Source organism: Mytilus trossulus, chromosome 11 (assembly GCF_036588685.1).
Source record: "Mytilus trossulus isolate FHL-02 chromosome 11, PNRI_Mtr1.1.1.hap1, whole genome shotgun sequence".
Lineage (NCBI taxonomy): Eukaryota > Metazoa > Mollusca > Bivalvia > Mytilida > Mytilidae > Mytilus > Mytilus trossulus.
Genome location: NC_086383.1, coordinates 36,873,325 through 36,945,413, shown reverse-complemented (window position 1 = coordinate 36,945,413; position 72,089 = coordinate 36,873,325). Strand labels below are relative to the sequence as shown.

General features: G+C 32.4%; 6 protein-coding genes across 9 annotated transcripts; 1 reads left to right on the top strand and 5 right to left on the bottom strand.

The window, feature by feature from the left end:
• Positions 1-949: 949 nt before the first annotated feature.
• On the bottom strand, positions 950-13,597 carry LOC134690339 (D(2)-like dopamine receptor). Of its 4 annotated transcripts, none has more exons than XM_063550306.1 (2): positions 13,482-13,597; positions 950-2,505 (listed from the first exon to the last, which is right to left on the bottom strand). In XM_063550306.1, the coding sequence occupies exon 2, from the start codon at positions 2,494-2,496 to the stop codon at positions 1,012-1,014; it is 1,485 nt and encodes a 494-aa protein (XP_063406376.1). In that variant the 5' UTR covers positions 2,497-2,505; positions 13,482-13,597; the 3' UTR covers positions 950-1,011. The 4 variants fall into 4 exon arrangements, with proteins under 4 accessions (XP_063406376.1, XP_063406373.1, XP_063406374.1 ...); XM_063550303.1 differs by having other exon boundaries at positions 13,285-13,535; XM_063550304.1 differs by lacking the exon at positions 13,482-13,597 and adding an exon at positions 12,408-12,573.
• Positions 13,598-24,785: 11,188 nt separating this feature from the next.
• On the bottom strand, positions 24,786-26,398 carry LOC134690338 (nematocin receptor 2-like). Its single transcript, XM_063550302.1, has one exon. The coding sequence runs from the start codon at positions 26,331-26,333 to the stop codon at positions 24,819-24,821; it is 1,515 nt and encodes a 504-aa protein (XP_063406372.1). The 5' UTR covers positions 26,334-26,398; the 3' UTR covers positions 24,786-24,818.
• A 12,137-nt stretch (positions 26,399-38,535) lies between these two features.
• Positions 38,536-40,517, bottom strand: LOC134691054 (growth hormone secretagogue receptor type 1-like). The gene has a single exon (XM_063551252.1). It carries the CDS (start codon positions 40,072-40,074, stop codon positions 38,917-38,919), a length of 1,158 nt encoding a protein of 385 aa, XP_063407322.1. The 5' UTR covers positions 40,075-40,517; the 3' UTR covers positions 38,536-38,916.
• Positions 40,518-42,789: 2,272 nt separating this feature from the next.
• On the bottom strand, positions 42,790-44,566 carry LOC134691052 (uncharacterized). The gene has a single exon (XM_063551251.1). The coding sequence runs from the start codon at positions 44,275-44,277 to the stop codon at positions 42,817-42,819; it is 1,461 nt and encodes a 486-aa protein (XP_063407321.1). The 5' UTR covers positions 44,278-44,566; the 3' UTR covers positions 42,790-42,816.
• Positions 44,567-47,909: 3,343 nt separating this feature from the next.
• On the bottom strand, positions 47,910-49,643 carry LOC134691051 (D(2) dopamine receptor-like). The gene has a single exon (XM_063551250.1). The coding sequence runs from the start codon at positions 49,514-49,516 to the stop codon at positions 48,092-48,094; it is 1,425 nt and encodes a 474-aa protein (XP_063407320.1). The 5' UTR covers positions 49,517-49,643; the 3' UTR covers positions 47,910-48,091.
• Positions 49,644-65,390: 15,747 nt separating this feature from the next.
• Positions 65,391-68,736, top strand: LOC134691050 (5-hydroxytryptamine receptor 1D-like). Its single transcript, XM_063551249.1, has 2 exons — positions 65,391-65,502; positions 66,595-68,736. The coding sequence occupies exon 2, from the start codon at positions 66,618-66,620 to the stop codon at positions 67,797-67,799; it is 1,182 nt and encodes a 393-aa protein (XP_063407319.1). The 5' UTR covers positions 65,391-65,502; positions 66,595-66,617; the 3' UTR covers positions 67,800-68,736.
• The last annotated feature ends 3,353 nt before the right edge of the window (positions 68,737-72,089 follow it).

Below are 72,089 nucleotides of genomic sequence, written 5' to 3'. Positions count from 1 at the left end.
ACGATAAAACAAAAAAATGTTGTACAAAGATGTTTATCCGAAAAGTAACTTAAAATGCATAACCTAAATAACCAGAGGCACCATATAACATGTATCGCTCTCCTTAATATATAATTTTATACAATTGATACAATGCAACAAGTATGTGTTGAATGATTATTATTTTGGGAAAATCTTGTATTGCTGTTAAATCACTTCGCTGACCAACTGCAATAACATCAAAGTTGAGAAAATAATAGGCAAACATGAAAAAACAAAATATTGGGGTAAAATTTCGTCTCAGGGCTGAAAGCTGATATAAGTTATTGATGGACGATTCAGGTTTCATCACACGTTGTTTTCTGAAATATGCATGTATGTTAAGACACCGATATTAGAACATAGCAAGTTTCAATCAGTCAATAACTAGTGTTATACACGGGTAAAGACATGTGTGGTCTGTCATTTTGTTTCATATTCATACTTGAAGTTAAAACTATTAATGAAAATTAGTTTTCTCGTTTGAATTGTTTTACTTTGTCTAATCGGGGCCTTTAATAGCTGACTATGCGGTACGGGCTATGCTCAATGTTGAGGGCCGTACGGTGACCTACAGTTGTTAATTTGTGTGTCATTTTGGTCTTTTGTGGATAGTTGTCTCATTGGCAATCAGACCACATCTTTTTTTTTATATTGAATATGTTTTGTAGTTTTCCCTTTTGTATGTTCTTTTATATAGATTTGGTAGTACTTTCGTTGAGATTAAAAGGAAAAGGGTCAAGTCAAAACTAGTTCGTTCCCGTGACATGTGTCCGAGTGTCCGAAGTCAGGCATCTAGTCCGGGGTTGGCTTTTTTTACGTTTTTTTAATTATGCTTATTTTTCTTTTATATTAAGTGAGTTTTATTGTTAAGTGAGTCTCTACTTTCATATTCTAAATGTATTCAACAACGATAATAAGCAAGCTAGTATTATCACATGATTAATGCTAACCAATCGGCATCGTTTATTTAACGATGTTCAGCAATCAAATTCAAATAGAGTGCGATGATGAGATTTCAGGTGATGGTGTTTTGCTGTGTAAACAGCAGCAGACACGCTGATAAATAAAACGTCTAAATTCACTATTAAGAAATCCATAAATTAATGGATTTACAGCACTGCTTATCAAAAACGACCTGATAAAAATTTGAAACGCTAAAAGTTCAGGATCAGATAACACGTCAACCTCATAGTCAGTTGCTATGGTTCGCCACGTGACCAAAGCCAAATATGGTAAAAATGAAATGATGAAAGCTATAGTAATGGCGATCATCATAATGGTATATTGTCTTGTATGCAGTCTTCTTGAAATTGATTTTCTTGACGATCGATGATTATACCTTACACTTCCAAGACTGCTCGTGGATACATTTGGAGTTAATTTGACTTTTCCTTTATGTTTTTTGTGTGATTTTCCGTTTGAAAGTTTGGCGACTGTTTTCCCGTCTGTACCTTCCTTTAGAATAATTTCCGTGGAACGTCTATTAATAGACGGATCGATGTCGTCAGAGTCCTTTGAATCTTTTTCTGCGCAGTACGGTAAATAATTTGGAGGTAGGTTTTGACTGGTTACTTCTGACATATCTATGTGAGAATTACCAGAATTATCGGATAATGGCATGTTGTTGTTATCATTTTGTAGTTCCGTTATTGTTGCTAAGGGCTTGTCGTCATTCTCGTCTTTAATTTGAATTTCTAATCCATAACTCACGGAATTACGTTTCGAACTATCATTGCAACTTTCTATTTCACTCGCAACTGTTTCTGCCGGAATGTACCGCCGACTTGTATTTTCGCTTTTTTGTACGACTCTCTTTAGACGGCAACATTTCACTCGAAATAATGTCTTTCCAACTAAAGCGTACAGTACAATCAAAGCACTAACACATATCAAAAATATTAAAAACAAAAACACATTGTAGACAGTGATCAAAAGTTTGTAATCATCGTCTCTTATCATGGTGCAATCACTTCCGGTTAATCCAGGTACTTTAGTAATGTTTACATTCACGATATTGTAAAAAGCGAGGCTTGGCCAAGAAATACAAAATGAAAACAAACACACAAATCCAATTATAAGTCTGGTTATTTGTAAAGTGAGTTGTCTTCGAAGAGGTCTGCATATTTTTCTATACCTGTCAACGGCTAAGGCCATTAAAATACCACCAGAACCTATGGTTGCAAAGTAGTTTACAAAACGTAGAATTTTACAGGCAACCACACTTTCGAATTTGTAGAAATGGGTCATGTCCACAATTTCTAACGGCATTGATACAGTACATACGATTAGATCGAAAACTGCTAACGCAAGAATAAAGTGAAACGATGAAGTTGATCTAGCTCTAAATCCGTAGTAATATATAACCATGGGGTTCCCTATAAGTCCGATTGCCATGTATACTGACACTATACCAATGGCTGGCATAAGAGTTTCTGTCATATCATCATTTATCTTATTTACTTCACTGTAATCCATTTTAAAGTCCTAAAATGAAAACGTTTTTTATTAGCATAATTCCAAAGTTGTATTGGTTGATTGATCAATTGTTTCAAAAACAATTGATGTTGCAATAGTTAATAGTGCCCTATTGACAAACTTAAGAAATTGTTGTTTTCATAAATAAATACAAATTAACCCTAGATGAGTCTTTTTCATTGGAGGATGCACCTTTTTTGTTTCACAACACCAAGTAGTAAAATTCAATTGACAGCACTTCACAAAAAGGAAAGGTGCTGTTTTCTGCTTCTCTGCTAAGTATGTAACATTGAGAAGAAACAGAAAAGACAGAATAAATCGGTGTCAGAATACTATGATTTATGGACCTTGACCGTGTGCAATAGCGTTTAAAAAACATTAAAACATGGGCTGAAAACTGGGCTGTAACCTTTAATCCCTCTAAAACAGAAACCCTTTTATTTTCTAGAAAAGATATCAATCCTCCCCCTTTATACTTTGGCATTGGAGGGGACCAAATAAAAGAAGTTAAAAGTCACTGTCACCTAGGTCTCAACTTTGAGAGTAAGGCTAATTGGAAATTACATATAAATGCAATTTATAAAAAAGCATGTTCTAGATTACATTTATTAAGACAAGTAAAATATAGTTTGGATCGAAATGTACTTATTACAATTTATACAGCATTTATTCGCCCTATTCTAGAATATGCAAACATTGTATGGGATAATTGTACTTTACAAGAAGCTAACTTATTAGAAAGTGTTCAAATTGAAGCTGCTCGTATTATTACTGGTCTCCGACGTACAACTTCTCTTAAAAAATTATACACTGAAATAGGTCTTGAAAAATTATCAGACAGAAGGAAGAAGCATAAACTTACTTCATTTTATAAAATAAAAAATGGATTTTCCCCAGATTATATGACAGACTTATTAGAACCTTGTTTTCTCACACCGAATGATTATAATCTTAGGAGAGACTCTCAGAATTATACCATACCAAGGTGCAGAACAGTTTCATATTATAAAAGTTTCATACCTTCTGTTGTTAAACTCTGGAATGAATTAGACACTAATGCTAAAAATGCTTTGTCGATTAACCAGTTTAAATCTGTACTTGATAAAATATATAAACCAGAGATTCCTCCTAAATATTTTTGTTCAGGTATAAGAAAATTTAATATTATTCATTGTCAATTACGAAACGATGCAAGTAATTTAAATTCTCACTTGTTTCATGATTTTTTGACAGAAGAACCTTCCTGTTCTAAATGTTTATATAAATGTGAAGACAACCAACATTATTTTTTTGATTGTCCATCATACATTATTAATAGGATCACACTCCTTGATAAACTGTCTGCTTATGGAGTTGATATTGATTTAAACTTGATACTATTTGGTGATCAATCTTTGAGTTTTGAAGACAATGTGCAGATAGTTAAGGCCGTTCATGAATATATAAAAAATTCAGAGAGATTTGTATAATGAAATGTATTTTATAGTCCAAAACCAAATTAACTTTTACTTTGTATGTCTGTATTTTGTTTTATATTAAGCTCTTAGACCTGAATCAGCAGAAAAATAATTAATATTGAAACAAAAGTTATAATGAAATGACAGTACATTGAAATTAATATTATTAAAGCTAAAAAGCTACTAAATGCACCTTTATTTCTATATCATTCATATATTCAATTTGTATATCTTTAATTTCTTAAATCTGTTTTTTTTTTTTTTTTTTTTTTTTCTTTCTTTTATTATTAACATTCTAAATTCTTTTTATATTATTATAATTCTTTAATGTATCAATATGGTTACTACTCGCTGTCGTTTTTCTTCAGGTGCAAAAATTTAGTAAACATAAGTACATGATATCAAACATGTTGTTTTAAAAATGAGTTATTAAATTTATTATTTTAGATAGCTGACTGGAGACCATTTAGTTTAATATGAGACCTCTAAATCAATGTTGGAGTTTATAGAACTTAATCTTTTTTTTTCATAGTATATTTTTTATTAATTTTTCTGAGTTTACATTTGAAGCATTTTGAAAATAGTCATACTTTTGATCTGAGCTAACTATTTGAAACATCATTCCAGTCAGCTAAGAGGTATTTTTGAAAAATTTATTCTGTTTTGTCTTTATGTTTGTGCATGTGTTGCTTTGTTTGAATGTAATATATTGTACCTTGTTTTGTGGAGAGGGCTTACATAGGCTATGCCTGTTGCCCAATCCAATTCAATTTATTTGAATAAAATATTGTTTAAACTAAAAAAAAAAACCCGAATGAATTTGTCATTCTTTTATATACTGAGTCATTACGTCCAGATTATGCATGCAATTATTCTCACATTAACCCTTAACATAAAACCTGCATTTTCATCAATCATATGCGAGGATCTGGATGGGGGGGGGGGGTCTTTTATTCTGTAAACATTTAATGTCACCCCTTTTTTCTCTAATCTTCAAAAAATTAACCCCTTTTTCTCTAATCTTCAAAAAATTAGACCAAGCATTTTTCTAATCTTCATTTTTTTTGCTCGTTATTCTCTAATCTTCATTCTCAAGGGCATTATTCTTTAATCATAACATCCCATCCAAACCCTCATATGCACTATCTTTGCATGTAAAATCCGTAGACTTTAAGTCATCTTTATGCGGATTTCAACACTTTTCAATTCTTATTGATTTGTTTTAGTGCTAAATGTAAATGAAATACTCGCTGCTGAACGAACATTAATATCGATTTGGAGATCAGGTTTAGTTTAAACATATTTTATTTGTTAAAGTACAAATTGGATAAGACACAAGTCAAACAGACTTATGAAGTCTTCTCCATTTAACATTTATAGCAATATAATACAAAAATATATGTATGAGCATGCATGTAAAGAATGGTATATCTAATTTAGTAAATATATATATAAATATGGATCAAAAGACGGAAAATTGAAGATTGAAGAATAGGAAAACAATAATAATACAGAAAAAATAAATAAAAATAAAAATATATAAATGAATAAATTATTTTGAAAACAGAAAAAAACAAAAAAAAACACAAAAATAATAATAAAAAAAACAAAACCCCAATTAAAAAAAATTAAAAAGGACAAAAAAAAAGGGAGAAGAAATCTTAGATGATGATGTGTGTGCGATCATGGTTTGCTACCTAGACAATTTGAAATCTTTCCGAACTTTTAATAAACTCAAAGACATTTTTGAAAATGTTTCGGTTTTGCTCTAAAGTAAGAAGACAACTACCCGAGGTAAGTAGTTCTATGTTAATTTTACAATCATTTGGAAGCCAGCGAAGACTTTCAAACATTTTATTTCGTATGTTTGAATATAATATACATTTAAAAAAGAAATGATAGGAATCTTCACGATTAACACCACAGCGGCAGGAAGGGTCAGAAATAATGTTGACCCTATATAGATCATAGTTTAAGGATGATGCAAAACATCGAAGTTGGGTGAGAATTATATTCAATTTTCGATTTCCAAATTCATATTGCTTCGGAACAAAAATATTACTCTGAGGGTAACGGTTTTTTAGTTCAGTTTTAAATTTATTAATTGATTCCACATCACGAGTTGAATCATCAAGATTATTCCAAAGACGTATGGTTGATGGAATAAAAGAATCATTAGTTAATGCTAGTCTGCAGAATGGAATAATGATGTCATTTCCATTGCGTAGAGGATAAACCGTCATACTTTGTATTTTTTGGGGAATTAAATTTGACAAATATTCTGGAACATTATCATTTTGAATATTATAAAACATTTGGATTTTTCTTCTCTCTCTTCTTTCAGCTAATGTTTCCCATCCAAGTTCTTCATAAATAGCCCTTGAGCTTGTGAATATAGGTAAGCCCGTAACTATCCTAGCAGCTTGGAGCTGTAATTGCTCCAGTTTATTGACATAACCTACCCCAATATTATCCCAAACCTCACTTGCATACTCAAATAAAGGTCTTATAAAAACTAAATAGAGTTTTTCTAAATTTTTCCTGCTCAGTTTATATTTCAACTTCCTTAGCATATTTATATGTTTAGACGTGCTTGATATAATATTATCAACGTGGGCATTCCATTTAGCATCATTGCTAAATGTAACCCCTAAATGTTTATGCATATTTGTAATAGGTATATTTTTATCATTGAATATAAAGTTCATTTCTGGGGTTTCAACATTAGAAAATAACATAATTTCTGTTTTATCTGGATTAAAAGACATTAGCCATTTTTTGGACCATTCGTTCAGCTGTTCTAGATCATGGTTTATCACAGTTTCTATCTGAAAAGCATCACGATCCGCACAGCTGAACGATGTGTCATCTGCAAAGAGTCTGCACAGTGAAATAAGTCTTTCTGCAATATCATTTATATATATTATAAAAAGTAATGGTCCAAGGACCGACCCTTGAGGAACTCCAGCTGAAATACTGCAAAGTTTTGAAGAAGATTGCTTGATAACCACCCTTTGTTTTCTATCACTTAAGTAGCTTCTAAACCATTTTAACAGATTTCCATTTATACCATAAGCCTTCATTTTATGTAATAAACCATCATGCCAAACTTTATCAAAGGCTCTAGAGAAATCGCAAAAAACGAAACAACTTATCTCTTTCTTTTCAAGTGAGTTCAATATGCAATTATATATTTCTAACAGTTGGTGAACCGTTGAACATTTAGGAAGAAAACCTACGGAAGCGTATTAGGGACATAGAACAAATAAAATTGGCAGTGAACTTTTTTTTCATAGTCGAAATTTTGACATTTCAAATCTCAAAATTTCGACTTCTTTTAAACTCAAAATTTCGCCCTTTTTTTAAACTGGAAATTTCGACTTAATTTAAACTCGAAATTTCGACTATTTCTAAACTCGAAATTTCGACTTTTTCTAAACTCGAAATTTCGAATCCTTTAAACTCAAAATTTCGACTTCTTTTAAACTCAAAATTTCGACTTTTTTAAAACTTAACAGTTCGACTTTTCCTTAGTATTTATACTTTTGCGATTACCACATTCACAGTCATTTATATCAGCAAGGCGGAGAGCCATATACATCATAAACTTCATAAGCATATTTTAATAAACTAAACCATTTTAAAGAGGTTAGAAAATCTTGTTCTTGCTGAAGAATAAATAAAAAATGTTTCACGTTCAAATACATATTTCAAGTCTGGACTTCTGATATGTGTATCAAGACTACCCCGCTATTCCGACGCATCTATATTACCACATACTTTTATTCAACAGTCTAATATATAAAGACAAGGGTTAATAGTTGTGTTATAAGAATGCAAACTTCCAAAACTAGAAAACTGAGCAGTTCATTTATCGTCCTGAATATGCATGGCATTTTTGGCTACTTGATTTACCATTTTTTAAACAAGGCAAAGTCAGTGACTTGCTATTGGGATACCAAACAGGCCTTTGAAACTGTGATGCTAAATGTCCTTAGATCTGACGATCATATGACAGTGTCGTGGAAACTAAAAAATGGAATGGGTGGGGGGGGGGGATTATGTCAACATGCATGTTCTTTTTACGAATGATTTCTTCAATATTAAATGCTGATCCATATCTTAATTTAAGAACAAAGCCAATTTCTGAATATAAATTGCCAAAATGTGTGGATGACGCTTTAATAATTTGCGTCTTTGTCTACTCCTTCTAAAATTGTAATAACTGTGTTTGAATACTAACATCAACGTTTTAAAAGTACTTAGAAAGAGTCAAAATTTCGAGATTTCAACAGTCGAAATTTTGAGTTTACAAAAAGTCAAAATTTTGAGTTTAAAATAATTCGAAATTTCGAGTTTAAAATAAGTTGAAATTTCGAGTATTAAATTAGTCGAAATTTTGAGTTTAAAATAAGTTGAAATTTCGAGTTTTAAATAAGTCGAAATTTCGGGTTTTAGATAAGTCGAAATTTCGGGTTTTAGATAAGTCGAAATTTTGAGTTTAAAATAAGTTGAAATTTCGAGTTTTAAATAAGTCGAAATTTCGAGTTTAGAATAAGTTGAAATTTCGAGTTTTAAATAAGTCGAAATTTTGAGTTTAAAAAAAGTCGAAATTTCAAGATTTTAGAAAGTCAAAATTTCAAGTTTAAGTCAAAATTTCGAGATTTGAAAAGTCAAAATTTCAAGTTAGAGTCAAAATTTCGAGATTTGAGAAGTCAAAATTTCGACTTTGAAAAAAAAAAATCACTGACAATTTTATTTTTTCAATGTCCCTAATACGCTTCCGTAAAAACCCGATTGATACTCATAAATTAATTTAAATCTTTGTAAGTGGTTGTAAACATATTTATATACAACACGTTCCATGACTTTGCCTATGCAACTTATGAGTGATATAGGTCTATAATTTGAAGGTAATGAACTATCCCCCTTTTTAAATAAGGCTATAACATTTGCAATTTTCCAGCTGGAAGGATATTTGGACTGATGCAAGGATTTATTAAATATAATACATAATGGAATTGCAATTTTGTCGGGACAAATTTTAAGCATCTTATGACTAATGACATCCGGGCCGGACGCTTTTTTGGGATTTATAGTTTTTATGATATCAACAATTTCACTAGTACTAATCACTATATCATTCAATAAATTGTTAGTTTTTTTGTCGAAATCGGGTAATTGAGCATCAACATCTGCTAGCGATGAAATGAAACAAAAATACTTATTTAGAATGTCGCATTTCTCGTCGTCTCTATCGGCGAACTCCTCAAAACGATTATCATTAAGAATATTTTTTAATGGGGGTATGTTATTAGATCCTCTATTTGGCTTAATCAGCATCTTCATAATTTTCCAATAAGTCTTAGAATCTGAAGCGTTATCTAGTATTATATTTTCCAAGTTTTTCTCAAAATTTTCTTTCGCTTCCTTTTTCATATTGTTCACTTTATTCCTCTATTTCTTATATTTATTAATATCCGTTTCTTTTTTAGATTTAATTGATTTTTTTCGTAATCTATCCCTTATTCGAATTGCTTTTCTGATATTAGTGTTAAACCAGTGTTTGTCATTACCACGTATAGTTACTATTTTGGTTGGAATGCTCTCTCTTGCAATGCTGAGGATTTTTTCAGTGAATATAGTGACCATTTCGTCTACTTCCTCAACATTGGAAAAGAGTTCATTCCATTCAATTGCATTCAACATATTTGAAAACTTTTCAACATCTGTTTTTTCATATAACCATATTTCCCGTTTAAACGACTTTGTTTCGGACTTTGGACATTGTAAAAAAATAATAGAGGCATCGTGGTCACTGATGTTATCAGGTACATTCAGTACATCAGAAAAAGAAAATTGTATAGCATCACTTAAAATGATTGGATCAAGTAAAGTACTACTGTGATCAGTTACCCTTGTTGGTTTATTAATAACGTTTTTTAAATTAAATTGATGAATTATATCATATAACTTATTATTATTATACGAAAATAAATCTGAATTCAAGTCTCCAGAAACCACAATGTTTTCTGTATACTGATAACCAAGTTCTATAGCATGATTTAGCCGTGTCCAATATTCAACACCTGACCATTCCGGTCGATAAGTACAACATAATAAAAAAGTTTGACCTTTACCTCTGATCTCCACCCAGATAGTTTCGTCAATGTGGTTTTCGAGTACACCTTTTCTGGTGACTGACATATCATCTTTTGTATAAATGAGTAAGCCTCCTCCGGCGTTATTACGATCTTTACGGAATATATTTTGTGAAAATGAATCTATCATTAATTCTTCGTTATTTATGTTTGGATCTAAGTGCGTTTCAGTGACTGTTACAATATCAAACTCTTCTGCGAAATTTTGAATGAAATCAATCTTATTTCGTAAACTACGAATGTTAATATTGCATATTGATATGGAGTTATCAGTTTCACGAGAAAAATCGTTTTCATGTTCAATTGGACCAGGATTTTGTTCAACGCTTCCAATTATTAGGATAAAATGTAACACAAATAGAAGGAATAAAACATTTATGTTTGGATCAAGGCTTTGAAGAAGCGACAAGGAGACGACGAGAAATGAACAACGACAATTGGTAAATAGAATTTCCGAAAATGTTTCTCCGTTACAAAAATTATCTGATCCGGAAAAATGAAATTTACCTGAGTTAAATAACCCTATGGCCAACCTGTATTGTTCGATACAGTTACCCATTTTTTACCTTCCCTATAACATGGCTACGCCCTATATCGTTCACAGTTAGATTCAAGCCAAGTTTGGAATTACAGACTTGTAATATATAAATATCAGTGTTAATAGGGTGAGGAATTTTACCGGTACGGGGATCGATAGGCACGTGGATATTATGAAAACGCAAACTTGTTCGGCGTGAATATTGTTCTTGGTTTTCTAATCTGGTTTCAAGATCTGCAATTCTTTTGAAGAGAGTGCCAACTTCTGTATCAATTTCATTAACAATTTTGGTGTTACTTTTTACACCTTCGTTGACGTTTTCGACATTAGAATATAATCTACTAATTCTAATATTGTCAGTGTCAAGTCTTTTACCATTTTGTTCGACTAGTTCAGCTATCGGTTTTACTTGCTGATCAACACATTTTTTAACCTCCTCTTCAATCATTGAGGAAAAAGATTCACCTATTTTTTCAGCAAGAATTGGTACAATTTTATTAATGACATCAGGGCTAGACAGGGCCTCTAGAACTTTATCAGCAATACTTTTCCTTGGTGCAGGTATTTTTTTTTCTATTTCTCTAAGATCTCCTACTGAGTTACGACGTCTTATTTGACGTGTTGTTTGCTTTTGTGTTCCTGGGAGAAGCTCCGGACTTAATAGTTCTTTTCGTTTGTTTGATGGTTTAATTGCTGGAGTGTTAAGAGACATTACAGGTTGTGAACTACAAATCAATGGTTCTGAATTAAGTTCATTGTTTTGATCCGTGGGGGCAGCCATGTTGTTTGTCCTTTGTCCTTGAATGTTGACAAAGGAATGTCTCGATAAGTAAACAAAAAAATATTATTTGGATGTAGATGTTTGTTTAAAGCATACAAGATTCACTCTGTTGTTAGTGTATTCAGTTTTGACCCGTTATATTTTAGTTATCCATCGTATTGTCCCATTCCACAAGAGAGATTTTTTACACGTCCATCTATATTAGCGCATCAGGTGCACCAATAACAGAATTATTTCCTTGACGTGTAGTTTTCTGATTTTCACCAAGCACGTCAAGGGCTGCAGAGACTCATTTGACAAAATTCCACATGCATTAATTTTATAAGTCTGGTAATCCCGGCAGAATGGGGATAGGGAGAGGTGTTTATGGCGTGTAGTATATATGTACTGTTATGAATATGCTAATTTGTGAAAAGGTATTTCAAATAATTGAATTGTATCCGTGTGTTGATTACTGTAAATTCAGAAATTATTGCGTGCATTTATTATTGCAATTTTGTCATTTTAGACTATAATACGATTTAAATTTTTACGACTTTGAGAAAAATCCTGTTTAAATCATATAAACTATTTTAAAAAAATGCGAGTTTAAATTATTGCGTTTACAACTCTGTCGCATTTTTCGCAATAATAAAAACCTTGCAATAATTTCTGAATTTACAGTATTGACTTTGTCAAGCGCGTTTATAACAGTGCATTTAAAGATTTCGTTTAGCCTTATTGAAGCCCTTCATCTTTTACATATTGATGGATGGTACAAATTCTACATGTATACCCAACGAAAATCCATGGAGATAGCATGTGTAATGTTTAATATGTATGAAGAGCTATTTTATGATAAATTGCGATAAAACAATTACAATTATCAATCAAAAGCATAAATAAATATTAACCAACGATTTCAACGCTATGAAAATATTTGAACAAAATACAAATTAAACTAATTTAAGATTCCGAAACTATTTAAAACATACCGTTACATGTATAAACTACTATACCTGTTGTTTTTCCTGACAAGTTGTGTCTAATGGACAATTAAAAGACAATCATCTATCACCTACACATAAACTGTCTACGAAGACATCAACAATCGTATTGTGTATTGGATTTAATGATGGAATATACATGATAAACAGTCGATGTATGTTTTTGACGTTTCCTTTCGAGACATTGTTTTTTACGAAATTATTAGACGATTTATCACTATTAATAATTTTGATATCTTATTATGTTTATACTGTAAACAATGTGATTAAGATGAAACACACATAACAAGATGATTTAGTGTGATATATTTGAAATTTGCATGTTGTTGTTCTTTTCTATGTTCTGATATGTTAATTTTAAATAGTTTTGATTGATTGATTGATTGCTGGTTGCTTAACGTCCAGTAGCAAATGTTTTACGAAATTTTCTACAAATATATATTTTCATACTGTATTTGAATGCCTAAAATATAAATCCCGTTTTTTCTCCCATTAAAAGTATGTGGAATTTGATAATTAATTTAATAAATACTATCTTTACAGTGCTCTGAAATGTTTATCTTCAATCGTTTTCAATTGACCACGATTATAATATGTGTTTTTATTCTACCATTCGTTTGATTTATATATTTATTTTTTTTTACAACTATAAAACTCACATTAGCATCAGCATATAAATCTTTATAATATGCGCAAGTAAAATACACATATAATGTCAAGACGTCATTGAGAAATGAGATCACGAAAATTCATAAAACATTAATTATTTATGCAGATAATATCATCATTTTTTGTATCTTTGAAGTACACACCTTTTCTGCCTGCAAAAAAAGAAGAAAGGAAACTGCAATAAAATTATTCTTACCTGAATATTTATAATATATATAATATCCCATTCATTTAAAACGGACAGCTTATTCCATTTCTAGGTCTAACATGTCTAACATGATGGTAATTGCGGGGGTCGTATATGTATTATTCACACGGTTAACAATAAAATAATATAACCTTATGTTTACCTAGAGGTGGTATAAAACAAAAAGATGTAATTAAAGATTTCACCTCGTATATTTAAGTTATTGTCGTTTGAATACGATATAAAGCATTAAGTAGATGCGTAGGTCACGTGACCCATGAAAACGACATCTAACATCGTATTTCTCTCAGGTATTTAGAAACTGATCTCTATCAGCTGACAAGTTTGTGGTGAAGTGTTTGTCATGTTCAGCCCTATCTGTCAATTTCATTGCCATGGAATGAGTAAAGGGAAGATTTATAAACTTATTGACATTTGATAATTATTTGAACGACCTTACATCATTGTCTTTTGATTTAAACTTTCTCTTTTATTTTTATTAACCTGACATTTGATAATTATTTGAACAACCTTACATCGTCTACTCTTGACAATTTTATCTAATCTTTTTATTTACTAAGATGAATAATTTTAAACAAATGCTAGTTTTAGCGACAATGTTTAAGTGCATGGAGACTGCGACAAGAGGAGCGTAGTTGCGAGTCATGAGACATATCCTACCACGTAAATGCCCCTCCTTATTGTAAACTAATCATTTCAATCCTTAATTTTCCAAAAGAGAAATTGAAACTCTGAAAATATTAACCCCCGATTGCTTGGTCAATTCTTTGTATGCCATTTTGCTTATTTAACCTAATTTCTGTCGGCCTCTCTGTTGTATCTGTTCATTTTTTTTAAGGCACGCAATCAATCATGCAAAATCATAAAAAAGGCTGAATTGTGCTATTGAAATACCAACCAAGAATCACAAGCAATTATATTTGCCCGGATCATAATGGAAAGAAGGGAAGTAACCATGCCGAATTTGTATGTGCATTTCAAAAGTTAGGAACCTCGTCAGTATTTGTAGTACGTAGTATTTCATTATTTTGGGAATGTGTGCACATGGCTGAACTTTTGTTGCTTCTGTTAAATTGATTCATAGACACAGGACGAAATAGAGATTCATATTAAAATGTACTTTCGTCTGTGTTGAAATCTATCTTTCCCCTCTACATGCCTCAAACTACACTGTATTACTAGCCTGTCGACACTGAAGTTGTGAGGTCGAATACCGTAAGGGGAAGGTGCACTCGACTCCAATCTTAATTGACTAGATATGTGTATATAACTCGTCTAAACATCAAGCCAACAATGTTAGATCTGTAAACTTGCTTTCGCAAATTGTTTATTCTTCCCTCGCCGGAATTCGAAGCAATGCTACTGAGATATCGTGACACCAAATCGCATGCACTGTAGCCGTCCCGCTAGACCACACGACCACATGGGCTTAATTCACAATAATAAAGCTTTCGGTGGCCGTGTGTTACCTTTATATATATATAGGATTGTCAGTTTTCCTACCGAAGATCTGTGCATGGTTCTCTCGGGCACTCACACTATATTCCTCCACCAACAAAAACTGACCTCCAAGAAGTAGCACATATTTTAAAAATGGAATTAAAACACTGCTTGACCAATTAATCAATGTATATATCTGTTGATTATGTCACAATACTATCTATCTCATTGACATATATTCCATTTGTACTTTTTTGTATCGTATTGCATGTACAAGAGTCCGTGCTATAATCCTAAAAGAGGTCGCAAGTTATTTTTTACATTATTAATTTTTTATTCATATTCAACATTCTCTTCTATTCAAGAAGCAGTCTGTCACATTTATACATGGTCTTATCCATCTGCCCCGAGATCTCAAAATTCTTGCATAATTATGATTATATTGATGTTGTATAATTAGGCCACATTTTTGGATCTAAACCTTGTTATAAAGATGTTATCCTCATCTTTACAAAAACAGATATTTGCTTCAAGGTGTTTTATACGTACTAGATGTAAATGTTAATTTAAAAAAAAAAAAAAGGATCAGGCTATAAAACGTTCATGTAAGTTAAACTTGTATTTATAGATACACAAAACCTGTTTAAAACGACATTTTATCGGTCAAATATTTTGATTTCGACTGTCTAGCCAACATGTCAAATAATTAACGATAACATAATCGCAAATTAGTATAATTTGAAATTTTTGAAGAATTTTATATTTATTTCAATTTAAAAAAAAATACACTTACACCAGAAAACAACAGATTAAGCAAGGTACTAGGATATTTTACTTGCAGGTAATTTAACCAATGAGGGTACGGACTAAAGTTAAATGATATTTTCTAGTGTCGACATGAATTAGTATTAGCTTGCTAACTGCATGAAGACAGAGAACTTTTACTGCAAAATAAATGTCGAGCAAAATTTAAAGTGGTACCTAACACTACAGGGAGATAATTCTGTAAAGTCAGCTAAATGGTTTAATTACGTTGTGTTGTAAACGGAATATTAAGCTTCTCAGTGATCAAAATTGGTGTTTGTTAAACTGCTATATATAACCAGTGTAATTTTTCTGACAAAACGGTTGGTTCAAAATTTTTGAATTTTATGTATTTTTGTTAAAGGGTCTAAGTATAATTGACAAAATTTTATGATGAAACGAGCCAAATTAATTTTAGTGAAAGTGTTGGGTACCACCTTAAAAGCTATTTTATAATATCTGTATTAGTCGAAATTGAAAGTTTAAAAATTTTACCTCACGTTATCTGGAATAAAAATCAAAGGATATTGATACTTTGTACTTTAACTTTTAATCTGATTATCATCAATCGAATTGTCGTTTCAATAATTGGTATAATTAGTGGTTAAATAATGTTTTCTTTAATATATTCGCACCAACATCTTAGACCTTGAAAAGTTTCAAAACCTTTTCTTGCAAGGAATAATAAGTACAGTTACGAAATAATTTCATTGATTTCTAAAGAGACAGATAATTTTCTCTTAATTAAAAACTTATTTTACACCAGAGCCAATTTTATGTATTTCAACCTTAATGCAGATCGACCGGTTATCTTTTACGATGCATCTGACATGGGGGTTGACATGGCTAAAAACAATCATTAACACCATGCATGAGTAAAATCTCTTTGTTCTTACTGTGGTATAATCTGGATATCTATTCCCCATATTTTTGGATTGAATTTTAAGGGGTCATGTTAACGGTTTCTTTTAAAACAGGGAGATTAGCTGGAGATCAAACAGACTTCATTAATATGGACGTGTTTTAAAAAAGTAATACAGTAAATACAAAATTTTGGGGAGGGGAAGTAAAAACTTGGAAAGATAAACGCCGGTTTGAAACGTATTTTCTGTTTATTCAACATTTAAAGTTTTATAGTTAATCTTCCTCGGTTTATATTTCTCTTTTAAAGCATATTATTGAGGGAAAGAAATTCAAAAGCTCAATTATCCTTTCAGTTATGTTTTTTTTCATACAACAATTTGAAAGTACACAATTTGTCAAAGTCTTAATCGTCATTTATTAAATAAAAAATGGGAATAGATTTAACAGAAACATTAAAAAATAATCTACCATCAAATCGCAATTTTACAGTAAGTTTAAACCAAAAAAAAAGAGATCAATTAAAAACTTACCAAAGTCGTATATCCCCCTTTCTTTACCCTTCAAGCCTACAAGGAACTTTCATAGGATCCGTGGATTGCGGAACATCGTCCATATCTAAAACGTTCTCGTAAATTAATGACGTCATGTGTTAAAACAGTTATAATTGGCCAATCAAACCGGTATGTAGAGGTTAATCTGCACGCTCAGGGTGACCCTCTAACCCGAACTCCTTCGTCGTTCGGATTAATAAGGGTCACATGAGCTGTGCAGATTAACTTCTATATACCGACTTGCTTGGTCAATAACTATAACTTATTTTTTTGTATTTTTCTTATTATTACAAAGGTATTTACAAATTACGGAAGCTTTAAGTTTGAGTTACAATACCCCCACCCCCTCCCCCGCCCCCTAAAAAAATAATAATAAAAACAAAAAAACAAATAGCCATATAAGGGGAGATTACTCAGATAGGCTCGCCTTTATAAATGAATGTGCTGTAAGTTTGCCCATTTTCAGGCTTCTTTTTCTTTAGAAATACAATGATCATAATAGGTGTATACATGTTTCAAGGAGCTTCTTTCGAGCAATAGCCTTTTCGAAATTGTAATTTTTTATATAGATACATAAGAAGCCCCATTTTGTGCTCAAATATACTTTAGATACTAAAAGATAAAATTTCAAGATGAAATGTGAGGGATAGATCTAAGATTTATATTCCTGCTGTAAAATAAAATCAATAAAAGAATTTGTTTACTCGCATGAAATTAACACCTCACTGGTTTTTGGTAGATTGTTTAAAACATCAATTAATTTTGATCAAGACACCTACAGTGGAGATCACTTCTAACCTCTCATTAAATCTGTCAGGAGAACTGTTCTAGAACAGTACGTAGAACTGTCAGCCTGACACCTTTTAGTCAGTTCTAGGTTAGAACTGTTCTAGCTAGAACTGATTTGGTCAGTTCTACCAAGAACTGATTTGGACAGTTCTACCTAGAACTGATCCTGACAGTTCTACCCTAATACTGATCCTGACAGTTCTAGCTAGAACTGACCAAATATTCAGAACAGTTCTACCTAGAACTGATCCTGACAGTTCTAGCTAGAACTGACCAAATATTTAGAACAGTTCTACGGTTAGAATTGATTTCTAATTCTACGGCTAGAATTGATTTTTATAAATTCTACGGCCAGAATTGATTTATAAATTCTACGGCTAAAATTAAATTATAAATTCTACGGGTAAAATTGATTTAAATTTTCCTACAGCTAGAGTTGATTTATAAGTTTTAAGAACTCTTTGCCTTAATTATATAAAGGCTTGGGTGAAAAAGCGATTTAAAATAGTAGGTAGAGTTTTGCTATTTTGTCGGTTTTATTTCTGATTTATAATCGGCAAGAGAACATTTTAACCTGTTAACCCCGCCATATTCTGCATGTATGTGCCTGTTCCAAGTCAGGAGCATGTAAGTCCTCAACCTCTTTTTTCGGAGGGGGGATGGGGCTATGAAAAAAGTTTTTTGTTTCCTGTTTTCGGAGAATTTTTTTTTTTCAACCCTGAGAAAACAAATTGTTTGTTTCACCCTCAGATTCTACTATATGTAATGCTAACATTGAAAGAACAAAATTGTTGTCAACTTGTCACCAAAAAAAATATTTTTTTCACGAAGGCTAAGAAAAGAGTTTGTACAGAAAAAAAATCCATAGCCCCTGCCCCTAGAAAATCAAATGGTTGCTGCCTCATTCAGTGATTTTCTTTTGTTGATGTGTAGGCCGTTAGTTAACTCATTTGAGTCGCTTTACATTGTCTTATCGTGCCTTTTATCGCTGACTATGCGGTATGGGTTTTGCTCATTGTTGAAGCTGTACGGTGACCTAAAGTTGTTAATGTCTATGTCATTTTGGTCTTTTGTGGATAGTTGTTTCATTGGCAATCATACCACATATATACATTTTTTATATACATAAATTATTTGTTTTTCTTTCATTTTTTGTACATAAATTAGGCCGTTAGTATTAGGGGGGGGGGGATTATTATTTGAATTGTTTTACATTTGTTATTCCGGGAGTCAGGATGGCTCGTTATCACATAACAAAATAATCGGACCTCATTAACCAATATAATATCTGTTTACGAGTAGTTTTCATACCTCGGACGACCTGTTTAACACAAATATTTTGACCGCATCAATCTAAACTGCCATTATTTGCCCCTGGACCCCTCCCCTTGATCCTCCAACGAGCATGTTCTTGTTTTATTCAAAATATTGAATCATCACAAATATCAGTAGTGTTTAAACTTCAGACTGAGTCGTGTAATAAATTCTTTTGACTGCATCAACCAAAACTTACCATATTTGCTTTTTATAATGTAAATCTATATAGCTGCACAGCAATTCAGGTATAATTTTAGGTCGAGACGGACTGTAGTATATAAATAACTGCAATATTGGAAATCAATGACCAATTTTTTTCCGCATCAATTGAGGGTGCCAGCATTTCCTATTTTTATTCAAAATATCGCATCAGAAATAAATATCAGTAGTTTTTATACCTCAGACTGACTCATGTAACAAAATTATTTGTCTGTATCAATCAAAACTGACCATATTTACAGCATCAACCAAAACTGACCATATTTGACCACATCAACCAAAACTGACCATATTTGACCACATCAACCAAAACTGACCATATTTGCTCTTTTTTATACAACTCTTATAGTCGCATAGTAAATCTGTAATATTTTTATGTAAGGATGAAGTGTATAATCATTATAATACAAATGAGCTATATACAATGTAATAGGGTTATTGCATGAATATTGGGGAATATTGTTCCTAGTAGAATTTTATATTGCGCGTGCTTATATTTTTATATCAGGATGGATTGTTCAATATGAAGGAAAGCAACATTGGAAAACAAAATTATGCTTGCATCAGTTTAAAGTGCCAGCATGTCCTCTTTTGAGTCAAAATTTTGAATCGTAAACTAATTTCAGTAGTTTTGATATCTCAGACTGACTCATGGATATAACAAAATTATTTGTCCGCATCAACCAAAACCATGAAAAATGACCATATTTGACCGCATCAACCAAAACTGACCACATATGTCTCTGGTGACAGCATCAACCAAAACTGACCATGCATCCATATTTACACTTTATGTACATGTAGTTACATATCACGATGGATTGTATAATTCAAATGACAGCAATATTCACATCAATTTAGAGTACCAGCAATTTTCTGCAAGTCCTCTTTTTATTCAAAATATTGAATTGTAAACAAATTTCAGTAGTTTCGATATACATGTATCATTGTATCAGACTGAGTCGTTTTAACAAAATTATTTGACCATATCAACCAAAACTGAGATTTTTTACACTTATGGTGTAAATATATATGGCCTCATTGTAAACCAATAATATTTCTATGTTAGGACGGATCGTATGATAAAAATGACACCAACTTTGGAACACAATACACCTATATTGCTAATCCTGGCTGAACCGGCCTCTTGAACTTTTGAAGCATACAACAATCACTTTTCCATTGTGGCGTCAGATATTTTTGTTTTATGATGTCAAATTTTTACAGGAACCTGTGCGATATCCAGTAATGGCAGACAAATAGTGGTAAAATTTAGCGCCGTTATTTTCTCTCTGTATTCCTAATAATGATCGAACCGTCACTAAAGTGACTTTTTAAGTCAGTTAGTTTGTGATGGGTTTTTTTTAAACAAAACTATTTTACGGCATCCTCCAACTCACATGACTGATTCATATACTTTATTCTAAAATAAAAAGTACATGTATGGGGATTCTCTTCTTGGAATAGTATACTGTTAATATAATTTGAAGACAAATGGAAGAAGGCAAAGAAAAATGCATGATTTTGTTTGAATGGTTTGAAGATGAACGTCCAGTGGCAAATGCTTCATTCATGTTCAGATGAGTATATTTTTTTCTGAGTTTCAGACTCCCAGATATCATTTATAATCGTTATGGATAAGTCTGGCTAAATTGACGAGATGGTGCAAATGTATATAGTTTTTTTACGTTATAATACAACACTTTTTTCATTAATATCCCATAATTCATCCACTGTACAATTTTCGTATGAACATTTGTCAAAACAGAATCTTAAATGAATGTAAATCCAAGGCAAACAAGGTAAATTACGATTAAAATTCCATGAATTAAATGCAGAGTTATATTTATGAATAGACTGTTAAAAACGGGGAACGATGAAACGTAAATAACGGTCTCACTAATTAGCGACAACAAGAATTTTAGCGACAACAAGCGTCAACAAGCGACAAGAAGCGACAACAAGAATTATTTTAGCGACAACAAGCGACAAGAAACTATTTAGCGTCAAGAAAACATTTTTTTTTAATAAAAATTAATTATTGCAATAAATATTAAAAGAATATGTTTATTTGTGCATCATTGTCCACAAATTGTGAAATACAAAGAACTGAAATCAAACAGGAGGAAAAATTGAAATGTGAATGTTTTCATCTTTTTATTTGTTTATTGCCTCATTAAACGATATTTATCATGTTTATGCATATTGATTGAAGATGAAAGGAAATTAATGACAATCTTGAGTTTTCAACAGGTGTTCATTATTTACAATGATTGTATATTCTGGCGCGTGTAATTGTATAGTCTGACGCGTGTACAAAGTTGAAAGTGTTAATTGGATGTTGTAGCAATAAAACAGGGGACACAGGCGCGGATCCAGCCATTTTAGAAAGGGGGTTCCCAACCCAGAGTAAAGGGGGGGGGGGTTCCAACTATATGCTCCCATTCAAATGCATTGATCGGTCAAATAAAAGGGGGGTTCCAACCCCCGGAACCCCCCCCCTCTGAATAATGATGTTTCCTGTAATTGAATCTTATAAAAAATATTTCTCCGATGAGTTGGATAACCTCCTATTCACTTCGATATTTGTACATGTAACGTTTGATCAGAAAGAAATATAGAAAATCTACTATTAAATAGCAAAGTAATTGGAAGTGATTTATTTCTTCTAAATTCTAAAGTGCCCTTACTGCAGTGACGTCATTTAGAACTGTTAGTCAGTTCTGCTGACAGTTCTACGGTTAGAACTGATTTGGACAGTTCTACCTAGAACTGATTTAGACAGTTCTACCCTAGAACTGATCCTGACAGTTCTACCTAGAACTGATTCTGACAGTTCTACTTAGAACAGTTCTAGGGTAGAACTGTTCTAGGTAGAACCAGGCGCGTAGCTCCCTATACGCCTACACGCAGTTGCGTGCACATCGCTTCGGCATGCCAAAAAAAATATTGCAAAATTAAAAAAATACAAATTAAATTTTTAAGGAAACACACATGTTGTCCCTTTTTTAATTTATGAAATGTCATTAAATAACGGCATTTGGTTTAAGAATAGAAGTTTTATTGAAGATCATGCATGACGAAATCGGACAGTGTAACTTGTATCTTTTACAAGATTTGAATTTGTTATACGCAGTCTAACACATGTAGTTTCGGAGCACATTTTACAGAGTACGGTTTATCTGTTTGGAATGAGATGTATCAATCGGCATGAGATTTATCAGAACCCTTCGATATCGTTGAAATTATGCCATGGCGATGTGTTCGACGGACTAACAGAGCACCTCATCCTGCAAACACGCCAAAACAGTATTGGAAAGTCTCATTATATTTTGCGTTTATAGACCATATGAAAATCGAATGCCTATATGATAATGGAACTGGAGAGTGGAGTCGCGTCTGGTATTATCAGAAAATCGCTTCTTTGTGTCGTATCTTCTTCCTCCTGTTGTAGGAAATATAACAAACGAACAAATCTCAACATTGTCAGAGACATACGAAACTGACCTGGTATGTAATTTTGACGAATTCAATTGAAAGGTCGCTCGATGGCGAACACGTACACTGGTTTATAACATCTCGCGAGTGCTACCGTGGAGATCTATCAATGTACTACGTCTGTTTAAATCAAATGTACGATCACCAATGAACAATGACAGGTTATCATCGCTAGCATTACTGCATATGCATCGGGATAATGTGAATATTGCCGACAAATAAATAGAGAAGTTCGTTTCGGCCTAGACTCGAAGAGCAGATTTTTGACAATTTCGAGTAAATTCTGTATTAGAAAAATGTGTAGTTTATGTTTTCAATTAACCATGATTTACTCTATTCAGCAGCTTTATAAATAGTTTTACATTCATAAATTGTTTATAAATTCTAACTACATGAAGCTCCTCTATCAACTGTCCTATAACCGAAAACCGAAAAAAAAACATTTTCCTGCATAAAAGGGTCCCAAAATTTTTTCGCCTCGCTCCGCTCGGCGGCTGTTGCTTGCACATCGTTTCTTTCTAGCTACGCCCCTGAGAACTGTTCTAGGACAGGTTAGAACAGTTCTATGACAGTTCTCCTGACAGTTCTAATGAGAGGTTAGAAGTGATCTCCACTGTATTTACCGTTACACTAAAAAATCCAGGATAAGAGCATTATGTGTGCTTTTGGAGTTTATAACAATACTTTTGAGTAAGTTTCTGGACATGTGATTTAACATTGTTGGCTGAAGTTATTTCAGAATTTGGCAATGTTTTTATTTTTTTCAATTATAGATGTATATGAATTAAAATCAAGACAAATGTTCTTTTTGCATTAAAGCTAAATAATATATTTGCATTCCTTTTAAAATAAATGCTTTGTGGATGTTCGTTGAAGCAAAAAGAAATATTAAGGTACATTTATATGTCAACATATATGACAATACACCTTATCGGTATGTGTCCGCCATTACTGGATATTATACAGGTTCCCGTAAGATTTTGATGCCATAATATAGGGTTATTGCATGAATAATGGGGAATATTGTCCCGAGTAGAATTTTATATTGCACGAGCTTGCGAGTGCAATATATGTTCTACGAGGGACAATATTCCCCAATATTCATACAATAACCCTTTTATTGTATAGCAATATAATATTTGAAAGTAAAAATTAGCTTAAACTAAGATTTAAACGTTGATGACGTCATGAATTTTGAAGATTTATTGCACTAGTGCAATATTAGAATTTATTGCACGCTAACTTTTGGTTACGTTCTGTGGGAAATATTATATTGCTATACAATAATATAGGGTTATTGCATGAATATTTGGGAATATTGTCCCGAGTAGAATCTTATATTGCACGAGCTTGGGAGTGCAATATATGTTCTACGAGGGACAATATTCCCTAATATTCATGCAATAACCCTTTTATTGTATAGCAATATAATATTTAAAAGTAAAAATTGGTTTAAACTAAGATTTTGACGTCATGAATTTTGAAAATTTATTGCACTAGTGCAATATTGGAATTTATTGCACCCTAACGTTTGGTTACCTTCTGTGGGAAATATTATATTGCTATACAATAAAACAAAATATCTGACGCCACAATGTAAAAGCGATTGTTGTGAGTGTCAAAAGCGGCAGGATTAGCGATAAGGTGTATAGACCGCACGTAGTTGCATTTCTCAAGTTCATCCTTTAAGTTTGTTAACATGGACCATATTCTGTGTTATTTGCATCTTTACTCTATGTCACAATACTCTTTTGATTGTTGCATACGTGAGTGCTCTTTCGAAATAAACTTTTTTTCTTTATTGAAGTTAACATCAACTATAATTCCTTATTTTCATTTAGAATTCCGTATATATTTTTGCTTAATGTGTTGACATTGTTTTCACGCAGTAAATATTATCGCACCTCATAGATATTATCGATATAATCGTTCGATTTCGTAAATGCAGAAACCACGAACATGTATTTGTCCAATTGAAAGTCCGGTGTAAATGTGTCTCCCTATATATGTCGGAGGACTGGATAACTATAAGTCAGAGTCTCATTTTGAGAAAGATGCAGAATGTTCTTGTTTTTGCTTAGTCTGTTTCTGTTTGTAACAACAACAACAGCAGCACTTTTGACAAATAGTTTTGACAAAGTTACGAAATTCTGTATTTAAAAATCCATATATCAAAGGATTTACAGCACTACTTATTAGAAAAGAGCGTATGAATATTTGGTAAGCACAATAAGCAGCATCCGAAAAAAGATGAAACTCGTGTTCCTTCGCTAAAGTCCGCCATGTTACAAGTCCAAGATAAGGAAGAAAGCTCACAATAAATGCTATAGATATTGAAAGCATAATAATCGTATATTTTTTAGTATCTACATTTTGAGCATGTAGTTTCTTATCTTTTTTATCAATGTCAATTGAACCCCTTGCATCTCTTGCTTCAGATGATGCTGGAACGTAATTACTGTCGCTATACTCTGATAACCCGGATATACGAGATGTTCCTGATGCGGCTGACCCTTGACGGGTTGACCTTGATCGATCCGAATGATTTGACATGGCAGATCCGTTTCTGACTTCGTTTGATATATGGATAGAAATAGATGAAACTCCTTTCGAAGGTGATGCTATCGAACCTCCTTCAGTAAATTTTTGAACATCGTTTAGAATATTTTGTGGGTGAACTCGATTTTCACTTTTGGAAGACACTGGTCTACTTGATGTCGCCGAAGAGGGTCTACTCGAAGAATCGAGTTCTTTGATTGTAGCTAAAGGTTTGTCATCTGTTTCGTCGGGTATTTCGATTACATTCGAGGTTCTTCGACTTAATATTCCAATTGATGTTTTAAAATCACTGGAATCATGTGAGGCAGTATTTGTGTTAGACGATTTTGGTTTAGCGGCATAGAATTGAAATTGTTTCAAACTTATAAGTCTCTTTCCAACTAGACAATACAAAACTATGATACTAGTGATCGCAACAAAGAAAAATATGAAAAGTATAATATTATAAATTGTTATGTAAATTTTAAATGAACTATCTCTCGTTGTTGTGCAGTCGTAACCGACAACTCCCGGAACTGACGTCACATTAACTTCATGTGCTCCGTAAAAGACAAAACTTGGCCATGATACACATGTAGAAAACATGCAAGTGATGACGATGATAATTTTTGTAAGTTTCAGTGTAATTTGTTTTTTAAAAGGATGACAAATTTTCCTATAACGATCAACTGCAATTGCTATTAAAATTCCACCAGATGATATGCTGGCAAAATAATTGACAAAACGGAGAATCTTACAAGCAATTGTATTTTCAAATTTAAATGAATTTCTCATGTCAACGATTTCCAGAGGCATTGATATACAACATGTTATCAGGTCGAAAACTGATAGTGCCACAATGAAATGATAAGACGATGTAGCTTTTGCGCGACATCCATAATAAAAGGCTACAAGAGGGTTTCCGAATAGTCCAATCAGCATGTATATCACAACAAGAATTATGGCGGGAAGAAGTGTAACTGCAGTATCATCATTTACTTGGTCCAGTTCCGCCATTGATGATCAATACTTAGAAAAGTCCGACTTCATGAATGGTTTTCTTGATATAATCATCTCTTGAAATATCCTGCTAAAAAATAAAACACATATAAATGAAAAATGTATCTATATGTATACTGTATAATTCGTAATAACATCAGGCAGAACCGTACTATTTTAACAAGTGCAATAAGCTAACATGTCTTTACCAGCAGTTTAACCTCTCCATAATAACTGATGTATCGGGACTAAAAACTGGAAAACATCTTATGAGTAGATATGACGGAGTATTAAGTACAGTGATCCAGCTAAACCTCAATTTCAGTTATCATCAACAATTCGTCGGACACATTGTCATATGTCAACTAAAACTTTCAAATTCTTCATAGACAGCTTAATACTAAAATAAATGATAGATACAGTAGAAAAGAATTAGTAAGTCTATTTAAGTATGACATGTTGGTTTTTTTACAGAAAATAAACCCAAACTAGATATGTCAATGTAAAATGTACTAATGTCAGGTGTTCACTTGAACGGCTGGTTTACTACAACTTAAGTATGTACGTGTCACCAGGTCACATAAATGTAAGTACCGATTAATCGACTGCACTATACAAGTTTTACGATAGATCAGAAGAGGACCCGGATAGATAATAATACATATCTACCCACTTCCAAATTTAGTAAGCAGCTGTGGGGTCTAGTCTAAAGAACAGAAATCCCGACGACCAGGCGTTATCATGTTCCACTGTACTTGATTTTAAATTCATTTTTTGAATGGCGTTGAATTGGATTTTAATAATTACACGGAGCTTATTATATGTAGTCAAAACATTTCAAGTGCAATCGACATATTAAAAGGATCATTCATTCAAGTATATTCATCAAATAAATACAGTATTTAAAAAAAAGACCAATTGGTTGACCTCGAAAGATATTTGATAGAATTTTATAAACAGTTACTTATAAAGAAACCTTTTAAACTACTCATCTCATGTCTATTTGACTATAAGCTAAGTTTGTAATGTAAACTATCAGTGAATAGCTTGAAGAATATAGACATGAAAGGTTTAAAAATCATATAGTATATAAATATAAAATGTGGTCCACTTAAGTTTTTTTATTCAATCTCTTTTTTTAAATGAATATTAAAAATCAGATACTTGCTGCCATGTGTCCTTTAAAATAAAAATCACAAGATTTAATAGAATTCATCTAGCGTCCAAAGCGTTTTTGTTAATTTACATTCATCGAGAACGCTCAAAAGATATGGATGAAAATAAGAAGATGAGTATGGGTGCCAATGAGACAACTGTCCATCTAAGTCACAATGTGTAATAAGTAAATCATTATACGTTTATTGATACGTAGACACATTAAAAAACATATAACCAAAGAGGACCATGAAAATAGCAAAACCAAAGTGAGATCAGCTTTGCATGATAATGCCTGAACACTTGTTTTCTTAAAATGAACGAGTCATTTTAGAACAAAATTAAATCGTTCAAATACATTACCGAATCACTGATTGGTTAGCTGATGATACCCTCGGGGACAACAACTGACCACCAACAGTGGTATCGACCTAGACTGAGTGGTACTATTTTAGAAATACAGTTAAAAATGGCGTGCGCTCGTTTGCACATTTTCTTTTGTTAATCACACCCCCACGTTCTGTACGTGCCTATCACAAATCCAGAGCCAGTGCTTGTCAATCGTGAGTGGAAATATATTTTGTTTTTCGTTCATTATTTTGTGCATACATTATGCCGTTAGTTTTCTGGTTTTACTTGATTAACATTAGTTATTTCGAGGCCTTGTATAGCTGACTATGCGATATGGGATTTGTTCATTGTTGAAGACTGATCTATAGTTGTTAAAAACTCTATGCCACTTTGCCCCTTGTGAGTTGTCTCATTGGCAATCATATCACATCTCCTTATTTCTGTACCTAATACTGGCTATTGGTGTCATAAATCGACATCTGATGTACTTATGTACATTATTGCAAAATCCACTGCATTGCAACGTCGAAAGAAAACTCAGGAAAAGATATAAAAATATGCCGTACACGATAGCAAGACAACTGTTTTTTGTATAAAGTAAGCAAAAACGCAGATCCGGGCGTGCAGTATTTGCCATGCCGATAGCCAAAGTTAGTGCGCGCTAACAGGGAATCTAAACTATTTGTTTAAAAAAAAATCGAATATACACGTTAGTCAGCAAACATAGAGATGAAGAGCAAATATAGTTAAAAGGGTTATACTACAAGTTATAGGTTCGCTACTGACCCCGTACTGATCCATAGAGGGTTAGTAAAATCTATAGGGGGCGAGGCCGAAGGCCGAGTCCCCTATGAATTGTATTCACCCTCTATGGATCCGTAGGAGGTCAGTAGTTAACCGTATAACAAATTTATCGGACGCTGGACTTTTTTCTGCTGCGTTTTGTTGAAAAATAAACAATGAAACGCAACAACCTTGAAAGATGACAGCGCCATTAACGCGTCATGAACCCCATATGAAACTTACTAACCCCATACGGTCTCATAGGGGGTAACGTGATAATTCATCTGTGGTCCGATAGATACATTTGATCAATAACTATTTGCGAGTAAGGTATTGAGGTAACGATGATAGTCCGTCGAAGGGGGACGATAAATGACCGACTCGTGTAAAGACAGAGCCATATCTCTTGCACATAAAAGCCACCTTGTAGATTTCGAAAAAAGAGTAGGCTAATGCCGCTACAAGGCAGAACTTGTACCATCAAAGGGGAAAGGGATTAATTTAAGTTGCAATAACTTGTTTTTCCGTTAGTGATTGAATCCACTTTAAATAAATATGCTTATTTAGCTAAATCAATAATTATGTTTGAAAGCATTAAATGAGATATTTCTGACTTTCGAAACTTTTGCTGTCAGATGTTTATGTCTGTGTATTTAGCTAACATATGCATATCCGGATACATCTAGCGTTTATTTAATTAAGTCAGCATACATAAGTAGACTTGCTAATTCCGCGATGAAACTTGAGAGGAAATTTTTGATACTTCTTATTAAGTGTGCGACTTAAAAAAAATTATATTCATGAAAGCAGATTATTGCCTCTTCACATGCTTGTACCCTACAATTTTGCTTTTATACATTATCACATAAGAGCAGCGATGACAAAAATAGTGATTCAGTTATTCCCCTTTTTGTAATTAACTAATTGACATAGTTAAAAGTAAACAGTAAACAAAAAAAAGTGATTTATTTAAATAAAATTCACTACAACAAATTAAAAAAAAATATATTAAAAAACATGAATATTTCAAAATAAGCTTACCGTTTGGAGAAGATCGTACTTCCATAGCTTACGATGTCATTTTATCATATCCATACACTCTCACAAAATATTCAACTAAAGAAAAACATTTCAATTGGTATTTAACAGAGCAATACACATTATAAAAACCGAATTTAATCTTTAAACATGTACATAACGTATATGAATAGAGCTGTTAAATTATTGAATATAAGATTAGAATTAGGGTTGTAAGGTTTAATGACCCCTCTTTAAAAATACCAGTCTTAAGAAAGTATGAATTGGATTGACCATCATTAAAATCACCGTATATAAGATCCACCATCACGAGACTGTCTTTTCATTTGAAGTGTAAACTGAACAGCAAGGTATATAAACTGATGGGTTATTATTAAAATCTGTAAGTTTAAGCAAACAGTGTCTAGCTGCATGGGGTCGTGTCTTACTGAAACTGACCATAGTATCACGCTTTTTATAAACTTGGGGTTATTGTACTAATAGTATTATTGAAAATTTCATTACGATCAGTATGTCATACTGATATTGCACATCTTGCGAGTAAAAACAAAGGGACAATATTCTTAAATACTTGGACAATTAGTTTCTTATTACTGTAAATTCAGTAATAATTGCGATTTTGTCATTTTGGACTAAAATGGGATTTTAATTTTTGTGATATTGATAAAAAAACCTGTTCAATTCATATAAAAAACTACATTTTTTTAATTATTGCAAATATGACCCTGTCGTATATTTTGCTATGTGTTTTTCCAATTTCATTTATCAAGTACACAATGTCCATGTCCACCATGATGTTGTTTATCTCTCGTATACTTGCGTGGTATTTTGTATTTGAGTTAGTTTCCACTGTTTAGATTTGAGCGCTTCTGAAGAGACTTTTTGTGTAGACGAAACGATGTGTCTTCTGTAGACAGTCTTTTTACATAGATTTTAAATTGACCGTCAAGACAGTATATAGCTCCTGCAGTGTAACATGTATATTTCTTTTTGTTTGAATGTTTTGATTTGAATTTTCTTTATGGAGTGACATGTAAATAAAAGATGGAGAAAAAATCATTCAAACGCACCACATTAATTAGGTTTTAATTATATAATCTTATTTTGTTAACACTCTTTTAATGTTAGTTTTGTTTGACATAGTAAGTAAGTAAGTGAATAGTTTATTAAAGTGTCACATATTGATTGACATAAATATAAGCAACATTATATAAATATATACACATAAAACAATCAATATCCAGCCATAAAAAACGACTTATGAGACACTAAAAAGCTTAAAATTCTATAAAAATTTCAAATATATTATTCCGTAAAAACATACAAGTCACAAAAAAAGTCACCATTAAAATTAAAAATCACTATATTCAATTAATATATATATATAAAAATTGTCGAAATCTGACTTTCCTGGTAAAATTAAAATAATAAAACTCTGACGCTAGTAAAAATTTTATGAAGAGCAGTTAAACAATTTTCTTCGCCAGAAAAATTTATATAAAAATTTGCATAGGAAATATTGTATATCAGAACAGTTCATAATTTCAATAAATTTGTTATCTATGTCAAGGCTGAAAAAATTTTGAATTAATTTTGAACATTCATGAAAAAGGTTATACCGAATATCGTCATAAAGTGTACATTCCATCAGAAAATGTTTTTCAGTCTCTACACTGCAACTTTCACAAAACAAACAAAGTCTATCTTCTACGGGTGTAGGCGGCCTGGAGTATCTGCCAGTTTCTTGCGCTAGCGGTAGAGCCCCGGAGCGAAACAGAGCCATAACACGCCTTTCCTGTTTAGAAATGTTTAAAAGCACATAAGGTTCTGTTTTCACACATTGTTTATAACATCTGTAAGTGCGCAATTTGTTTCCGTTTTTTATATTACGACGGTCATCAAAAAGTTCTTCATACCATTCTGTGTTGTCCAGCTCACATAGTTTTTCACTTATCATATGCATAACTGATTTAGTCGATAATGTTAAGTCATACGTCGGATCCTTTAGTCTGATCCGGTCAACAATCTTATGCACTTCAAATGACCAACCCTTTCTTCTTCTAGACGTCCATTTAAAAGTTTTGTATGAAATTCTTTGTTGGTCAGTACGGATCAATTTGCACAAAAGTCTACAATAATTTATTCGTTGTTTGGTTATTGGCGAAGTCCATCCCATATCACCGCGTGAAGCTACGTTCGATGTGCGCTTTCCCACCGATAAGAAAAATTTACATGCTTGGTTTTGTACTGCTGATATGGCACTGAACGATTTTGTGCCCCAGATACCACTACCATAAAGTAAAATTGGTTCAACAACGGACGTATACAGTTTATTGTACACTTTAAAAGTCATCCCTCCCATGGATTGGGTTTTTGTAATTAAAGCACCCAAAGCACGGCTCGCTGCTTTGACCAGTTCTTTTGCATTTTTTACGAAAGTTAAATGTTCGTCCATCCACACTCCAAGGTATTTGTATGAATCAATGTAGTCAATATTTTCCCCAGAACATCGAAACGTAAAATCTGAACGTAAGAATGACTGTGGATGGAAATGGACAATTTTAGTTTTGCCAATGTTTACGGATAACTTCCATTCAGCGCACCATTCGGTTACTTCATTTAACATACGTTGTAGACTTTCTTTATCTGGAGCTATTAGCGCTATATCGTCTGCGTAGAGCAATAAACTGAGACGGAAATCGTCAATATACACTCCACATTCTAGAGAATTTATACGATCTGCCAAAGTATTGATGTAAACTGAAAACAAAGTGGGCGATAGGATACAGCCCTGCTTCACACCGGCATCTACACTGAACCAAGGGGTCTGGTCACTATTGATACGAACGGTACATTTTAGGTCATTATACAAGGATTGAATCGCAGATAAGAACTGTCCACGGACACCAACACGTTGTAATTTAAACCACAGAAGATGATGTTCAACGGTGTCAAAAGCTTTCTTCATGTCTACAAAGCATACGTAAGTTGACTTTCTTGATATTTTTCTGTCGTTCAGAATAGAATGAAGCGTGTGAATATGTTCTTCGCAACTACGGTTACGGCGGAACCCATTTTGTTCATCACACAGAATTTCGTTATTTTCCAGCCAAGAGCTAAGTCTCGTGTTTAAAATGTAACAATATATCTTACACGGCACGGAAACCAAAGTGATTCCCCTGTAGTTCATAGGATTTCTATCGTCGTCAGATCCTGGTTTTAAAATTGGATTGATGATACCACTATTCCACTGATACGGAACTTTTCCAAGATTAAAGCAGCCACTGATAATTTGATAAAGTAAGTCTATTGCCGCGTCATTCTTCAAAACTTCCGTCGGAATTTCATCTATTCCCGTGGCCTTTCGTAATTTAGCGTTTATTACGGCATTAACGACCTCGTCTCTTGAAATAGGTTGATTTAGCGGCGTAACGTCTATTTCTGTGTTGAAAGTAGATGCATTAAGTTGGTTATTATCTCCATCATTGCGTTGAAATAAATTTTGAAAGTCACTTTTCCATTTATTAAGAACGTCGTTTTTATTCGTATTTACATTTCCATTTGGACCTAATACCGCCATCGGAATACATGGTTTACGTTCACTTGCGATTCCAATTTTACAAACTGACTTCCAAAATTCGCGCTGATTTGATGTACATAGTTTTTCTTCTAATTTCTTTCGCTCTGTTACTTGGTGTTTACGCTTATATTTTCTGTTAAGACGATCGAATGTCTTCCTTTCCACACAATAATCTGTTTTTAATCTTTGTTTTGTGCCGCTCGGACCATTACAGCGCAACCATTTCTTTTCACATGCACACACTTTAGTCCATTGTGAAGACAAATCATCGTTCCAGTAAGGTTTATACCTAGATTTTGTGCTTTTATTACGACCCATACCACTTGTGTTTATTTGTAGCTTGTTGTTCATTTCACACTTAAGCAAATCTTGAAATTGGTCATATGCGTTTTGTATATCACTAGATACATTTATATAATTTTCAATATTTTGAATAGTTTCCATCACCTTTGAATGTATTTGTTCATTCATCAGAAAGTCATTTGGAACAGTCGACACGTTATATTTAGGTTTTCGTATTAATTGTGGCTCTTCGGAAATTGTTTTATAATTCAATTCAATTTCAATATCACTATACAAAAACGAATGATCAGGGATACTTTCTGGAACATAAGCAATGTTATTAACTACATCCGACATAGATATGATTTTAAAGTCGCTAATGGAATCCAGATCTTCATATGGGACGCAAATATAGTCAACTACGGATCTACCTGATGTAGAAATACAAGTGTATTCGCTGTCTTGAAAACGACTATTTAACATCCCAAAATTTGTATCACTCAGAAAATTTATAAATGTATCTCCATGGTGGTTTTCTTTTTGATCTAGAACATTCCTAGGTCTCACTAAATCAACCCCCTCTATATAATCTGAATTACAACCCACACGGGCGTTAAAATCTCCACAAATAAAAATTTTCCCTTTATGTTGTTATAAATAGACTTGTTGCATTAGAGTTTGGAAAAAAGTGTCCGCATCAACAGGCCTGCACGACTCAGCTGGTGGTAAATAACATATTACGACACAAAAACTTATATTGTCTAATTTAGCTGAAAATTCTAACCATAAAATGCCCTCTTCGTTATCATCTAAAATATCAATATTATATATGGACTTTAGTTCATTTTTAACAAAAGCGCCAACTCCTGCAGAGCCTCTCGTAGCTCGACTATGTAAATATTTTCTATTGTTTCCATAAAATCTAAAACCATTTACACTAAGTGTTTCATCTCCTCTCAAAAACGTTTCGCATATTCCTAAAATGTCACACTTTGAGAAGTTTAAAACCTTTTCTCGAAAAATAGAGTTATCGTTCGTTTTTGCTGACCACCCCCTACAATTCCACACCCCAAGCCGCAGTTTGTCCTAGTTGCGTTTGGTTAAAAGACGACTACCATCAAACATATACTTCTTGTCTTTACCCATTTCCTTAAGCACAGTTCTGACTGCATTTTGAAAATTTCTTGTTTCGACCGGTAAATCATTTTCTATGTACACTTGATCAAATTGTCTGTTTTGTTTTAGCTTTGATTTATTCTTCATGATTTCTTTTTTACTTTCAATACAATCAGTTTCTACAATAACTACACCTGGGTATTTCCCTCTGGCTACTTTTCTTGATACATACAATGTAGGTCTAGTGCATATGCTATTGATCTTTAAAGGCCAGTGAATAAATTTATTAGGGAACGACCATTCAACTTCAAAAGGCAGGCGCGTAGCTACGTTTACGTCAAAACGCCCGGGCGTACACTTGAATTTTGGTAAAAAAAATCTTTTTAATCTCAATAAATTAATAAAATCTGGTTTAAAGCCCATCAGTCTCAAATCTTTCTTGAATAGCTTGTAATTGCAAATAAAAGGCACAACATTTTCTTTCAATCAAATGGTGCCGTATAAGATATTTGTTTATTTTTTTGAAAGTCAAAGTTTGAATCTTCTGGGAATTCTTTTTAACTTTCCTTTCGTTAAAAGCAATTCATAATCAGCTGAGATTCGCTATGTGCTTTGAATTTTAGCCGAGCCTATATTTTTGGCGCGAAAACAAGAAATAGAGAACCTAGATTTAATCGGAGGCGTCAACATGAAGGTTCAAGATGTGGTAAAAGATATTTCTAATATCAATAATTTTGTCAAACCTTCATGAAAGCAGTAGGTTCAGTAAGAACCCGTTTTGGCACCAAAATAAAGCAGTTTTACAAAATTGTTAAAATGTAATCTTTTAGCTATATCCTGGAAAGTAGAATGCGTCTGCTACATAAATATGGGCTGTGTTAACAATACAATGCACATATGTCAGGTACTAGCATCCTAAAGTCATGCTAAATTACTGAAGTCTTTTTTGTTTTAGTTGAATTTTAGACGGTTGCCGTCTTAAATAAAAGTGGCCGCATTCGTGTTCACTCATAATATTGAAATGTAAGTTGTATTTGATGATATTACATAACATTATATAAATACTCATGTATTTCAGAAATTTCTAAGATTTGGTCTAGTCTCCAGTCATGCTTTAGTAATTTCCTATATAGTCAATCAATTTTTTCCCAGAAAAAGGAGGGGGGCTGGCCCCCTTGCACCCCTAAATCTGCCTCTACAGTCATGTGCTTTGAGCATGTTGAGGTTGACATATCTATACATGTATAATAAGATACATAGGTTTCCAAAGCTTCTGTCGTTCACGAAGAAACATATTTCTGATACGTCTTAACGCGATTTGAAAAAAAACATTTACCTTATTAGGTTTGGCAAGTTTGATCAACGTAATTATTTCCAATCTTGTGATCTTATTGTTCGTCCACATTTTGAAAATGTGCACAATCTAAAAAAAATCAAGGTAAAAATACTCGTGTATCATTTGAAAAAATGGGTCTTGAAATCAATGTTAAAGTACTAGTCTAAGCTTTTGGAAGAAAAAAATCAATCAAAAATAAACAAAGGAGAATGAAAATTATCAGCAGATATAAAATCAGGTGGTACATGTACAAAATGTAAGTAGATTGAAGGTTAGCATTGTACATCAAGTTCACAAAATGTTTAAAACCTTTTTGAATAAAACTGTTTTATTGCACATTTGATTTTTTTTTAATTTAGCATAGATTCTTTGAGCCGGTTTTTTTTCAATACCCTTCTTTTCGCCACGAAAAATAAGGCAAACGCGCAAATAGTTTTGTGAATAATATACGTTATCAGAACTAAACGTCAAGTTGAAGTATAAACTGTTTCGGTCTTTCAAAATATTCAAGATTTGTCTCCCTTTGAACGTGGAAACGTTGAGACTTCAGAGGTCAATGCTCGGATAAAAAGTAAAAATATCAATACAAAATATCCATTCATTATTTAAGTTAAACAGCCACGCAACGACTAGAAAAAACGGAAAGACATCTTGAGTAAGTGAACATTACATGGTCTAAAGACCAGCATCCAATCAAAGTTATGCATATATTGTACAGAGTTTCATAACTACTGACCTAGCTACCTCCCTCGAATATAACACGCTCATGTGTCTAAAATCTTCCCGTTTCATTTAGATGAGTTGAATAAAAAGGTCAGATATATAAACGAACAAAACATATGTTTGTGTATGATTATTTATTACCTGAAAGCTAGAAGCTTGAGGTTGATATATCCTTATATAGAGAAATGTGCTTCTTGATATGATTTTTTCAACACACTTCAGTAAGCGTAGAGGGTAAATCCTGCTAATGAGATAGCTGTAGTAAATATTTTTCCTACATGTATGTTTATGAACCAGAGGATCTAGTCTAAGATGAATCTGATAGTCAGTAGTTGTTCTGTGTTGATGTGGTTTATAAATGTTTCTCGTTTCTCGTTTTTCATATATATCAGGCCGTTGATTTGCCTGTATAAATGGTTTTACACTAGTCCTGTTGGGGAACTATTTAGCTGTTCGATGTGAGTCATGTCGCCGTGTTGAAGACCGTACTTTGACCTATACTTGTTTACACTTGCAAATTGTGACTTGGATGGAGAGTTGTCTCATTGGCACTCATTTCACATGTTATATTTATTGTACATAAACTATAGTACTATGAACATGATGAGCTTACATTTACTAGGTGCATCAACACAATGACATAATCCTTCATGTAAACATGAATCCATATATCAAATTATAAGGAAACAATTAGGACAGTTTTAATTTAAAAATTGACTGTTCACTTCCTACATTGATTACATATTCTGGTAATTTTTAAACGACATGCCGGTACATATATATCATTCTTATTTAAGAGCATAATGTTTTTCTGCATTTGTTTAATCCACAAGTGAATTATCAAGAAAATCACGACAATTGTAAAAAGGGCCAGAAGATACAAAGGTGACTTATGCAGACAAAGAAATCTACACCTTGTAAACAACAAAAGACGACGAAAGTTAAACATGCAGACAAATTCGACAAAAAAGTACATATAATATAAACTTTGAGCAACACACACCTAACCATAAGTTGGGGTGATCCCAGTTGCTTTGCTAAAGGTTGGCAGATCCAACACTATTTTTTATGCTCGTCATATTTCTTATTTTTATGGAAGATTTATAACCACTTTCATTTCGTGACGTCTTCACCCTCAAGGAAGCTGCCTTGTCGTGTTTTGGAAATTTGGTCAGATTTTTGGAATCCTCTGTTTTTATCCATTTAAATGCCTTAACAAAATTTGCCCGGTGACCCCCATTTTTCTTTTGATAATTGTTTCACACGTATAATGATAAGCTGTCTGTTAAAGACTTATGAAATTTTACTTTTTAAAAGCTTTAAATTTGTGGATTTGAAACTCGTCAATGATAAAGCTATGAAAAGTCAAGAGAGAACATTTTCCCGCCATATTTCAATGGCTCGAAAACAAGCACGGTGACCTATATATTTTTTGGCTATTTTGATTCCTTTATTAATCCCCTATCAGTATTTGCTAATGATTTGAAAAGTTAATTACTTTGAAACTGAGAAGCCAGCTCCCTTATACATGTAAGTTAAAAAGAGGACGGGATTGTGATTGAATAAATCAAAAAATAAAATAGAAAAAAATACCGAATCCATGGAAATTCGAAAGCCCTCTATCAAATTGCAAAATTAAATTCTTAAACACATAAACCGAAACGAAAACAATTTTCATAATCCTGACTTGCCAGATGCATTTTCTAATGCAGACAATGGTGGACTTCACTGGTTTTATAGCTAGCTAAACCTAGCTTTCACATTACAGTCGAATATAATTCCATAATATTGACTTATCCGTGTTTATTTCTGGCAAATATATTCACTGAGGGCCAACCAATAAATGAATGCGACCGTAAAAAATGGATAAAATTTATAAACATCAATCAAATATAACTGCTGTTCTAGTCTATAAATATCTGACGAAAGTTTTATATAAATATTATCTTTACTAACTCATATTTCTTGTGTATGCGACGATTCTATTCTTGTTTCATTTTCGAAATCTGTCTGTTCTTTTACACATGCCGAACAAAGTGTTCTTTTCAGTCGAACACAAACAAATGAACTGAAGTCAGCATTGAAGAAACCATAAATGAGCGGATTCACCACGCTACTCAACATCCATGAGCGGAGGAATATATTGAAAAGAATTAGTTCTACTTTCGATAGGATTTCCCTTTCATATTTTAGCGCCAATGTCCGCCATGTCATTAATCCAAGATAGGGGAGGAAACTCAGTATGAATGCCATACTAACTGACAAATTAACAACGTGTATTTCCTCAAATGTATGTACTGTTCACGAATCTTCTTCCGTCGATGCAATATGCTTCTTTTCTTCTTCAATTTCGTACCTCTCGTGTCAGAGTCGGAATCTGATAAATCAGATGTATATAAACCTTTTGGTTCTTGATTAGCTTGTGATGACATTTCGTTTTTATAATACAAAGAATTAACAATTTCCTTGCTTAGTGATATTTCATGGACTTTGCTTTTAATATTTGTAGAATTTATAGCATTTATTTTCTTGTTTGATTGCTGTGCAGTGAAATCGCTGAAACTATTTGTTTCTTTAATTTGCAAAAGGGGTATGAATGTACTCGTTGGTTGTTTTGCATAAACTACTGGCTTAAACCTTCTGAAGTTTGCATCAATTTCACTTTCACTTGTAGGCGGTGTGTAGTTGGCGTTAGCCGATTTTCGAGCAGTTGCCGAAAATCGGAACTTTTTGAGATGAAATAATTTCTTTCCAATAAGAATATACAAAACGATTAAAGTTGTTATACAACCAATGAAAATAAGGAAACAAACACCGTTATATATAGATATATAGACTTTGTATTCTTTATTTCGAATTGTCGTGCAATCGTATCCATTCAAACCTGGTGCAGACGATATATTTACGACATTGATGTCGTAAATAACGAGTGCTGGCCATGCAATACATAAAGAAGCAAAACATAAAACTCCAATGATAATCTTCGCCGTTGTCATGGTAATTTGAGTTTTAAATGGCTGACATACTTTCCGATATCTGTCGACCGCTACTGCAATTAAGACTATTCCAGACGCAGTACTAGAAAAGTAGTTCACAAACCGGAGAATTTTGCATGCTATTACACTTGGAAAGTTATAACTAAATCTTAGATCCACAATTTCTAACGGCATTGATACACAGCATAAAATAATATCATAAATCGCCATGGCAACAATAAAATAATATGACGGTGAAGGATTAACGAAGCATCCATAATAGTACGCTACAAGAAGATTTCCAAATAGTCCAACGAACATATAAATGCAAATTAATAAAATGACCGGAAGAACATTCATAGCCATCTCATCGTTTATCTGGTCAAGATGATAAGACATAAACATCGTGCTGTTATTCATGGTAACCTGCTGTACAATCCATTAAATTTACATTTCCTCTTTATTTTGTATTATCCACAGAAAACTTAAAAAAACTGTTTTCTATGACTAAATATTGTCTTCACTGAACATTTATGTTTAAATGCACAGTTTGATATAGGATTGAGAAGTTGTTCTTTTTTTCTACTTATGAAATATGATAATCCCATTTCCTGAGTGATGTTTACGACTTTCACAAGTCGATTTTACGTACACATTTCTGTATACACTGTAGGTATGTATGCAACCATCGAAATCACCAAATCCTATCTTTGAAAATGACATATCATTGCTGTCTTTGAACACGTCGGTTATGCATCCTAAGTTATATCAACATTTGTTTATTTCGTTGATATTGTAATTGTTTATACTATGCAAATGTCGCCAAGGACATAGTTAATGTACAAAATTCAATATACATTCAGGAAGTGGTTACTTTTGCGTGTCGGAAATACAAGATGTTAATTAGGGTAAGATGATCGTAATATTCGAGAGGGATCTCTGTCTAGGTTTATTGACATCTTCTGGTTTTCATTAGGTCTTTTGCACTTGTCAAATATCAAGATCAAGATGCAGGAAAAAAGAAAAACGTAAAAGATATTTTAACGTACAGTCTTCCGGGTGCCGTAAATAAGTATCTTTAGCTATAGAAGTTGCAAATAAATAAAACAACTGCTATACATCATAAATTGGTTAGTTATCTCCCTTATATGCTTCTGAGTTATTCATGTAAATTTTTCACAGCCATACAAATTAAGGAAAGAGAACCAATCTGAAATCAGAGACTTACTATAAAACAATAATAAACCCTATCAATTCAAAGAATGCGGCACCTGAACGCATTCTCAATGCACTTAATAATAATAAGATGATGACATGGCATATACTGCCTACGCTGGCACGTGACTATTGATGACAGAACGTGAAGATTGCCTCCAAAAAGCAAACTCTAAATAAATAAAGGAAGACGCATTTTTGATACACTGTAATGCGAAAAATATAATTTGTTCGGAATTGATTTATAGCATTTTTTCTATTTAATGTGCAAATTTGCATTTTACCCCTAAGTTCAATTTAAACATGTTGGCTATCTTGATTGGCAGGCGATGTAACAGGTCACATGTTTTAACTAGGCATCTCAATTCTGATCGTGGTCAAGTTTGGTTAAATCGGTGAAGTAGTTTCAGAGAAGATTTTGGTAAAATATAACAGTCGACGACGGACGACAAAACCAACAGATGATAAAAGAAGCACAATTAGTCTTTTATGCCTGATCAGCTAGAAAATTCTTGTAGACTTTATCAGATTAAATTGCATTCAATACCATTAAGTTTAATAAGAACAATATCAAACATGATTATACATACGTCTTGTAAATGAATAAGTGGATATGACATTCCAACATACAGGATGAAATTACATTAAATAACATTGTAGTTATAATGAAATTATGAAGAATACACGAAAGCAGTGCAATTTACATAAGAGTTTGAATGGGTTTTACAGATTAGAAAATAGAGAACAAAATTTGCAGAATGACTGGCAAAACAAATTTAGAGAAAAGTGAAAACACAAGGCAAACAGCTTAAAGTTGAAGAATGAAGGAGATAATGAAGAGTTGATAATTAAAGAGGGACGGAAGGTACCAGAGGGACAGTCTAAAATAAACTGACAACGCCATGGCTACAAATTAGAAAAGACAAACAGACAAACAACTGTACACATGACAAAACATAGAAAACTAAAGACTGAGCAACACAAACCCCACCAAAATCTGGGGATGATCTCAGGTGCCCCAGAAGGGTAGTCAAATTCTGCTCCACATGTGGCATGGCCACACAAAAAAATAAATAAAAATAAATAGGTTAAAAGATTAAAGAATATATAATTGGAAGACTCTCCTTCCAGACCCTCTTACAAAAGATAAGATTGAAAATGTGTACGTTAGTATTGTATTAAAATGTAGCATTGCTCTTATGTATAAGATGATCTAGTAGTATAGAACAGTGATTTAATAAATATATAGAATTTATCACTGCAACGAGAATGAAACATTATATCTCCAAGTGAGTTTCAATTGATCTAATGGCACTATTCTATATTGCAAATACTTTTTTAATGAATTCAGTCAAGTTAACTGCTTTAAGAGATAATATTATTAATAAATAGCATGTCTCTTTTGTTATGTTGCTATGAACATATTCCTCTTCTGTTATGTCAATGTTTAAATCTAATACAATTTTTTTGCATAGTCTTTTTATATTTTTACTGAATTGTTTCGGTTTTTTTCTTAAAAAAACTCATTTTTGTATGGAATATATTGTATCATTTTTTTGCAAAATTTTGTTATCAAATATTTCTCTTCTGTGATGACAACGTTTAAATCTAATACAATATAGATTAGATCTTTTAGATCTAGTCTTTTTACCTCTTGTTATATCTAGCATTCTATCGGCATTTTGACAAATATCAAACGTTCAGTTTTTTCCTACTCCTTCCCTAAGCGCATATATATATTTAGTTGACTGTTTTAGATCGTAATGATAGAAATTTTGTGTACTACAAATGTACTAGTCTTGAAAGGGTACAATGGTAAATATTTATATAACTCAAGTTTATTTTAAATCTTGAAAAAAACCATAAAAAATATAACAAAGTGTACAAATAAAAACAAATCTGAATTAAAAAAAAGCATTAGTTTTAATATTAAATTTTTTTTTATAATCAAGTTGTACGTGACGATTCTTGTTTTGAATTAGTTTCGTATTTTTGCTTATTTCCGCAAAAAATACATCTTTGCAAACCACCAAAGACAAATGAACTGAAATCAGCATTGAAAAATCCGTATATCAAAGGATTCACCACACTACTAATAATCCAGGATCGTAGAAATATGTTATATGCAACAAGTTGGTCTTTTGTCATCAGGTTTCCTTCATGTTGTGGCACAAGTGTACGCCAAGTCATCAAGGCAAGGTAAGGGAGAAAACTCAAAATGAATGCCAAACTGACTGAAAACATTAATAACGTGTATTTCTTTAAATGTATATACTGATCTCGAACTTTCTTTTTCCTTTGTACCAGGCTTCTCTGTCTGATATTTCTAGACTCATATTTTGAATTTCTGGTGTCAGAGTCAGAATCCGTGAAATCAGACATAATGTTCAGTGTTTTAGGCTGTAAATTAGTAGGCGAATTTTCTACTTTTGTACTTGTGCTATTCAAAGTTGAGAGGATAGTATTGTCTTTTCCCGTTAATAATGGCGTTATGTTGTTTGAATTCAGAGTCCTTTCAGGAGAAGACACATGTGTTTGTCGTTTTCCTTGACTATATACCGAAGCATTATAGTTTGCATCTTTAGTCTTGATTATCTGCAATAGTTGTATAGGTTTTTGAGTTGGTTTAATGTCATGTTTAAACCTTCCACTATGGCTATGTATCTCACTTGAACTAGTCGGCGGGGTTTCGATATTCTTAGATGATTTCTGAGTTGTAGTCGAAAATCGAAATCTTTTCAGATGGCAAAGTTTCTTTCCAACAAGAATATAAAGTACTGTGAGCGTTATAATACTAACAAGGAAAATGAGAAAACATACCCCATTGAAAATTAATATATACAATTTGTATTGCTTTTCTCGTATTGTAGTGCAATCATATCCAATTAATCCGGGAAAAGACGAAATGTTTACGGCATGTATGTCGTAAAATACAAAACCCGGCCAAGAGATACAAACCGAGGCAAAACACACAAGAAGTATGACTATTTTTGCCATTTTCATAGTAATTTGCGTTTTAAATGGCTGACAAACCTTACGATATCTATCAACAGCTATCGCAATTAGCACCAAACCAGTACCAACACTAGAAAAGTAGTTTACGAATCGGAAAATTTTACATCCAATTGCACTTGGAAATTTATAACTGAACATCATATCTACAATTTCCAATGGTATGCAAATACAACATATTATAAGATCAAACACTGCTACGAGGACGATGAAATTGTAGGATGGAGACGGTTTAACAGAGAATCCATAATAATATATAACTAAAGGATTTCCTAATACACCTACAACCATATAAATACAGACAATTGCTATTACTGGTTGTAAAATAACAGCCATTTCATCGTTCGCCATATCAAGATCGTTAGCAGTAACATTTAGCCCTGTAGAATTATCCATCCTCACTGAATTTTAAATTGTAGAAGGTTTACGATGTTGATTTATGTTGATTTCGCCATTGACGGCTCTATTGTTTAACACTATATAATATTAAAACTAGTCAACGATAGTAAATCCATACAAATTAGATAGTGAACTATATCTAAAATCCAAATCGCAATTATAAGACGATTTCTTATAATCTTCATCATTTCACATATTCTTTATTATAAATATCGCTCATACATCATGAATCTTTAAATATATATTTCAAATTTATTCTACGTGCTTCAAATAATGCACAAGTCCACTTTAAATGAGTACTTAGATTGACAAGTGGTCAAAATAAAGGAAGTACACGCCTGCTGATAGAGAAGGAAGATGCGTAGTTTAATGGGAAAACAGGTCAATTACTTCAGTATCAAATGTCTTCCGTTTTAATCTTAACTTTCAATCATGTTTTATTATGGCGAAATACCACCAAATCATAGTACGTCTATACCGGTGGCATACGAAAAAAGTCGATAATTAGTATTCCATTGAATTTGACAATTGAAGGAAAATAATTCTTCATTTCATGGCAATACAAAGTTTCTTAGTCCTAAACATATATCTTGGGTGTTTGAAATCACCAATCCTTTTTAATTTGGTGTTTCTCTAGAATATTTTGAAAACTTGAGGTATCATGGTTACTAAAGCCTGTGAAGAGAGATGATAATATGGTTGGTTTTCTTCCAGTGGTGATTATTTTCTTATATGCGATCAAATGGTCTGTGAAATTTAGTCTATAGTACACGACAGGATAAAACTATACTCATGCCAAGTATTTGTTTTATTTGAAACAAAGATAGGTTCTGTACAATTGTTTTTTAATAGTACAAATTTAACACTATAAGACTAATATGGATAAACCAATATGGTATTACAACTTATGAACTCAAATTTGTAATGATTCATTACACTCATATGCCACATTTTCTTAACTGTGGATATTAAAATGTACAGTTATCTCATAATACTGTTAAATTTTGCATGTAGTACTTGATATTTAAACAATAATAGCTATGAACCCAACTTTAAATTCAAATTGACCTTTTTCAAGATGACTGCCATCAAAAATCAAAATGAAGGTTCTATCGTGTTGACGGATTGATAAATATTATTTAATATTTATGCATAGATTAAATACAAGTGGATTTATAAATGAGTCATTTAAAAAAAGAAGAATTACAAAATGTAGGTCAATATAATAACCGCCAGTACATGTAAACAATCGGAATCTTTTTAGATGGCAAAGTTTTTTTCGAACCATATTATAAATTACTGTGAGCGTTATAATGCTAACAATCAGAACGTTCTGCAAGCAGCATCCATGTATCCAGAGAAAACAATCTCTATAATATTGACTATGCCTTTTTATAATACTTTGTTACATAAATGACGTAGCTCTGTACTTATACATCCCGTCATTGTGTTATTGTACTATGGTAAGTTTGTGTATTCTTGTCTTTATTTTTTTGCTAATATGCTTGGTATATATGCCAATGTGTGCCTCTTTGTTACATATTTTTTTGGTTTGTAGTGAATAAGATTTAACACAATGTTGACTGCTGTATTTTTGACATTTTCATTTACTAGTATTATATAATTTATGTTTGTTTTGGTCACGCATGGTTTTCAATATAATGACATTTGATGCGACTGTCATACAAGTGAGAGGTTTAAGTAGCTATCAAACCAGGTTCAATCCACCATTTACAAGTGGGTTTATTGCATGTACCAAGTATTTGAAAGTGAACTGTAACTTTTACAGATGTGTTCGTGTTGTTCGTCTGAGCCGGATTACTTGATTGGTACACTAACAATCGATTACGTTTAAAAAAGATTATTCCGTTGGTTTTCCCGTTTGAATGCTTTAACATTAGTCATTTTGAGAGCCTTTTTATAGCTTCTGTTCGTTATGAGCCACGGCTCCGGGTTGAAGACCGTACTTTGATCTATAATGTTTTACTTTTAAGACAATTGTGACATGTCTGGAGAGTTGTTTAATCGACACTCATTCCACACTGTTGACCTTGCGTTTTTGATGTGTTTTATTTGATTTTGCCATGTGATTAGAGACTTACCGATTTTATTTTCCTCGGAGTTCAGTATTTTTGTGATTATACTTTTTTATATATAGGTCCGTTTCAACAAGAGAGAAACCAAACGACATACATTACAAAAGTGCATCTAAAGTCTAGGTCAATTGCTTGGTGTCTATGCTATATATATATATATATATATATATGTTAAGCTCTCCGTCGATCCGAGTCAAACAATGTGAAAATGAGAACAGGAAATGTTTACTGTTGCGGACATATAATTGTTTTTTTGTTTCATACAAGGTACTGTCACAATTTATCAACAATTAAATAAAAAACTTCTTTAACCTCAACATTTGCTATCTTATAGAAGCGCTTTTGAAAAAAAATAGTTTTTATCACCGCCTGCGATAAAACAAGAGGGGCTTATGTTTTTTTTTCTATGTATCCGTTCGCTAGTCTGTTCCATAACAGGATATGTTTTTGGGGTCTACAGGGTTTTTTTTCGAACGTAATTTTGATTTTTCAATTTTTGCTAGACTCGCTAATATTTTGGCGTTTATAGATTTACTTTTGTAAAAATCTATAACCTGTAGTTTAATGCACACATTATTCATCAGCATTTTGTTATTGGCAAACAGACGTACTTATTCTAAGAACCTTCATCCTACCAATTGTTTCAAATGGGCGTTGCTTTAATTAAAGTATATATGTGTCTGTTTGTTTTGATCCCACATCTTTGTTGATATAATAGAATTTGATTTGTCATACAAGTGGGAGTGTAAAGCTATCTACAAAAAAAGGTTCTAAATTCTACATATGAAAATGCCTGTACCAACTCTGGAATGTACAAGTAGTTATCTATTCGTTTGATGTCTTAAGCTTTGCGTACTACCATTTACATAGTAATGAGTGACTTTCCTTTTTGAATATTCCGCGGAGTGCAGTATTTTTGTTATCTAACTTTTTAATAATATATAGAAAAAAACTTATTCATAATAACACTTAAAAAAACTCCAATACATTAATCGATCAATGCTGCTCTGTCTTATTTTTTGTGGCTGGTCGTATAATGTAAAATGAAAAACTACACACACTATGTACATAATCGAAATTTATATCAAACATTAACAATTATATGAAAACAAATTACACCCCTTAGAAAAGATAGACTTTTCCAGAATTTTATGCTTTTAAACAAACAATTCAAATAATCAATTTAAGCCAAATTTCTTTCATTTTATTACAGCTGTCAGCCATGCTTTTCCATTTCTAGTTAATATAATATACAGTCTTTTTTCTTAGAGACGCATATGAGTTAAAATCTATTTTTATCGGAAATTGGTCTTGTAAAATAGGCTGGCAAGATGACAAATAAGGCTGCAATTTAGTCAGGTTAAAAAAAAAGGCGACAATACACATCTCTTCTTAAATGACGAACAGGTTAAAACACTGAAAAAAAACACCAGCACAGTCCTATAGGATTACTTATAATAATCTTGTATCAAATTTTAAGCTTTTTCTATTAGATGAGCTTTTTAGGAGACGCACCGTTAAAAAATGAACAACAAAATTAAGATTTTTTTATTCAAAGAAAAACGGACTAATAGAACTTTAAAATTATTAAATGAAGCTATTTAATTTCAGCTGTTCGTATTAAATATCAAACTAATTTTTCATAATATATTCTGTTTTTATTAATCATTTATTAAACGATACATGAATATTGGAATCATTGCAGATTGTTACAATTAAATTGTTTGGGATGCCTCCTGTTTAGATTGAATATCCGCTCCTGTTGATTTAATGAAACAAAAACAAATACATTTTCTAATATTCTTAAAGAAAAATGACCTAAACTCTGTGTTGAAAAATCCGTAAATTATTGGGTTAACAACACTAGATATTAACCACGAACGAAAAAAGATATTATAAAGAACCAGTTCAAGATTGGACATTAAATCAACTTCATACTGAGAAATTAACGTCTGCCATGTCATTAAACCAAGATAGGGTAGGAAACTAACAATAAAACCTACACTTATTGATACCATCAATAATGTATACTTTTTAAGATGTATATACTGCTGGTGGATTTTGTTTTTGCTGTTCCTAATGTGCCTTTTTCTTGCCTCTGTATCTAGATCTGTAATATTAGTTGATATTTCCATTGTTCCAGGCTCGTGAAATTCGTTATCTAAATTTTGTATTTTGCTATTAACACAGCAATGTAAAACGACTCCTCTAAGTTTTGTAAAAGGTGTTTCGGAATCAAAATGTTTACCAGTTGGAGAACACGCTATTTCGGAATTTTTCTTATCGCTGCATCCTTGGAGGATATTTTTGTCATCGTTTGATGCTTTGATGTTGACCGGAACAGCACCAGTTGACCTGAAAACAGCAGAATGTGATTTACATGGTTTGTTATACGACTCTAGATCAAATGAACTGGTAGGCGGTGTATACGGCATATTAGAGATTTTCCGAGTAGTATCCTCAACACGAAATCGTTTTAGATGCCATAATTTCTTTGCTATAAGAATGTACAAAACAGTCAGCGTGGTGATGCAACAAATGAAAATAAGAAAACATATTCCATTGAATATTGATATGTAAAGCGTATATCGAGCCTCTCTTATGGCTGTGCAGTCATATCCTACTAATCCAGATGTAGCACTGATATTTACGGTACGAATGTCGTAAATAATAAATGATGGGCTTGCGATAAAGAAGGCCGCCAAACATAAACATCCTGTTATAATTTTGGCTGTGTTAAAAGTTATTTGGGTGTGAAATGGCTGACATACTTTCCTATATCTATCAGCGGCTATTGCAATGAGAATAAAACTTGATGCCATGCTACAAAAGTAATTCCCAAATCTGAAAATTTTACATGCTGTTGCGTCCGGAAATTTATAATTAAATCTCATGTCAACGATTTCTAACGGCATAGACACAAGGCAAACAATAAGATCAAACACGGCCATTGTAACGATAAAATGAAATGATGGAGAAGGTTTCACGAAAACACCATAATAATATATTACTAGAGGGTTTCCAAATATTCCTGCAATCATATAAACACCAACAATTAATATAACCGGAAGTAAAACTGCAGCCATTTCATCGTTCACTCTGTCAAGTTCACCAAACTTTACCGTAGTCCTGTTATTCATATCTCCTGATTAAATGTTTTGCTCCACAGTTTATGTACCAAACATATCTCACTTCGAAGTAAGTAGGAAGTATCTTACCAAAATGTGTTTTTTTTTTATTTATCTCTTGTCAGTTTTCTGCTCTGCGGTTTTTGAATGGCAGTCCTGTACATAATCAACAATATATATATGTACTTTAAGATGAACATGTAATTTTCTTCCTTCCGTCACTAATAATTTTTAACAACAAGTCGCACTAAATGTTTTAGCAATTTGTCGATGTGTGTCGAATAGTCTTATCATTACAATCTTCTTAACTTAACCACAACTCTCGAAGTCTGTAAAAGTGAACGAGTTTATCGTAATATAGATAGAATCCTTTCCTGATCAATTAAGATTTCGAGTACGCTTATCGTAGAATCAACCAATACAAATTGTACTTTTGTGTTATGACCGAAAGCAAGGATCCGTGTGATTGGACAAATTTAAGCATATACAGAACACGACTGTACAAGTTGGGTGAAACAGTATTAAAAACTCAAAGACACAATATGAATTAATTTTGATGAAATATAAAAAAGAAGATGTGGTATGATTACCAATGAGACAACTATCCACAAAAGACCAAAATGACACAAACATTAACAACTGTAGGTTACCGTACGGCTTCAACAATGAACAAAGCCCATACCGCATAGTCAGCTATAAAATGCCCCGATAAGACAATGTAAAACAAATCAAACGAGAAAACTAACGGCCTTATTTATGTGAAAAAAAATGAACGAAAAACAAATATGTAACACATGAACAAACGACAACCACTGAATTAGAGGCTCATGACTTGGGACAGGCACATACATAAATTATGTGGCGGGGTTAAACATGTTAGCGGGACCCAACCCTCCCCTAACCTTGGACAGTGGTATAACAGTACAACATAAGAACGAACTATAAAAATCAGTTGAAAAAGGCTTAGCTCATTAGATAGACAAAAAATACAAATGGACGTGGCTGGGTACTTATACATTCCGACACAAAAAGACACAATGTGTGATTTTCGTAAGAATTTTATTCATTTTGTGCTCATACCCTGTCAATATGTCCAGAAGCCCTTTCAAAATATACGATGATAGGCCGTCGGAAGGGGACGATAAATGGCTGACCCGTGTTAAGAGAGCGCCATATATCTTGCACGTCAAAGACACCCTTGTAGAGTTGGAAAAAGAGTAGGCTAATGCCGCTACAAGGCAACACTCGCACCCCCAACGTTGACAAGATAAATATAAGTTGCAAAACTATAAATAAATATGTTTAAACTAAACTAAAATGAAATAACTACCGTTATCAATATATTGTGTGTAGTATAGATTCTAGTTAAAAGATTTAATTAAATCTTAAATGGTTATAATTATCCGAATTGACCAGAACATTTTACCGTTGCACCTTGAGCTGAATATTTTTAATACACACAATAGCAAGTATATCATTTAGTGAATTTATCGAGAAAAATGGATTTTTTATCAATCTATGGGATGAATTTTTTTTAATTTAGGAAATTTTACCAGATAACTGGATATCAAATGTCAAGTACTAGTCTTATAACTTCCCTTTTAAGATAATTTAATTTTTTGGATGTAACGCGTCTTCTGATTAGATGACGTTATTTTGTTATGAGCCCGTAGACATAATTTAGTCATGTGACCGTGACGTCATCAACGATTTTTCATGGTTATCAACGGTTTAAAATGGAATTTATAATTAAATTATAAGAAATGACTGTAATATTTTTTCTGTCTATTCGAAATAACATAAAAAAAAAACTGACCCCATATATATCGTATTAGGTCACTAGCACACCATGTAAACAATTTATCTTATCGACTATCTTAACAGGTCGTATTTAGACTAGTGACCTATACAAGTTTCCAACTATTCAATAACGTTAGTATTGAGAACCTACTTTCATTGGTCTATACAAAACAAATGCCAACCATAACAACTGATAAGCTTTAAATATGTTTAATTTATTTATTTCAATCGTTCATCATCATGATTGAAATGTCTGTTGAAACTTCCTTTTTTTGCAATCTTCTTTTTATCTTCTTTAATAATTATCTGTGACGACATGAACTTCTTTAGTTTCGTAATAAACAGGGCTTTTAATAAAAGCAGTGTCTTGTTTCGATCGAGTTGAGTGATACTTACTAGTATAACAGGGATCACGCACCCTACAAGCGTTTAGTTGTAAGATATGATTAAATATGAGTCAATTATAACAATTACTATTGTTCCTGTTTTACAAGAGGATTGATCGATAAAGGGCGCTTGGTTCCTGAAGAAATAGTACAACCTACCAAGTTTATGACGTTCTATAAGATACTTTTGACGAGCAGTTGCGTTATTAGTACGGTGACCAGACCCAATATTTTTTAGATTCGTCAAACATACTATATGGCTATATTATATATCATTGGATTCGGGAAAATGAGTACTATTGAAATATCGATGTCGTCAAAAAGAAATGTGGTAACAGTTTTGCATAAAATGAGGTCAAAGGTCAAATTTTGTGTTTATTTTTTTCTTCCATACTTTCAAAATTTGAAGAAATATATATAACAATTTAGGTTAAATTCTATATACAGACATTTTCTTCTAAAAATTATCAATGAATTATCTCGAAAATGTTAAAAAAAAAAATGAATAAGAAATCGATTTTTTTTTGGAAATTGGCGTTTTTCAAATACTTGTTCTATTACACAAAATCAACGCATATTCTGTTGAAATTACAATAGTTACCTTGCATGCTGACATTCACCCTCATCAAATAATATAAATATTAATTTTACCTGCATCCTACTGTCCTGAAGGCATATTTTGCATAAAATCATTCCGGAAATTCATTAAAACTAAAAAGCACTCAATACTCCGAAAATAGTTACAATTCAACATTCCAATCAAAGAGATCCACACAACAGAATTATATCTTCTGGTTAATTGTCAAGGAACATGATTTGAAATTTTCTTAATAATCCTGACCCTTTACAGGATCAAAGCCCCGGACATAAGGTTTTATAATGAACAAACACTTGACTCTTTCAAATGCAGATTTTCCTTTCAATGAAGACACAAGATCCTGCAAGAATTCTGCTGAAATATGCCCTTAATATATATGGGATGTACTGCATCATTTTACTCTCGCCAACCGTCTTCTAAATTTGACCGGATAGGGGTTTAGCCATGCGGTCCAATTTTTAGTTTGAAACGAAGTACGTAAAACATACTGTTTCAGTGCCGTCTCACAGGAAGGTAACCTGATTAAACTTACATCAGTCTTTACTAGTGGCAAACTTGAATAATTATTATGATGGAGGGATTTTAAAGAGATAGTTCTAATCATAAACCTGTGATATTATGTTTCATGCCAAAACATCATTGTCAGTATTACCGAAACTCTAAACACAGCTGAAATAGTCGTGCGTGACCTTCGAAGTCATGTAGACAGTTTGTATACTAGTACCTTCTCCAAACAGAGACGAAGTTGAGTCGCATCCGGTAAGTACATGTGCAGCAGGCAATAGTTAACGAATTGTTAGGGAAAGACAGACACATAGTTATTGAATGGGTGAAAATCTCCGCCAATTATTTACACTGCTAATGTTCCACATCTGCAACCACAACTCGCTTGTATGTGACCTTTTTTTTTTTATAGTAGCGAATACACAGAAGAATTACAATTGTATAAGAGGTCCGTATTATTGTTCTTCCACTAAATATTTCCCTAAAGTCCGTGTCAAAATTTAAGGCATTGGGTATAGGCCGACTCTTGGGTGCTGAACAAGCTACGACAGCTACAAATGTATGAACAGTGTTGGTCCCTGAACTAGTATATATTTGTTTTAGGGGCCAGCTGAAGGACGCCTCCGGGTTCGGGAATTTCTCGCTACATTTAAGACCTGTGGCTGTTGTTTTTTATATGGTCGGGTTGTTGTCTCTTTGACACATTCCCCGAATACTTCTCCGCTCTATAATCCGATACACTTTGATGGAAGCTGCATGTAGTCTCTGTGCGGCGTTCGGCAGACTTTATAGAGTTGTTCGTGTCGTAGCGGTCAAAAACATGTGCTACGCCATAGAAATTCATTGGGATAAATTTTTCAATAGTAAGCTTTAAAGGACGCCGTATGTTTTACTTTTTTTAGCATTAATAAATTGAACAAATGCCATACCATCTCTTATTTTAGTTGTGAGTGATGGTATAAAGGAAGGTGGAGAAAGTGTACAAGGGACTTAAGATTCGAATTGCTTCACAAAATCTGACTTGCATGCTTTTCTCATGGTGCCGTCATTTTGAAAAAGGGATAATGGAATGGGTGCGACAACAAATGTTCTATGATAACATCATCTCTTCATTTTGCCAAAATCAGTGCACGTCTTATCACAAGATATGGGTTTATGCGACCTGAAACTATTTTCCCTGATTTATATTTAAGGTTTGTGTTTGACTTTGATATTGAACTATATAAACTCCTTGAGATCTTAAGAAAGAGCACTAGTGATAAAATGTTCACACATGTTTAAGCCTTCCTCGACAACTGTGAGCAAAGAACCTCGAATATGTCTTGAAGCATGTATTCAAGAAGAGATATTGATAAGACATGGAGGGTGAGATTTCACACCAAAGGGATCAGTCATAGATCATTTAGATGGTTCACAAAGGCAACAACATGTTCTTCATCTCTTTTAATTGCTGTTGGCTTTGTTTCTTCTTGTGAATTTGCATAACTTGCAGCAATTCCATCCCTTTTCAGCATTACACGACTAACGGATTTTATGAAATGTCTAGTAGGGGTCCATCTAACAAGCGCAGACTTTTGATTTGTTATGCCTACAGTGCCACCTAATCCCCTTGAGGCTTTTATAACGGTGTTTTCTGTTGCCATGTCATAGCACTGTTAAAATGTCCAGGAATCTGTCTAAAAAGCAAAGTAGCCATCTATAAAATGTGATCGAAAGTTCTCAGAAAATTGAAGTATATCGAATATCCACCTACGTGCGGTACGGTTGGTTACAAAAGTATAATGTTACATTTGAGATGACGATCTCAAGAAAGAGACCAATATCCCTCTAACATTTGACAGCTAAATGTCTACTGCTCTAAGGAGCATATTCCAGTATGTAAATGTAAGTAATACACCACATCCCAATTACGTATATGTATCTATAAGAGGCTGTATATGAGCTTCGAATAGCTCCGTCATATGAGCGTTATGAATTTTGTCTGGCTTGAATTGTTGAAATAGTGCTTCTGAGACAATGGCATTCGATATAATGGATTACCAAATGTACAAATGTATGAAATATCATATAAATGTTAATTATCTTACATTTTGCGTTAAGAAAATTATAAAATTAAATTGGAACGAACTCTTTTAAATGCAAAGTAGTCGTAGTGTTAAACTTTTACCAAAACTCTTTAATAACGAATTAATTTTGCTAAACTTTATTTGAAATCGTTAAAATAACATGAATAATGTGTTACAACAATGTTTATGATAACAGAAATCATATCACGGATGTTATTTAACAATGTTGACCTCTAAACTTTTCTTAGTCGATTTTTCGTTCAAGTAAACTAACGTACTTCAAAGCCCATTTTACGAAAATTGCACCGTGCGATTTTTTGACTACAAGTCAAAATGTTAAGTTTAACCTTTGAACTACCAATACTGTGATTTATAGCCGTATAGTATGAATGACAATTAAACTCCTTAAATAAGCGACTTTTCCTTACTCGGTCACCGTACTATATGTGGTATGGTCCCGAGTTCAATCTTAAATAAAAAAATATATTGTTACTGTAACATGTGTTAGTAAACAGTAAATAGTAATAATGGTACCAAGACTATAATTTAGTACGCCAGACGCGCGTTTCGTCTACATAAGACTCACCAGTGACGCTCATATCAAAACATTTATAAAGCCAAACAAGTACAAAGTGCAAGAGCATTGAGATCCAAAATTCCAAAATTCCAAAAATAAAATCCAGTAACATTTGGCACTCCTTACTTTAAAAATAAATATGAGTACCAACAATACTGTAACTGCGATCTTATTCATTCTGTTGATATTTGTTATGTCACAAAAAAAAAAAAAAAACATTTACAGATAGTTGTTGTCTTTCGTATATCATTGGGTCAACAGGCACAACACCAAGGCTAACCGTGATAAGCCCCGTAACGTGTAATTTGTGAATGAAGTGATCCCAAGATCTAAAGAACAAAATAATCTTAAAACAAATATTTACCACTGCAAATATGCCAAACGAAATGAACAGTAGTCATAGAGAACACTGAGTCATGGAATAATCGTTCGAATCTTAAATCATGTTTTGAAATGGAAAATCGTTTACCCATGGTGAAAAGAGAAGATAACTTACTATGACTTGTTTATTTTTAGTCGTGTATTAGCTACTTCCCTTTAGTTGATTGTTAACAACTTAATCTTATATGATAAATATAACGTGTTTATAAGTACCACACCTGGAAATGAATCTGATTTTTTTTTATTGAAATTAATAATCAATAATTTTGAAATAAGGTTCCAATTTCAGCAGCCCACGAAAATAGTGTGAGGCTGTTCTGTATTGGCATCAATAGGTGTTCTGCTTTTGGACGTCTAAAAATAGCCCTTAAAAAATTTTCCTGAAGTTTATTCTTGAAAGAGGTGTAATGCACTTCTGTAAATATCGTGTGTTTTAATATTAAAATATACGCAATGGTATTATACTTATGTTTACATTTCAAAAATCGATTTTAATGGCTTCGTTGGTACATTCCTGGTTATGGTTAAGGTGTAATTTTCCACCAGTAATATGTTTTTCTGAACTAATGGTGTGAGCGCTATGTAAGTATGTGGTATACAATTACGCGATATTTTTGGGAGTTAATGTTTCTGGAGCATGTATATGACTGATTTGGTTTTCTTGATAAATTGTAGGGCGGATAATGTACTGTTTCTTATCTCATAAAGTTTTATCGCAGGAATATAGAAGAAATAAGATTAAAACATTATAATTGATTATTTCGTTTAGTGTTATCCAAAAGATTTAAAAACAAGAACTCGTACTTATCATACTTTGACCTTTGGACTATAGTTTTGCACACTTTGCACAACTCGATTTGACCTAATCTGAGATACATTTTTTTGCCAAGGTTATTAAGTTCACATATAATGAATTCGACAAAATGTTAAGAGACCTTGAAACCACTTTCCTTTAAAATTTAAAGCGATGAGAAATTCTAGGACACGTCAGAAATTACATCCTATATACTTAGCACTTTTACAATAAGACTTATGAAGACCCATAGGTGGCCTGGGTTTTTTTGTCATTTGGACAGGTTGTTTATTTGACACATGACCCGTAAACATTCTCAATTTGAATGAACCTACGTTTTACCTATTTGTCAAGTAGGATCAAGGCTAACCTTTATAAATCCCTTAATGTGAAATTGGTGAATGACGTGATCCCAAGATTTAAAGAACAATATAATCTTAAAACAAATAAAGATTTTTTTTTTTAATTCTCGTTTCTTAAATATATAGAAAAGACACACATAAAGTATAAAAGGGAATGGATCTTTAACACTGAAAATATAACTAACGAATTTAACAGTAGTCACAGAGAACAACAATTCAGGGAACAGTCGTTTAAATCTGATATCCGTTTTTGAAATTAACGACTGTTTACACACGGAGAAAAGAGAAGATAACTTACTATGACTTGTTCGTGTTGAGTCGTGTATTAGCTGCTTCCCTTTAGTTGATTGTTAACAACTTAATCACATATGATAAACATAACGTGTTTATAAGTAACACACCGGAAAACAAATCTTGTGTTTTTATTGAAATTATTTCTATTTAAATGAACGTTAAAATATATAGTGTACACATTACATATGATATATGTTCCGATAGCTAAAAAAGAAATATTAGCGCTTTTGAAATATGCCAAACATTTTCGGAAACTCAACAATTGTACAACAAGTAAAACAACATGAATTCCGTTCTCCCTATTAGGTCAATTATAATTATAATTTTTTTTTAGGTCAATTATGAAATGTGACCTGATCATGCTGATATCATGCATATATTTTATAGTTCATCTCTGAAAAGAAGAAAAAAAGATATATGACTCGTTTGCGAGCTGGAAAAATCGTGGACTTGATCCGTATTGGTCTTTGAACTAAATAAAGGCAACAGTAGTATAACGCTACTCGAAATTCATAAATCGATAGAGAGAAAAAAACAAATCCCGGTTATAAGCTCAAACCGAGGGAAACGTATAAAAAAATAAGAGAACTACGACACAACAGAGACCTCCCGCTTTATATTTATAAATTATATGTTTACAAAATTTAGAATTTGGGAAATACTTAGGTTATTCGACCTCAGACATAGATAACCTTACCAGGATTTGGCAAAACTTTTATGAATTTTTGTCCTCAATGCTCTTCAACTTCGTACTTAATTTTTTGGATTTTTTTTTTGAATTCGAGCGTCACGGATAAGTCTCTTGAAGACGAAACGCGCGTCAGGCGTATATACAAAATTCAGTCCTGGTATCTATGGTGAGTTTACATAATGGCAGTGTTAATTATAACATTAACATGACAACCTTACACGATAGGGTTACAATAAATAAACAGATAAATTGGGGAAAATATAGGACAAGAGAAAAAAACGAATAATAGCCATCAGACGGTAACAGATTAAAAATATTTGTATACGCCAGACACGCGCTACGTCTACACGAAACTACGCTCAGATGTAAAAAAAAATTTGAAAGCCGTTGAAGATCGCTGATTTCATAAAATGACTATAGTATATATAATTTCATTAAATTGAGGTGGTGACTAGCTATAGAATGAAAAAGAATACATTAAAAAATCACAGCCCTGTAAGTCATAGTCAATGCAACGCCCAAAGTGACGTAACATTTAAATTTCTAAAACGACTAACACTATTGACTTAGGGAATTCCCAAACACAGTTTTAGTCTTGCAAGTAAAAAGAGTTTTATTATACCACTCTATACCAAACGGATATGGGAATATATTCATGCTATATACTATTCTATAAACCTATACTTTATGGCAGCCTATTTCACTAGTTAAAAAACAAATGCCTTTTCGAGACTCTTTTTGTTTCCGTTAGGTAATTTGTAAATCTTACATTAAAAACTTTGACCATACAATAAATGATACCAGAGCTCCAAAATGGACCTATGTGTTGCTTCGACCTTCTGATTATTTCTATGGCCAACATATCCGTATTTCTTTGTCAATCTTCCCTTACATACATAGACGTAGATAAAAAAAATATCGTAGGTAAAGTAATACTTGTTTTATTCTTTCTGCAAAAATAACAAAAAGATATAGAAAAAGAAGAACTAGCAAGAATTTCTGAATGATTTTCTTAAAAAATAATAAAAAAACATGAAACAATCTGATCACTTGAACAATCTAGACATTTATTAAAATTTTCATACTTCACTTAACTGCTTTAACTTTGTAAGTTATAATAAAGCTAAGAAGTGTCTATTTGAGTGCTCTGAATTGTTTCAGAAATACATATGTGTTCTAATTATAATGATACACAGTCATGTTTTATTGAGTCATAGTAAATATCTTTGTGCAGATAGATATGCACAAAATGTTCTGAAAGGAAATGCTGTCAGATTTAAAAATATAAAAATACATATTCCAAGTTAAATAAGTGTTATTTGTGCCTTCCAAATACAAAAGTTGTACATTTGATATATAAGGTTGTAATATTAAGGAATACAAAGGAGTAGATTGTTTGAAATCTAAACATTAAGACTTCATAACAGTTTTGACAGTGATACAAAAGACGGAATTATGAATTTTTCAATACCAGCAATATTTGTAGATCATCTCGAAATACTGAATAATGATAAACTTGTTTCACTTATTCCGAACACAGTTATACTGACATTTGATAGCAGGAATATTTGGAAATGGACTCGTGCTCTACATTTACGCATTCAAGCTTAAATCAAAAACCGACGACCGATACTTTATTCCATGCTTAGCATTAATGGATATGATAGCCTGTGTCATTGGTGCATCATTTTCTATAGCAGTTAATACTAATCAATTTACATTTCGAAGTAATCTTATCTGTAAGCTAATGTGGAGTGTGAATAAATTTACATCAATTAGTTCAGGACTTATGCTACTTGCCATAGCCGTGCAGCGATATATTAAAGTTTGCAGACCATTTAGATCAGTCATGACAATTAACAGTAAGCGTTTTGCCATCAAATTGATGATAGCCATTTCAATACTTCTGGTAGTTCCTAGTGGAATCCTCTATGGGGTAAATGATGAATTTATTGCAAACAATTATGAACATTATAGTTTATCGATGTACTACCGATTCAAATATCGATAGACGATACGATGTAGGATATTCCGTATTCCTCTTGTTTTTCTGTTTTACTGGTATCCTAGCAATATCGATCTTATACTTTTTTTATCATGAAGACAACTTATAAGCAGGAATCCTTTTGGAAGAAAAAGAGGTCAAATCAGAGCAGCAGGAAAACTGAACAGAAGAGTAATCAAAAGGAAAACGAAGAAACATCACAATCTTATAAAACATCAGAAATATCAGAACACAACCCCCCAACATTTTGAAAATAGCAGTGCTATCGGAGAAGATAGTCAAAGCACAAACAATTGTAACGACTTTAATAACACGACTGAGCTTACTATAAATAGGGAACAAGGAAATAGATTAGGCAAAGTGTTTACATGCATGATACGGAAGTATAAAATATCAGTCATGTTTTTAATTGTGACAGCCTTATTTGCTGTTTGATAGCGATTGGTATCAGCGTTGATTTGTCTCAAATGAAGAAATTTAATCCGAAATAAAAAGAGAAAAAAAAAGATCCTCAATGCTCTTCAACTTGTTTGACTTTATAAATATTTTGATATAAGCGTCACTGAAAAGTTTTATGTAGACGAAACGCGCGTCTAGCGTACTAAATTATAATCCTGGTACCTTTGATAACTATTAATCATACTTAGAAATACATCGTTATAAAAAAAAGTCGTGTGTTTCGTTTGTACATATTAATTCGCAATTAGACCTTTAACCTGTGAAAGATAACATGTTTTCCTGTTAAATACATTGACTAAATAATATACAAAAGTACTTAAACTGAGGATGAAACTCCCTATCTTTCCTATTTTCATCTTGAGTGTGTCCGTCCGATACTTTAGATTTTAATATTGATGGTTTCCTAATCTGTTTATTTTGAAACCACTTATTAGTAAGCTTTTAGAACTTTTATTTGATTTTTTTGTAAATTATTGACTTTCTTATAAATTTTGTCTCATTGTCATTTTGTCCTTGTTTTTTTCTGTTACTTATTCTGACTTCTGACTTGGACCTTTTTTAACATGTTTTTAGCTGATTTATTTGGTGAAAAATAACAGTTGTGTGCGTAATTTGAAAAACGTGTAACGAGACTGATACTCTATTTTGTTTTTAAAAAGTAATTTCAGTTGTTATTTGGTAGTCGCCACTATTCGACTTTTAGTTTTAGATTCATAACAAGATATAAACAATTATAACACCAACAAGATGAAGAAAAGAACATCCAAACATCTTGATGTTTTTTGTTCATCTTCCGAATACTAATAAACTACTTGTAAAATGTTGTTACTGGACAACTTTGCCATATAGATATAACATGTATAAATATGTGGTTTGAGTCCTGATGAGAAATCTCTCCATCCAAGTCACAATGTGTAAAAGTAGTTTATTAAAAGTCAAACTACGGTCTTTAACACGAATCATTGGCTCTCACCGAACTTCAAGCCCCCAAAAGTACTTATAAAAGTATAAAAAGCAGAAACACTGGGGAACCACATCAACAAAAGACTACAATTTAACTTCAGGTTCCTGATTTAGGAAATGTGCAAATGCATACATACATACAAGGAACCTCAAAATTATTTTCATTTTATAATATATTAATAATGTACGTTGACTTCACATGCGTGCTTCGCATATACATGTATATATATCTTATTCAACCTTAGATTAATCATACTGTAGGACAAGATGGCGTGCTTCATATCTTGATCTATAAAATCAGAATCTGCATGCATGACCAAAGAAACTTTCAAATTGGCAACTACCTATTTCGTAGAAGTAACATCACTGCCCATCGTACACGAATGTATGACATTTGTATGCTTTAATTGATATGTAAAGTTTGTGTACTGTATTTTAAAAATATACCGACTTCATAATTAGGAGTTTATAAAAAAAGAAGAGGTGATATGATTGCCAATGAGACAACTATCCATAAAAGACCAAAATGACACAAACATAATTAACAATTATAGGTCACTGTTCGGCCTTCAACAATGAGCAAAGCCCATACCGCATATAGTCAGCTACAAAAGCCCCCAATAAGACAATGTAAAACAATTTAAACGAGAAAACTAACGGCCTTATTTATGTAAAAAAATGAACGAAAAACAAATATGTAACACATAAACAAACGACAACCACAGTATTACAGGCTCCTGACTTGGGACAGGCACATACATGAATAAGGTGGCGGGGTTAAACATGTAAGCGGGATCCCAATTGTTTCTTTCGTAGAAACCAATTTAACACATTATTAGATAGAACGCTTTTCACACTTTGGTTGACCGATATAATATGTCTCTGTGTGAACTCACTCAGCAGTCTTAAGAGACAAATATTTGATTCAAATAGTTGTTATATTTGAACTGAGTGTATATCACCATGATAGTAGAATCAATTTAGACAATATGATTCTAATCGAACCGGCAAAACTAAATACACATTTATAAGAACAAACAACAAAGTGATATTGTGATGTAGAAAACATGGTGTTTTCAATAATTTCGTTCATTTGTAAAATGCATGATATTAAATTTCAACGCAAGAGTCCTAAAGGGAAGGAAACCCCCCTTTTATTGGCATCGACGCAGTGATGGTAAAAATACAAGGCATATAATTTATCATACACATGCGTTTCGTCTATAAGAGACTATTCATTAGCGACCTCATCTAAAACATAAGTAAGAGGATGTGGTAGTATTGCCAATGAGATAACTCTCCGCAAGAGACCACACCGACACAGGAATAAACTACTATAGGTCGCCGTACGGCCTTGAACAATGAGCAAAGACTATTGGTTGGCTAAAACATACAATAAATTTGATGAACATTTTTAAAACGTAAACATGGTAAAAACGTTGAATCATTTATTTTGAAAGAGTTCGATATCAGCTGTAAAATTGAAATGATCTTTAATGATGACTTGTAAATCACAACTTTGTAATTTTTATATGATTCATTTCAAACAAAATAAGCATAATTATCTCCAACTTATTTATCGATACAGAAACCGATCAAATAAGCCATATTTTAACAATAACCAGTTAGGTCAGCAACGTGTTCTAGTAAGTGTATCTCTGTAAACACTTGAAACACTTATTTTTAAACAGTTTAACATACTATAACAAGGTTATACAACACCGAATGTCAAACAATCAAACTCGTTTGAATATCTTAACCGCAGAATAAGCCAATTCCGTTCAGCTCAATTTGTAAAATGACGTTATGCTAAAATGTCGAAGCCATTGCCTAATATATGAACGCGCGCCTAATATTTTGACTAACATTTATACCTCAATATTTGTGTATTTCCTACCTTTATATATAATAGATGTTTATTAATCAACATAATTTTCTCAAAAGCATAGCATCCCTTACGATAATATAATCATCAAAAAGCAAAAATATCATGGAACAGCATTTAAATAATATATACTCATACATGTACATATAAAGAAATAAGAAGAAAAACATTCATTCGTTAAATGTGTGTAAACAGTTGTAGGAAGACGTTTCGCGCATCAACAAACTATACTTTCATTAGCGTATATAAATAATATAATGGTATATATTATCATCGATGTGTCCAAGACCTTAAGAATGCTTATTTAATTGTAATTGTAATTTACACTTTTGATTATATTATTCATGAAATTGGACACATTATTTACTTTCTCGCGTGCACTTAGGACAAGAGGACTTTATCATTTGATCTTGTTAATACATACGTTACAAGAATCATATCAGTTGTATGTATTGTATGTCATCTGTAGATGTAAGTATCAAAAAGAAGATGTGGTAATATTGCCCATGCTACAACTCTCCACAAAAACAGTGACACAGAAAAATAACAACAGTTACTATAGTTCATCGTATTGGATTCAACAATGAGCACAGCCCATACCGCATAGTCAGCTTGAAAAGGTTCGAAATGAGTTATTCATCTTCTTACAGTTTTGAATCAGTCCTTTTACTTAATTTGTATACATATTCTAAAGTAGTACAAAACTTGTCATCTTAACCATAAAACAATCAATAAAAAAACATGATATAAGAGAAGAAAAACATAAATGTAAAAAAGATGTAGCGGATATCTAAAGACATTCAAACAAGTTAAAAAAAAAAACTTACATAAAAAAAAGCGTACTTTGACCTATAATGATTTGCATTTACAAATTATGAATCGAATGGAGATTTGTTGCATTGAAACTCATACCACATCTTTGTATATCTTTGACATAGCTAAAATAGAAAAAGACAAACAGACAAACAATAATAGGCCCAAAAACATAGAAGACCAAGGACTGATCAACACGAACTCTAACGTAACTTTGGATGATCTCAGACGCTTCGGAAGGATAAGCACAACCTCAGAAAGACCAAATGACATAGAAATTAGCAATTATATGTCACTGTATGTCCTGTCATAATGAGTAAATCCTAAACCACTCAATCAAAGCTACATTATTTAATACATAAACCGTCCTTTTTTTATCAAACATGTATTAGTTATTATTACTTTTTTGAAGTGAGAGTTATGGTTAGATGGACATTGATTTATTCTATGTACAACAGGTTATACAATGATGAGAATAAAGGATGAGAATAAAGGACGACAGTTCATAACGATAAAGGGTAAAAAACTGAACGGAGTAGGGGCATTAAGGCATGGATTTGGGCCAAAAAAATCAAATGTTTGATATCTATTTTCAAATTGGCACACAATTTTAAAGTTGCATAGGTTCAAGTAATATAAAAGAAAAAAACATACAGATTTTTACCAAATGACGTCAAAATTATGTCATGATATGTACAATTTTAAAAAAATACAGAATTTATTCAGTTTTCCATCATTATTTCTGTTATCGAAACATCGTGCGCATGCACGAAACAACAACATAATTTAACAGCAGCTTTATTATCACTTTTGACATAATACCAGCAAATGTAAATTTGTTTTTTGGGTGGGCACATACTTTTTTTTATCTAAAATATACATATAATTTGTTAAAAAAACAAGGAAACGCGCGAAATTTTACAAAATATGCAAAATAAATCATAAATTGTTGCAATGAAAACTTGTTCAATGTCAAAATTGTTTTGTTTCTTTGAGTACCTTGTACTGTAGTACGGGTTAAAGTTATTTAATAATACATATGATAACTTTTAAATTTGCAATAATTTTTGGGCCAAAAAGGGCCTTATTGCCTCTACTACTTTTCTTTTTAACACATGATAATAGACCACAGTACATAACGAGAAAAGGGTAGAAAACTGACATTTTCATTTTTTTACACATGAATTTAAGAAGGAAGTGCGGAAAACATAAATTTAATCGTTGTCGATCGAATAAAATCATTTCAGATTCAAAGACGTTTCCTGCGTGTACAGGACCGTTTGTTACAATCTTTAAATTGATCACGACAGTCTTTGTTCGGCGAAAAGCTACTAAATTGAAACATAGATAACAAACGACAAACGGTAAATTAAGGTCAGTTGCCTATTGAGTAGTAAACGAATAAAACTTATAGTAAAAAGGTAGGTTCCTATATATTTATTAGTAATCAAGATTTATACAGAAATTAAACTTTAAATGGCAAAAATATGAAAAACAAAATAAAAGCTATTAATGAGACAGCACGAACACTTGTAATTCTAAAGTGGTAATGAATATTGACAGTACATAATATCAAACATATGATATCGAAGAAAATACAATTTTTTAAATGAAATTGCGTATAACAGAGTTGCTTCTTGTCCAAATTCAAAAATAAAACTAGGGTCAAACCTGTGTTAAGAGACCCATCAATGGAGAGCAAGAAAGTAGTCTCTTAAGAAATATTGTCTTTTAATACAGGTTTTATTTATATAAAATGTACTACCGAGGGATCTAAAATTGGTGGTCTTTAAATACAGTTTTATGGTTAATGCAGGTGGTCTCTAAAGCAGGTTGGACTGTATGTTTATAGTGACTTCTGGTCCGAGACCACACTTATTTCGTAGTGCATTTCCTTTTAAAAAATGAATGCAAATTAAAAAAAAACCCACCTGCGCTTTCTCAAGATAAAAATAGTTACAGTATGTTGTACTACTTTTGGAACAAATAATATCAAGTTATAAAAAAACTGCATCGGCTCAAGCTCAAAATATGGACAATATTATGTTAAGGGGATCTCGAAATCTTTTGAAAGCTTCCGACGTGCTAATTGTTAACCTTTTTCAACTGGGTAAAATCACTTCTTTACGTTTAAATTCATTTCCCATTTTTTGACAGTGTCATTTCATCCCTGGACTTGCTAACTGAGGCATTAAACATGAAGAAATACATTTGGAAGGGGTATACATACACTTGACAAGTAACACACTGTCCACACTATGGACTACTTTTGAGGACTCGAATAATGTATAATGCAGACATGTCCATTGCTTGTTTTGGGATAACAAAAAATGTAAAATATGTTTGGTGTAATTACGTTTGGAATACATGGTTATATGGTTGACATGGAACAGCAATTTTAACAAACACGCAGTCTTTAGCGCTATTAACATTAACATTAATAATACAAGTAATTGCCATCAATGTTTGATTGCAACACTATTTTAATCAGACATATGTACTCTGTATTTTAGATCTCTAGATTCAAACAAGAAAGATGTCTTTTTCAAACGAAAGCCACAACTACATATATCTCAAGGAACTCAACAATGCTATGATTAAGTTATTAATACCAAATACCGTACTCTTATTTGCGTTTCTAATCACAAGCCTTGCTGGAAATGGCTTAGTTTTGTACGTTTATACATTAAAACTTAAATCGAAAACGGACGACAGATATTTTATTCCGTGTTTAGCTTTTGTTGATATTATTACATGTAGTACCGGCGCATCATTTCTAATTTCTTTGAATTTCAATCCCTTGAATTTTCGAAATGACTTGATATGTAAATTGATCTGGAGTTTAAATCATTCAATTGCCTTAATTTCGGGTATGTTGCTATTAGCAATTGCTTTGCAACGGTATATCAAGGTCAGTCGACTATTAAACTCTTCCATGACTCTGAGAAGTAAACGATTGACAATTACAGCAATCATCATAGGATCTATAATTATATCAGTACCTTGTTTATTTTTCTACGGCGAAGCGGAAGTTCCATTGAAAAATAAAAACAGAACAATTACGGGGTATAATTGCGGAGCTGTGCCAAATGTGAATCGAAATTTGCTACTTGCTTATTCAGTTACACTGTTGTTGATAAGTTTATCGGGGATTTTTGCACTCATCACATTATATTCTGTAATACTTAGTATCATTTACAAGAAAGAATCTGTTAGAAAGAGAAATAATTATAGACAAAACGTCAATGTACAACACGGTTTAGGAAATACAAACAACACAGATGGATCAACTTACACTGATGCTGAATCTTACAGCACAAATATGGATTCAACAACGACAAGCAACCAACAACAGACTAATGAGGGGAAACCAACAATCAAGGAGAACAAACCAACTGTTCCCGCTGGAATCCGTATAAGGTGGAAATCAAAAACTTTTCGAATCCTATGTCGAATAATGCACAAACATCGATTCTTTATAATGTTTTTCCTTATAGCGATTTTATCTTGTATTTCTTATCTCCCTAGATTTGCCCTGATGATTACAGGATCTGTGATATCAAATTTCTGGTATGAGTTAACAGATGTGGAATACTTCATAGCTTTATGTTTTTACAGAGGATATCTTTTAAATACTGCTGTTAATCCTGTCATATATTTGGTTTTCGACACGGACTTTAGGTCTTCGTGCAAACAACTATGTTGTAGCGATCGATGAGACCATATAAAGTTTGAACGAATAGACGTTTTTTTCAATTGTCATTTTGATTCTTAATTTCTTTGAAAGGTGTAGACCGCTATATCCACATTCGTCATAGACTCCGCTGAGATCTGAGCTTTTAATTTTCCCAAGGAAGACCTGCTTGGAGTTTTCCATAGGGAGAATTTTGCTGAAATTTGCGCTCTTTATTTCAACATGAAAACTCTTCTTGTAGGTTTAAATCACAGTAATGTGCTCATTAAAGTTAGTACACCATTAAGTATTTCATAACGACAAAAGATTGGTTTTTATGTGTAGATGCATGTTTTCTTAAATTTTCTTAATGTGTGCTTACTATGAAAATAAGGAGGAGAATCAAACAAACGATTGTGCATTTATTTATTTTGTTTTTGTGTTATTATTAGAAAAAAATTAATGAGTCAAAAGTCTATTTGAAATTATATATTGATTAATGAATGGCAGGGTTTTATGCTGTCAGCTAAAGTCACGTAACTGTGGTTTACGTGCGAGGTTTTACACCATTCAATCCAGGTTCAATCCAGGTCCAATCCAGGTTCAATCCATGCCTGTACCAAGTCAGAAATGTGACAGTTGTTATCCATTCGTTTGATGTGTTTGGGCTTTTGATTTTTCCATTTGATTAGGGACTTTCCATTTTGAATTTTCCACGGAGTTCAGTATTTTTTGTCATTTTACTTCTTAATGGTATTGATAGTGTATAAAAAATAAAACTTTTTTGTCGTGGTGTAGAAAAGCATCGACCATTCTGAAATACAAGTTATTAATCTAGCCGCAAATAGAATAAATTCAACGGGGTTTACCATTAATCAACATAGTTATTCTCATAAAAACATAATAAAATTATTGTCTGTAGAATTTTATAAATGTTATTGTATTAATTAAATATATTATCAAAATGTATTTATTCAACTTTACATGATTAAATCTACTTCAAATAAATCAAAGAGTCCTTTCCTGTGTCGAAGTGTAAACGTTTCGCATGTATATTGAGATATTATTTAAATAGTTCAAGAGATATTTCAACGAAACAGGAAATTAATTAATGACAGAGATATTAAAAAGGAATTGACCCTTAATTAGATATAGGAAGATGTGGTGTGAGTGCCAATGAGACAACTCTCCATCCAAATAACAATTTAAAAAATTAAACCATTATAGGTTAAAGTACGGCCTTCAACACGGAGCCTTGGCTCACACCGAACAACAAGCTATAAAGGGCCCCAAGTATACATATAACACATCTTATAATTGTTCGGTGTTTTATTCTACAGTCTTGTTTCTACTGTTATATGCATTCTGTTCTTCTTGGTACAATGCTATTTTCTAAAAAAAAAAAGTTGCATCTTAACGAGTGCCACACATGGATAAAGATCGGAGTTCCCTTCATGCGCAACTGAGATCACCCCTAGTTTTTGGTGGTGTTCTTGTTGCTCAAATCTTTGAATTTCTATGTTTTGCTCTCTTTACTGTTTGCTTTTTTTTTCTTTTCTAGGACCTATATTGTCAGTTTAAGGAGTTAGACATAGGTTAAGGGAGATAACTCTTAAAATCATCAGTACGTTTGTGTCAACCATTTTCAAAATTATATTATAAGCTTCTAGGTTACATAGATTATTTTCAATCTGTTTCAGGTAAATGCTTTAAATACATTGATGAACTTGACTTTTACAAACGCTTAACTGATTTAAAGATTTATCTCCCTGAACCAAGGTCTAGCTCCTTAATTTCGAGTTTAAATGTCTCTTTGGTATCCATATTCCCTTTTCTATATAAAGGTTGTCCTAACTATAGTCTTCACATTTACAGCATCCCTTCATGATTTGTTTTTGTCTCTTCATGTCTATACTGATGATTTACTACCAAATGTAACTTTATCCTTTAACCTACTTTCCGCTATGTAGATGGTGTTCTCTCACTATATAATTCAAAATTTGGTGAATTTATTGAGCGAATCTATGCAATCGAGCTAGAGATAAAGGACACAACAGACACAATGAATTCTGCCTTATATCTAGACTTACATCTAGAAATTGACATTGAGGGTCGGTTGAAAACAAAACTTTACGATAAAAGAGATGATTTGAGCTTCCCAATTGTGAACTTTCCATTTATATGTAGCAACATTCCAGCAGCGCCTGCAGACAGAGTATACATCTCCCAATTGACAGGATAGATACGAAATTCCCGACTTATATTTTCTATCATAATTTACCTGATAAAGGGTTGCCGCTTACATGTAAGCTATTTAACAAAGAGTCCATAATGGTGAAGTTGAAACCATCCCTTTGTACATTTTACGGACGCCATCACGAGTTTATTGACTGTTATGGAATAAATGTTTCACAGATGATATTGGATATGATCCTTTCGTCGTTAATACAATTCCCTTCCCTTTTCATGAATGTGACCTACCGAATTAGACTATATACCGGGTTTGTAAAAAAATTACCGGGTGCCAAATGTGGAGCAGGAAATGCTTACCCTTCCGGAGCACCTGAGATTTCCCAAAGTTTTTGGTGAGGTTGATGTTGCTGAGTTTTTAGTTTTCTATAATGTATTTGCTATTCTATTATTTGTCTGTTTTTTATATGTTTAGCCATGGCGTTGTTGGTTTATGTTTGATTTATGAGTTTGAAAGTCTCTCTGGTATAATTCGGTCCAATTTTATCATATCTTTATTGTATATTGTTTTCTGTGTACATGTATCAGGCAAGCAATTTATATTAGACTATACGATAAGTTTGTATTTTGTGAACAGCTTGAAATAAACTCTTTCGACTTCTCTTATTATCTCATTTTGCAACTTGAAAACAAACATTCAGTACCGTAAAGTCTTGAAGCTATATCCAGAAGCCGCAATAAGAAAAATACTGCAACATAAAGGATTTGTTTATATTGAAACAGTTCATCACATCTCTCTTTTCAACATATTCAATATTCTATGATATAAAAAAATGTTGGAAGCAAATAACATACAAAAATAGGCAAAATCCAATGTAAGGTAATTCCTGAATTATAGATTGTAAAAATGCTTTTAAAAAATAGGTGTTGATTTGAAGAAAAAATCCTTTTAATCAGAATATCTACTTCCTTTGCTAAGTGTAAGTATACCGTATGATAAAATACGTATCCTTCCAATTGATCGTATCAAAAAAAATTAATCAGAAAATGTATTCGACTTGTCTTATGCTTGTTTCTAAAATGAACAAATACATGAAGTTACATCTTAGTTTGAGAAAGAATTTCCTTTTTTTCTGGAAATACAATAACTCTTGATTGGTATGTTTCTTCGTTCAAGCATTAAACATGTTTAATAGCAAATATATGAATCTGGGAAATCACAAAATGACTTTTTTTTAAGAATTAAAAAGATATATAAATAAACTCAGCACAGATACCAGGACTTAATTTTACATGTACGCCAGACGAGCGTTTCGTCTACAAAAGACTCACCAATGACGCTCGAATCCATTGACACTTACTCAGACACATGCATTCTTTTAATGTTCATTTTGATAACATAGCCCTTAACGTTTCGATGTATTTATTCGTCCTTTGCTTTTAATTATTTGGGTTAGAGCTCCCATGAGAAGTTAAATATAAAGAAACGCTTCGGACGTTTTAAATTTTAAAGATTTATTTTCATTTTCTTTATAGAATATTTTCATTCACAATCACGTGTTGAGTGACTTTCTTTGAATATCTGTTTGTATTGGCAAATATCAACCTGTTACACATGTACCATAAGAATCCTGTCAATTTGACTCAAATTTTACATTTATAAATGACACTCATCACCTAAATACTTACAAGAATGATCAAAAATGCAATAAGTGGGACAGGATCTGTATACCATTTAAGATCACCTGTTATAATTCAAAGATATTGTACCAAAGTTTTTGAAGAGATTCCTATTGGATAGTGTGTAGTGCTCCATGTTGTGTTCAATTTTTTTTTTTTTTTTTTTTATCGTTGTTAGACTTTTAAATGACGATGGTAGTGTATTTTCGACGTATTAGATTGAATGAAACTTTACTTTCCCATTCCACCCTTTTAAACTTAATTTGAAATGTTAGTTATTTCATTAAAACTTTAATTGAAAACACAGTGTTGATACTATTCTGTACGCTATCCGGAAGTCGCGATTTTCGAAGCGAGAACTTTTTGGATCACATTCTAAATTTGTTGGATATACTATATTAAACGGTAAGATGTTCATCTGTACATTGCTTAATGATTAATTCAGCTGACATCGATATTCACAAA

What these genes read in the sequence shown, in the direction of transcription:
- LOC134691052 (XM_063551251.1), bottom strand. Translation starts at nt 44,277, where the DNA reads ATGGATAATTCTACAGGGCTAAATGTTACTGCTAACGATCTTGATATG.
- LOC134690338 (XM_063550302.1), bottom strand. Translation starts at nt 26,333, where the DNA reads ATGGCGGAACTGGACCAAGTAAATGATGATACTGCAGTTACACTTCTT.
- LOC134690339 (XM_063550306.1), bottom strand. Translation starts at nt 2,496, where the DNA reads ATGGATTACAGTGAAGTAAATAAGATAAATGATGATATGACAGAAACT.
- LOC134691051 (XM_063551250.1), bottom strand. Translation starts at nt 49,516, where the DNA reads ATGAATAACAGGACTACGGTAAAGTTTGGTGAACTTGACAGAGTGAAC.
- LOC134691050 (XM_063551249.1), top strand. Translation starts at nt 66,618, where the DNA reads ATGTCTTTTTCAAACGAAAGCCACAACTACATATATCTCAAGGAACTC.
- LOC134691054 (XM_063551252.1), bottom strand. Translation starts at nt 40,074, where the DNA reads ATGAATAACAGCACGATGTTTATGTCTTATCATCTTGACCAGATAAAC.